General features: G+C 47.1%; 2 protein-coding genes and 2 long non-coding RNA genes across 4 annotated transcripts; 2 read left to right on the top strand and 2 right to left on the bottom strand.

Annotated features, from left to right (window-relative positions):
* The first annotated feature begins 527 nt into the window (after positions 1-527).
* Positions 528-7,655, top strand: LOC122933937. The gene is made up of 3 exons (XR_006388602.1): positions 528-554; positions 638-761; positions 7,596-7,655. It is a non-coding gene; the product is annotated as an uncharacterized LOC122933937 (long non-coding RNA).
* Positions 7,656-8,583: 928 nt separating this feature from the next.
* LOC122933839 (gastrula zinc finger protein XlCGF26.1-like) lies at positions 8,584-22,147 on the top strand. Its single transcript, XM_044288911.1, has 2 exons — positions 8,584-8,641; positions 19,932-22,147. The coding sequence occupies exon 2, from the start codon at positions 19,964-19,966 to the stop codon at positions 21,728-21,730; it is 1,767 nt and encodes a 588-aa protein (XP_044144846.1). The 5' UTR covers positions 8,584-8,641; positions 19,932-19,963; the 3' UTR covers positions 21,731-22,147.
* Positions 22,148-54,229: 32,082 nt separating this feature from the next.
* On the bottom strand, positions 54,230-59,201 carry LOC122933838 (gastrula zinc finger protein XlCGF26.1-like). Its single transcript, XM_044288910.1, has 2 exons — positions 59,144-59,201; positions 54,230-56,403 (listed from the first exon to the last, which is right to left on the bottom strand). The coding sequence occupies exon 2, from the start codon at positions 56,369-56,371 to the stop codon at positions 54,605-54,607; it is 1,767 nt and encodes a 588-aa protein (XP_044144845.1). The 5' UTR covers positions 56,372-56,403; positions 59,144-59,201; the 3' UTR covers positions 54,230-54,604.
* A 583-nt stretch (positions 59,202-59,784) lies between these two features.
* Positions 59,785-67,116, bottom strand: LOC122933941. The gene is made up of 3 exons (XR_006388605.1): positions 67,090-67,116; positions 66,883-67,006; positions 59,785-59,837 (listed from the first exon to the last, which is right to left on the bottom strand). It is a non-coding gene; the product is annotated as an uncharacterized LOC122933941 (long non-coding RNA).
* Between the last annotated feature and the right edge of the window lie 4,973 nt (positions 67,117-72,089).

The raw sequence follows: 72,089 nt of genomic DNA on the forward strand, positions 1-72,089 counted from the left end.
AAGGAAAAAAATGTACTGGTTGGGGGTCACCACAACATGAGGAACTGTATTAAGGGGTCACAGCTTTACAAAGGTTGAGAACCACTGATCTAGATGATACTGGACAATAACAAGGAGGCCTCCACTATGTCTAGAGGAAAGAAGGTTTCTCCACCAACATAGAAGAGGAGTCTTTACTGTAAGAGCAGTGAGACTATGGAGCTCTCTGCCAGAGGAAGGGGTCATGGGGGATTCTCTAGAAGAGTCCAGAAGGGGCCTGGAGGTCTGGAGGGTAAGAATATTCCAGCTTCTAGTGACTAGATTACTGGAGATGGGGCCATGATCCAGGGAGGGATTCTGAGTGTAGATCTGGAGTCAGGGAGGAATGTCTTTCCCTAAGTGTCTCTCTCCATCCACAGGATTACACCATAGTGAAGAAGACATCGGGGGGGACTCCCATCATCCATGAGTCAGGAGGGTGGAGCAGGACCCCCATCACAGAGCCTCCCCCCCTGATACATGAGCAGAAGATCCTAGAACTCACCCACAAGATGATGGAGCTGCTGACTGGAGAGGTGACACTGCTGGGAATGCTGGGAAATTCTCCAGTAACAGCACTGGAGGGGTCTGGGTGATGACGGTGTCATTGTGTTGTCAGGTTCCTGTAAGGTGTCAGGATGTGGCGGTCTATTTCTCAGTGGAGGAGTGGGAGTATGTAGAAGGACACAAGGATCTGTACAAGGAGGCCATGATGGAGGCTCCCCGGCCTCTGACATCACCAGGTAAGAAGAGACGAGGTGAGAAGAGGCCGTGTTAGAGCCTCAGTCCGGTCATGTGCAGTGTGTACACACGTGTAATGACATGTAATGTAGGAGCTCCACATGTTATTCTCCGGTCACATCACGTTAGAGCCTACATTTCCCATATACATCACACTTCTCTATAGGCTCCATCCTCCTGACAGATATAGTGTCCTCTTGGCCTCCATCGGCCGGTACAGTAGATGACACTATTCTATACAGAGGATCCTGCAGGAGAACCTGCGCCGTGCCATATACATGGGGCTTATGGGTGACGTCTGCCCCTGTGTGACTGTATAGAATGATAGGACTGTACAGGGGAGACGTCACCTCCTTCTATCAGAGACCTACGTTAGGAAACCCTCCTGATATCTACCTCTGATGGAAGGCTCAGACTAGGGCTGAAACAATTACTCGATTGAATCGAGTAATTCAACACAAAAAAATCCTTGATGCAAATTTTTTGCATCGAAGATTCATTTGTGTCACGTTCACTCCCGCTCCGTGGTCTCCCACTGGCCCGCAATACTCACCTTTCCAGCAGGGGGCCTCCAGACACTCCACAGCACATCCATGGTCCCGCGCTGCACTGTCCTCCTGACCTGATCATGGCAGAGCAGCGCGATGGAGTGTCGGCGGCGCCCCTGCTGGAAAGGTAAGTTGGTGCGACTACCAATGACGCTGTGCACTACGGGTGTCAGCAGGAGCAGTGGGGAAGAGCTGACGGCTCTGGGGGTGGGGGAGAGTTGACGGCTCCTGGGGGTGGGGGAGAGCTGACGGCTCATGGGGGCGGGGGAGAGCTGACGGCTCTTGGGGACGGGGGAGAGCTGACGGCTCTTGGGGACGGGGGAGAGCTGACGGCTCTTGGGGACGGGGGAGAGCTGACGGCTCTTGGGGACGGGGGAGAGCTGACGGCTCTTGGGGACGGGGGAGAGCTGACGGCTCTGGGGGGAACTGAAGCACTTGGGCTGATCACACTGGGGGGACCGAAGGGTGTTGGGGTCTGATGAGGTTTTTATAAAAGAAAACAGTCTATTAATGAATTTTTTCCTATTGGAGTACTCCATTAATCGTAAAAAATAATCGATAGAATACTTGATTTCTAAAATAATCGTTTACTGCAGCCCTGGCTCAGACTGGGTGTGAACACATCCTTATTCCATAGTCACTTTCCAGTACTTCTCCTCCCTCTAGTCACTCCACAAGCAGAGAAGACACGAGGTGCTATGTGTGACTGGAGGAGAAGGTGGGATCACTGGGCTCTTCTCTCTCCTCCTCCAGTCGGTGGTCCTGTCGGAGTGGACATGTGTCTTCTAGCAGTAGATGTACGGCCCGGAGTGTTCTAGCTGCGGAGGCTGCACAATATGTCATGGGCTCCGTTTTCTTCATGGCGGTGGTGCACCCTATTGGCACTGCCCTCTGTGCAGTCTCCAGATACCCAGATCTCAATCCGTGGGAAGCAGGTCTGATCCATGGATTGTGTAACAGGTAAAGAATCCCAGCTGCTGTGTCTTTGTGAATAAGCTTCTTTTTTATTTTTCCATGAAAGTAAAGAGTCCTACAACCAGGACGCGTTTCGGCATGCAAGCCTTTCTCAACAGGTACATCCAAAAAGAAAAATCAAGTCATATATAGCATATAGTACCGCCCCCTAGTGACGTCTCCACCCTTTCTAGTGGGTGGTATTCAATCAGTAATCAATCAACTAATTAAGCAAAGTAAAACAAAGTAACATTCGGCAGAGATTGTTTTCTACCTCATTGAAGAATCTAAATGTCCTTTTCATCATAAGGCTGAGGTCTAACGGGAATACATAGGAAGTATATTAAACATTTATATTGACATGTTTAACTATTTACAAAAAACCTACAAATGTGTGACCTCATAGTCCCTATTTAGACCCCTTGGGTGCAGTGTGTCAAGGGTATGTATCCAAAAGGCCTCTCTTCTAAGGAGAAGTCTTTTGACATCACCTCCTCTTCTAGGTCTCTTACATTAACCGAGTCTATAGATGGCAAGACACCGGCTTGAGATCGCAGTCCGGATATCGAAAACCCGCGAGATATGGTTCTCAAAGTTCAAGTTCTAGCAGCGAGTCAGTAGGCTCTCGCGATACCCGTCCTTTTTTCCGGAGAGGCGTCCGGCGTCCGCGTGGAGGAGGAGGCAAAATCCACAAAATCCTTCCTATGGGATACACCACATTTTCTTAAGATCATTGCTGATTTGGGTCCAGTTCCCCCAGAGTGCCTCCTGGTGACCATTGACGTCGTGAGTTTGTATACCTCCATTGGTCATCAGGAGGGTATACAAGCTGCTTCAACCATACGGAGTGGGAACAATTATACGATATTAGAGCAAGAGTTTTTTCTTGAGTTATTACATCTTGTCCTGTATGAAAATTATTTCTTATTCATGGATACATTTTACCTCCAGAGGCGTGGCCCCGCGATGGGGTCGAACGTGGCCCCGCGATGGGGTCGAACGTGGCCCCGCGATGGGGTCGAACGTGGCCCCGCGATGGGGTCGAACGTGGCCCCGCGATGGGGTCGAACGTGGCCCCGCCCGATGCAAACATATTTATGTCGACATTTGAAGAAAATAATGTATACAATAATGAATTATTTCGCAAAAATGCTATCATTTGGAAAAGGTTTGTCGACGACATTTCCTGCATATGGGCGGGGACCCGCGAGACCCTATCTGGTTTCATGAATCATCTCAATACTGCTGTTGACGGTTTACGATTTACTGTCACTTGTGACACCAACTTGGTGAGTTTCCTGGACACCAGGGTCATTAAGGACTCTGGTGGTCACTTATCCACAGATATTCATCGCAAGGACACTGATAGAAATAGCATACTCCATTTTAAAAGTGCCCACCCCGTGTCCCTAAAGAAAGCGATCCCCAGATCCCAATACCAAAGAGTCAAACGAATAGTCTCAGATCCAGTCACACAAAATATAAGAATGACAGAGAGATTTCAGGAACGTGGTTATCCACTGACTATTCTGAAAGAAGCCAGAGAAGGGATAGAAGGTGAAAGGGCCTTAAAAGATGGTGTCGAGACGTCCAGAATTGCACTAATCCACAAATTTCATCCATTTAATGTGGGCATTGACAATACAGTCAGGAAACACTGGCATTTGGTGAATAAATCATATCCGCAGGTTGATGAATTTAAACATCCTCCCCTCATCTGCAACAAAAGGAATCCCAATTACCGTGATAAAATAGTACATGCGGATTTGGGTAGCACTAAAGCTATATCCACGCCACGCATGTGTGCATCCCCCTGCCTGCATTGTCTACCGTGCTCCCATGTAATTAAAGGCCCCTCGTTTCATCATCCACATACTGGCAAAAGCTTTGGAGTAAAAGGATTTTTTTACTTGCGACTCATCAAATATATACAGGTCCTTCTCAAATAATCAGCATATTGTGATAAAGTTCATTTATTTTCTGTAATGTGCTGATAAACATTAGACTTTCATATATTTTAGATTCATTACACACAACTGAAGTAGTTCAAGCCTTTTATTGTTTTAATATTGATGATTTTGGCCACAGCTCATGAAAACCCAAATTTCCTATCTAAAAAAATTATCATATTTCATCCGACCAATAAAAGAAAAGTGTTTTTAATACAAAAAAAGTCAACCTTCAAATAATTATGTTCAGTTCTGCACTCAATACTTGGTCGGGAATCCTTTTGCAGAAATGACTGCTTCAATGCGGCGTGGCATGGAGGCAATCAGCCTGTGGCACTGCTGAGGTGTTATGGAGGCCCAGGAGGCTTCAATGCGGCGTGGCATGGAGGCAATCAGCCTGTGGCACTGCTGAGGTGTTATGGAGGCCCAGGATGCTTCAATGCGGCGTGGCATGGAGGCAATCAGCCTGTGGCACTGCTGAGGGGTTATGGAGGCCCAGGATGCTTCAATGCGGCGTGGCATGGAGGCAATCAGCCTGTGGCACTGCTGAGGTGTTATGGAGGCCCAGGATGCTTCAATGCGGCGTGGCATGGAGGCAATCAGCCTGTGGCACTGCTGAGGTGTTATGGAGGCCCAGGAGGCTTCAATGCGGCGTGGCATGGAGGCAATCAGCCTGTGGCACTGCTGAGGTGTTATGGAGGCCCAGGAGGCTTCAATGCGGCGTGGCATGGAGGCAATCAGCCTGTGGCACTGCTGAGGTGTTATGGAGGCCCAGGATGCTGCGATAGCGGCCTTAAGCTCATCCAGAGTGTTGGGTCTTGTGTCTCTCAACTTTCTCTTCCCAATATCCCACAGATTCTCTATGGGGTTCAGGTCAGGAGAGTTGGCAGGCCAATTGAGCCCAGTAATACCATGGTCAGTAAACCATTTACCAGTGGTGTTGGCGCTGTGAGCAGGTGCCAGGTCGTGCTGAAAAATGACATCTTCATCTCCATAAAGCTTTTCAGCAGATGGAAGCATCAAGTGCTCCACAATCTCCTGATAGCGGCTGCATTGACCCTGCCCTTGATAAAACACAGTGGACCAACACCAACAGCTGACATGGCGCCCCAGACCATCACTGACTGTGGGGACTTGACACTGGACTTCAGGCATTTTGGCATTTCCCTCTCCCCAGTCTCCTCCAGACTCTGGCACCTTGATTTCCCAATGACCTGCAACAGTCCGGTGCTGCTTCTCTGTAGCCCAGGTCAGGCGCTTCTGCCGCTGTTTCTGGGGAATGCGGCACCTGTAGCCCATTTCCTGCACACGCCTGTACACGGGGGCTCTGGATGTTTCTACTCCAGACTGAGTCCACTGCTTCCACAGGTCCCCCAAGGTCTGGAATCGGTCCTTCTCCACAATCTTCCTCAGGGTCCGGTCACCTCTTCTCGTTGTGCAGCGTTTTCTGCCACACTTTTTCCTTCCCACAGACTTCCCACTGAGGGGCCTTGATACAGCGCTCTGGGAACAGCCTATTCGGTCAGACATGTCTTTCTGTGTCTCACCCTCTTGCTTGAGGTGTCAATGATGGCCTTCTGGACAGCAGTCAGGTCGGCAGTCTGACCCATGATTGCGGTTTGGAGTAATGAACCAGGCTGGGAGTTTGTAAAAGCCTCAGGAATGTTTTGCAGGTGTTTAGAGTTAATTAGTTGATTCAGATGATTAGGTTAATAGCTCGTTTAGAGAACCTTTTCATGATATGCTAATTTTTTTAGATAGGAATTTGGGTTTTCATGAGCTGTGGCCAAAATCATCAATATTAAAACAATAAAAGGCTTGAACTACTTCAGTTGTGTGTAATGAATCTAAAATATATGAAAGTCTAATGTTTATCAGTACATTACAGAAAATAATCAACTTTATCACAATATGCTAATTTTTTTAGAAGGACCTGTACATCTTATTAAATGCCCTTGTGGCCTGTTATATGTGGGTGAGACAATGCAGGCAGTGAGGGATCGGATCAGTAAGCATAAATCCGGACAAAAAAGCTCATGTTACCGGTCCCACGTCATTTTGAAAAATGTAAACATACTATTGCACGGTTGCGGTTTCAGGTGCTGGAACAGGTGAAGAGACCTAGAAGAGGAGGTGATGTCAAAAGGCTTCTCCTTAGTAGAGAGGCCTTTTGGATACATACCCTTGATACACTGCACCCAAGGGGTCTAAATAGGGACTATGAGGTCACACATTTGTAGGATTTTTGTAAATAGATAAACATGTCAATATAAATGTTTAATATACTTCTTATGTATTCCCGTTAGACCTCAGCCTTATGATGAAAAGGACATTTAGATTCTTCAATGAGGTAGAAAACAATCTCTGCCGAATGTTACTTTGCTTAATTAGTTGATTGATTACTGATTGAATACCACCCACTAGAAAGGGTGGAGACGTCACTAGGGGGCGGTACTATATGCTATATATGACTTGATTTTTCTTTTTGGATGTACCTGTTGAGAAAGGCTTGCATGCCGAAACGCGTCCTGGTTGTAGGACTCTTTACTTTCATGGAAAAATAAAAAAGAAGCTTATTCACAAAGACACAGCAGCTGGGATTCTTTACCTGTTACACATTGGAGGTTGCTCCTCTCCCGTGCAGCGTGCAATACAAGGTGAAGTGCTGACCTGATCCATGGATTGTGGCTTATCAGGCCTTCTTCGCCTGAGCCCATTCTAATGTCTCACATTTATGGTGTACTACTAGTGTACTACCAGATGCTAGCGTCTGAAATGTGTGGTGCAGGGCAGGAAGATTGCAGTCCAGCATGGCCACCTTCTCTCATGCCACCATCCTGGGCTCACAGCAAACCGATCACTGGTAAATGTAATCAGCTAGTCATCTTTCTTTCCCCCATTCAGCTCGTTAGGAGAAAGCTATTGTCTTTCCAGGAAAGGAAACCTGGGGTTGTATACATATAGAGCGTTCTACATCAACTCGGTGGTGTCCACCCCTGGTGGAGAGGACACGGGGAGTAGTTCTTCTGCTTACTTCATCTGGCTGATATAAGATGAGAATCTTTGTTTGGTTCCCTCTCTTGTAATTCCCCCATAAGGTGCTTGGATCTAGGCTTCCTCCACCAGAGAACCATCTAAATCCATCAGTCTCCGAATCTCTTCCACCTGCAGAGAATGAATTACCCTGAGGAAGGAGTGAAAGCGGAGTCTCTGGATGGAACAGCAGCTCCAGGCCTGGGATTTCTATGTGGGTTTGGTAGAAAGTTGGTGAGGAGCAGAACATTGTTATTTAGACCCCGATCACTAAACCTAGAAGTGAAGGAGCTGAGAAAAGAGTCTGATCTATAGACCATGTATTCAGTCACTGTCTGTTTGTTCTCCACAGATGGATCCAGGAGTAGAAGTCCCCCCGAGAGATGTCCCCGTCCTCTGTATTCCCAGGACTGTCCAGAGGAGAAGCTCCCAGAGAACCATCAGGTAGATGGAGCTGAAGTCTCCCCAGAATCTGACCAAAAATGGATTGAACCAAAGATTATTTGACATTTTTCTTCTTTAGGATGAAAATCTGATGGATATTAAGGTTGAGGTTAGAGATGCAGCAGAAGAGGAGACGGATTTATGGGGCAATCAGCAGGGTAAGGAGGGGGGCTGTCATGAGTCACCTGGATACTACTCCCATCATCTCATCATCACATGTAATAATCTCTCCTGTCCCTGTGTGTTTCCTACAGATGGACTCATAGAAGGAAGTCCCCCCGAGAGATGTCCCCGTCCTCTGTATTCCCAGGACTGTCCAGAGGAGAAGCTCCCAGAGAACCATCAGGTAGATGGAGCTGAAGTCTCCTCAGAATCTGACCAGAAAGGGATTGGACAAAAGATCATTTTACATTTTCTTCTTGTTTACAATGAAAATCTGATTGTTATTAAGGTTGAGGTTATGGAAGAAGCAGAAGTGAAGATGGATTTATGGGGCGATCATCAGTGTAAGGAGAGGAGACATCATGTCTATTTTGACGTTCACATAGATACAACTCCCATCATCACATGTAATAATCTCTCCTGTCCCTGTGTGTTTCCTACAGATGGACTCATAGAAGGAAATCCCCCCGAGAGATGTCCCCGTCCTCTGTATTCCCAGGACTGTCCAGAGGAGAAGCTCCCAGAGAACCATCAGGTAGATGGAGCTGAGCCCTATACACATCTATATAGGGGGGTCCTGCAGTCATAGAGGGGTCATAGATTGTGGGGGTCTCTTATGTGGATCTGTTAGATTTCCCACCTGTCTGCTGTATTGTCCTGAATTGTTACAGATGACAAATCAGGGGGAAGATGTGACTGATATTAAAGTGGAGGATGAAGAAGAGCGGATGATGGGCGACCCCCCGTGTAAGAGTGAGGTGGAGGAGGACATTCCAGTCCATGTGACCACAGGTATGGAATAATGAATGGAGGAAGGGAATTGGGAGGTTTCTTCAGGTGATGCCCCACCTTAGAGCTCCAGTAAAGTAGCACTCCGGGCAGTGACCCCTGTGTTATGTGCAGCAGCGGAGGGAGCTGTGACTGCACATAGACATCCTCTCCAAGCTCTTCTCGCCATCTTCTCATGCTCCAGGCTGAACACTCGGCTTAGCATCAGGTTTGAGGGGAACCGGCTAGGATGAATGGCTGCACTAATGGCCGGAATCTGAGAAATTATTTTTTAACCACTTAAGCTCCACAGTCCATGCTGATCTTACTGCAGGACTACAACTGTCAGTTTCTTTCTTGTTTCTTCCGGCCATTCCAATAAGAATGAACCATGTGCTAGTGCTCATTCTTGACCTGCTGCTTCATCAGGACAGTAGCAATCATTCTCTGGATGAGTGGGGGGCCCAGGGGTCACTTTAACCACTAAAGTACTGCTGTGATGTTAAGGCCACAGGAATGTTATATTTTTGCATTCAGACGGCCATACCCTTATTTTTCCACTGATGTAGCCGTACGAAGGCTCCGGACAAATGATTGACAGTTTTCACAGACAACTTGTGATTGATTAACATATAATGATGTCTTCAGCCGGTAATGGAGAAAAAAGCTCTTCATTCTGTGGGTCGGTATGATGAGGGCGATACCAGCAAGTAGAGTTGAGTGGACACCTGGATGTTCGGGTTCGAGAAGTTCGGCCGAACTTCCCGGAAATGTTCGGGATCCGAACTTCGTCCCGAACCCGAACCACATTGAAGTCAATGGGGACCCGAACTTTTCGGCACTAAAAAGGCTGTAAAACAGCCCAGGAAAGAGCTAGAAGGCTGCAAAAGGCAGCAACATGTAGGTAAATCCCTTGCAAACAAATGTGGATAGGGAAATGAATAAAAATTAACCAATATCAATTGGAGAGAGGTCCCATAGCAGAGAATCAGGCTTCACGTCACCCACCACTGGAACAGTCCATTGGCATATATTTAGGCCCCGGCACCCAGACAGAGGAGAGAGGTCCCGTAACAGAGAATCTGGCTTCATGTCAGCAGAGAATCGGTCTTCATGTCATAGCAGAGAATCAGGCTTCATGTCAGCCACCACTGCAACAGTCCATTGTCATATATTTAGGCCCAGCACCCAGGCAGAGGAGAGAGGTCCCGTAACAGAGAATCTGGCTTCATGTCAGCAGAGAATCAGTCTGCATGTCATAGCAGAGAATCAGGCTTCACGTCAGCCACCAGTGCAACAGTCCATTGGCATATATTTAGGCCCCGGCTCCCAGGCAGAGGAGAGAGGTCCCGTAACAGACAATCTGGCTTCATGTCAGCAGAGAATCAGTCTGCATGTCATAGCAGAGAATCAGGCTTCACGTCACCCAACATTGGAACGGTCCATTGTCATATATTTAGGCCCCGGCACCCAGACAGAGGAGAGGTTCATTCAACTTTGGGTAGCCTCGCAATAGAATGGCAAAATGAAAATAAAAATAGGATTGAATGAGGAAGTGCCCTGGAGTCCAATAATATATGGTTAAGGGGAGGTAGTTAATGTCTAATCTGGACAAGGGACGGACAGGTCCTGTGGGATCCATGCCTGGTTCATTTTTATGAACGTCAGCTTGTCCACATTGGCTGTAGACAGGCGGCTGCGTTTGTCTGTAATGACGCCCCATGCCGTGCTGAATACACGTTTAGACAAAACGCTGGCCGCCGGGCAGGCCAGCACCTCCAAGGCATAAAAGGCTAGCTCTGGCCACGTGGACAATTTAGAGACCCAGAAGTTGAATGGGGCCGAACCATCAGTCAGTACGTGGAGGGGTGTGCACACGTACTGTTCCACCATGTTAGGGAAATGTTGCCTCCTGCTAACACGTTGCGTATCAGGTGGTGGTGCAGTTAGCTGTGGCGTGTTGACAAAAGTTTTCCACATCTCTGCCATGCTAACCCTGCCCTCAGAGGAGCTGGCCGTGACACAGCTGCCTTGGCGACCTCTTGCTCCTCCTCTGCCTTGGCCTTGGGCTTCCACTTGTTCCCCTGTGACATTTGGGAATGCTCTCAGTAGCGCGTCTACCAACGTGCGCTTGTACTCGCGCATCTTCCTATCACGCTCCAGTGCAGGAAGTAAGGTGGGCACATTGTCTTTGTACCATGGATCCAGCAGGGTGGCAACCCAGTAGTCCGCACAGGTTAAAATGTGGGCAACTCTGCTGTCGTTGCTTAGGCACTGCAGCATGTAGTCGCTCATGTGTGCCAGGCTGCCCAGGGGTAAGGACAAGCTGTCCTCTGTGGGAGGCGTATCGTCATCGTCCTGCCTTTCCCCCCAGCCACGCACCAGTGATGGGCCCGAGCTGCGTTGGGTGCCACCCCGCTGTGACCATGCTTCATCCTCATCCTCCTCCACCTCCTCCTCATCCTCGTCCTCCTCGTCCTCCAGTAGTGGGCCCTGGCTGGCCACATTTGTACCTGGCCTCTGCTGTTGCAAAAAACCTCCCTCTGAGTCACTTCGAAGAGACTGGCCTGAAAGTGCTAAAAATGACCCCTCTTCCTCCTCCTCCTCCTGGGCCACCTCCTCTTCCATCATCGCCCTAAGTGTTTTCTCAAGGAGACATAGAAGTGGTATTGTAACGCTGATAACGGCGTCATCGCCACTGGCCATGTTGGTGGAGTACTCTAAACAGGGCACACAGGTCTCGCACGGAGGCCCAGTCATTGGTGGTGAAGTGGTGCTGTTCCGCAGTGCGACTGACCCGTGCGTGCTGCAGCTGAAACTCCACTATGGCCTGCTGCTGCTCGCACAGTCTGTCCAGCATGTGCAAGGTGGAGTTCCACCTGGTGGGCACGTCTCATATGAGGCGGTGAGCGGGAAGGCCGAAGTTACGCTGTAGCGCAGACAGGCGAGCAGCGGCAGGATGTGAACGCCGGAAGCGCGCACAGACGGCCCGCACTTTATGCAGCAGCTCTGACATGTCGGGGTAGTTGTGAATGAACATCTGCACCACCAAATTCAGCACATGCGCCAAGCAAGGGATGTGCGTCAAACCGGCTAGTCCCAGAGCTGCAACGAGATTTCGCCCATTATCACACACCACCAGGCCGGGCTTGAGGCTCACCGGCAGCAACCACTCGTCGGTCTGTTGTTCTATACCCCGCCACAACTCCTGTGCGGTGTGGGGCCTGTCCCCCAAACATATGAGTTTCAGAATGGCCTGCTGAAGTTTACCCCGGGCTGTGCTGAAGTTGGTGGTGAAGGTGTGTGGCTGACTGGATGAGCAGGTGGAAGAAGAGGAGGAGGAAGCTGAGTAGGAGGAGGTGGCAACAGGAGGCAAAGAATGTTGCCCTGTGATCCTTGGCGGCGGAAGGACGTGCGCCAAACAGCTCTCCGCCTGGGGCCCAGCCGCCACTACATTTACCCAGTGTGCAGTTAGGGAGATATAGCGTCCCTGGCCGTGCTTACTGGTCCACGTATCTGTGGTTAGGTGGACCTTGCCACAGATGGCGTTGCGCAGTGCACACTTGATTTTATCGGACACTTGGTTGTGCAGGGAAGGCACGGCTCTCTTGGAGAAGTAGTGGTGGCTGGGAACAACATACTGTGGGACAGCAAGCAACATGAGCTGTTTGAAGCTGTCTGTGTCCACCAGCCTGAATGACAGCATTTCATAGGCCAGTAGTTTAGAAATGCTGGCATTCAGGGCCAGGGATCGAGGGTGGCTAGGTGGGAATTTACGCTTTCTCTCAAATGTTTGTGAGATGGAGAGCTGAACGCTGGCGTGTGACATGGTTGAGACGCTTGGTGACGGAGGTGGTGGTGGTGGTGTTGGTGGTACATCCCCTGTTTGCTGGGCGGCAGGTGCCAACGTTCCTCCAGAGGCGGAGGAAGAGGCCGAGGCGGCAGCAGCAGAAGAGGCCGAGGCGGCAGCAGCAGAAGAGGCCGAGGCGGCAGCAGCAGAAGAGGTAGCAGGGGGAGCCTGAGTGACTTCCTTGGTTTTAAGGTGTTTACTCCACTGCAGTTCATGCTTTGCATGCAGGTGCCTGGTCATGCAGGTTGTGCTAAGGTTCAGAACGTTAATGCCTCGCTTCAGGCTCTGATGGCACAGCGTGCAAACCACTCGGGTCTTGTCGTCAGCACATTGTTTGAAGAAGTGCCATGCCAGGGAACTCCTTGAAGCTGCCTTTGGGGTGCTCGGTCCCAGATGGCGGCGGTCAGTAGCAGGCGGAGTCTCTTGGCGGCGGGTGTTCTGCTTTTGCCCACTGCTCCCTCTTTTGCTACGCTGTTGGCTCGGTCTCACCTCTGCCTCTTCCTCCGAACTGTGAAAGTCAGTGGCACGATCTTCATTCCATGTGGGGTCTAGGACCTTATCGTCCCCTGCATCGTCTTCCACCCAGTCTTGATCCCTGACCTCCTGTTCAGTCTGCACACTGCAGAAAGACGCAGCAGTTGGCACCTGTGTTTCGTCATCATCAGAGACATGCTGAGGTGGTATTCCCATGTCCTCATCATCAGGAAACATAAGTGGTTGTTCGTCAGTGCATTCTATGTCTTCCACCGCTGGGGAAGGGCTAGGTGGATGCCCTTGGGAAACCCTGCCAGCGGAGTCTTCAAACAGCATAAGAGACTGCTGCATAACTTGAGGCTCAGACAGTTTCCCTGATATGCATGGGGGTGATGTGACAGACTGATGGGGTTGGTTTTCAGGCGCCATCTGTGCGCTTTCTGCAGAAGACTGGGTGGGAGATAATGTGAACGTGCTGGATCCACTGTCGGCCACCCAATTGACTAATGCCTGTACCTGCTCAGGCCTTACCATCCTTAGAACGGCATTGGGCCCCACCAAATATCGCTGCAAATTCTGGCGGCTACTGGGACCTGAGGTAGTTGGTACACTAGGACGTGTGGCTGTGGCAGAACGGCCACGTCCTCTCCCAGCACCAGAGGGTCCACTAACACCACCGCGTCCGCGTCCTTTACTAGATGTTTTCCTCATTGTTACCGTTCACCACAATAAGAAAAATATTATTTGGCCTAATGTATTGTATTCAAATTCAGGCCTTTTTTTACAGACACCTAACACTATCTGGCATCTATTTAGGTCCCGTATTACACTAATACAGGCACAGCAGTAACCACCGATTTAGCTGACTATAAATTTTAGGCCTAGTATTTAGGCGCTGGGTGACAGGTTTACGTTTACTGACAGAATTAGACTGGGATATGGCCAAAAAATAACCACACTATTGAGGGTTAAATGCACTTGGTGGCAGCTTGTGCTGGCACACCACAAGACACAAAATGGCTGCCGATCGCCCCAGAAAAAAGTGACTGAAAAACGCTCTGGGCAGCCTAAAAACAGTGAGCAATTCAATAGCAGCAGTTCAATCATCCACAGCTGCAGATCGATCACTGGATGGAGTCTTTTGGAGGAGTTAATCTGCCTAATCTCGCCCTAACGTCGCAGCTGCAACCTCTCCCTACACTGATCAGAGCAGAGTGACGGGCGGCGCTACGTGACTCCAGCTTAAATAGAGGCTGGGTCACATGGTGCTCTGGCCAATCACAGCCATGCCAATAGTAGGCATGGCTGTGACGGCCTCTTGGGGCAAGTAGTATGACGCTTGTTGATTGGCTACTTTGCAGCCTTTCAAAAAGCGCCAAGAAAGCCACGAACACCGAACCCGGACTTTTACGAAAATGTGTCACGGACACCCCAAAATTCGGTACGAACCCGAACTATACAGTTCGGGTTCGCTCAGCCCTACCAGCAAGGTCTAGTTTATGCACAATAACAGCAAAAAGAATCTATGAAGCTGCCATCCAAAAGGTGTGTCGTGGTCATCTTTCTGTCGATGCCGCCATATGTCGCTTGTTCTTTACAGAACGAGAGGCGCTTTTCACTGGTTTCATTTTGGGACGTACATAGGACTTATGGTTTAAAGAGGTCTTCTGAAAACATCACACAGGAAGGGGGTCAAATCCTGGCACCCCCGCCCATCAGCTGTTTGAGGAAGCCGAGGCACTTACTGGAGATCTCACAGCTTACCAAGCACAGCGCCGTACATTATATCCTGGAGATATGTGGTATCGCTGTACGGCTACTTTCACATCTGAGGTTTTGCTGTCCGGTTTTAGGATCTGGCAGGGGATCTCAAAACCACAGCAAAACGCTTCTGTTATAAGAATACGACTGGGTGCATCCATTCAGAACGGATTCGGTTGTATTATACCGGAAAAAAACGAATCCGGCACCATTGACTTCCATAGTTTTTGGTGCTGGATCTCCTTCAGTTTCCCATGCCGCACGCTTGCAGCAACTTTGTGTCCGGCGTGGGAACGCAATAAACCGGAACGGAATGCATTTTGGTGCACTGCATTCCAGTTTGTTTAGTTGTGTCCCCATTGACAATGAATTGAGACAAAACTGAAGCGTTGATGTGAAGTAGCCGAAGGGTACTTTCACATTTGCGTTGTGAGGATCCGGCAGGCAGTTCCATCGCAGGAACTGCCTGCCGGATCCGGAAATCCGTAAGCAAACGGATATAATTTGTAGACGGATGCGGATCCGTCTGACAAATGCATTGAAATTCCGGATCCATCTCTCCGGTGTCATCTGTCATCATGCGCAGACCGGGAAACCAGATCCGGTTTTCCGGAACACTTGGTACTGGATCCAGCATTAATACATTTCAATGGGAATTAATGCCGACATGCTGCGGTATTTTCTCCAGCCAAATACCGTAAAGGGACTGAACTGAAGACCTCCTGATGCATCCTGAATGGATCGCTTTCCATTCAGAAAGCATTAGGATAAAACTGAAGTGTTTTTTTTTTCCCGATATTGAGCCCCTGTGACGGAACTCAATACCGGAAAAGAATGACGCTAGTGTGAAAGTACCCTGATTTATTATTAAAGCGCCATTCATCCCATAGCGCTGTACATATGATAAGCGGTGCACATACATAATACAGACATCTGCACTAAGCATGAACAAGACGAGTTACTGACTGGTACAGAAGGAGAGAGGGCCCTGCCCGCGAGGCTTACAATCTACATGGGATGGGAGAAGGACACCGTAGGTGCGGGTGAAGCTGGCATGGCGGTATAGAGGCAGCAGGGTCACTGGTTGTAGGCTTGTCTGAAGAGGTGGGTTTATACTGACCCGGAGAATGAAAGAAACAGGTCATCGTACGCAACATTAAATGGTGCCCTTAGAAAATGTAATTTGTCCTAGAATCTAAGCCCTCATACGGCTATGTGACTGGAAAGGTAAAGGGTTATGGCTATGGGAAGGCAGGGAGTGGAAAATGAAAATGCAAAAACAGAAAATCATAGGATGCTGAAAGGGTTATTCTGCACTAATAGTCTAGCGTGCTGGCTTATGGTACCTGCACACGGTGTGGATTTATGTGAAGGAAATCTGCACCAAAAAGCACACAAATCTGTATTATTTATGCCAGTTTTGGTGCATTTTTCGTGCCACAGATTTTCATGTGGTTTTGCTGTTTATATTAACAACCATTGAAGTCCTTGGTTAAAACCCCTCTACAGAAGGTGCAGAATTGCACAAATAATTGACATGCCGCCACACGGAAGAGAATAATCAAGGTGTCCATGAGACTTGTCAGATCTCCTTCACTTTGCTGGTCCTGTATTACGCTGTGGTTTTTCCGCATGAAATCCTCGCAGAATAACCTTGTGCTCCACATGGTGTGCAGCCACCCTTAACGAAGTCTGCGACAGAGGCTTCCGAGGGAGATTTCAACAAAGATGTGACTGAAGCCTTTAAGGGCTTATTATACAGAGCGATTATTGAGCGAGTTCTCGTATGATTGTTTATATGCTGCATGTAATAGCGTGCAGCAATCAGATGGCAAACGATAAATTGTTTCTCTTCCAAATTTCCGGCTGCCGACTGAAGGTTATCATTAGTTGCCCACAAGTCTCCTTAGCAGTGGGAATGCTGTAGGGGAGAACAATGGCGTTCACGAGAGAATGTTTTGTTTGCGATTTATTGGTTAATAACAATATTGTTCCTGATGGATCCACTTCTGGCTTTCGCTTGAAAAACTGTGTCAAAAATTAAACTGTGTATAAAATACTTAAATAAAAACGATAAAGTTTGTTTCTAGCCCAATAGGAACATTATACATCAGTCCGTTTTTCTAGCTTTAAAGGGGTATTCCCACCTGGGATATTTATGGCATATCCTAAAGATGGTGCCATAAATGTCAGATAGGTGCAGGTGACCCGCTGCTATCTCCAGAACGGGGCTCCGTTTCACCCAGCTGGGAATGGAGAAGTGGACGCTGCTCTCTCCTTTCAATTTAATAGCAGTTCCAAAAATAGTTTAGTCCGAGCACTTGGCTGTTTTCAGGAGTGCTATTGATGTAAATGGAGAGAGCTGCTCATGCATGCTCACCTCTCCATTCTTGGTCGGACGCAACAGAGCGTTTGGGTGGGTCCCAGAAGTGGGAGCAGCAGCTATTGGACATGAATGGCATATCCTGTAAAAATCCCAGATAGGAAAACCCCTTAACCACTTCAGCCCCGCTAGCTGAAACCCCCTTAATGACCAGGCCACTTTTTACACTTCTGCACTACACTACTTTCACCGTTTATCGCTCGGTCATGCAACTTACCACCCAAATGAATTTTACCTCCTTTTCTTCTCACTAATAGAGCTTTCATTTGGTGGTATTTCATTGCTGCTGACATTTTTACGTTGATTGTTATTAATCGAAATTTAACGGTTTTTTTTGCAAAAAAATGACATTTTTCACTTTCAGTTGTAAAATTTTGCAAAAAAACGACATCCATATATAAATTTTTTGCTAAATTTATTGTTCTACATGTCTGTGAATTTCCGCTTTTTGAAGCAGCTCTGACTTTCTGAGCACCTGTCATGTTTTCTGAGGTTCTACAATGCCCAGACAGTACAAACACCCCACAAATGACCCCATTTCGGAAAGTAGACACCCTAAGGTATTCGCTGATGGGCATAGTGAGTTCATAGAACTTTTTATTTTTTGTCACAAGTTAGCGGAAAATGATGATTTATTTTATTTTTTTCTTACAAAGTCTCATATTCCACCAACTTGTGACAAAAAATAAAAAATTCTAGGAACTCGCCATGCCCCTCACGGAATACCCTGAGGTGTCTTCTTTCCAAAATGGGGGTCACTTGTGGGGTAGTTATACTGCCCTGGCATTTTAGGGGCCCATATGCGTGAGAAGTAGTTTGCAATCAAAATCTGTAAAAAATGACCGGTGAAATCCGAAAGGTGCACTTTGGAATGTGTGCCCCTTTGCCCACCTAGGCTGCAAAAAAGTGTCGCACATCTGGTATCGCCGTACTCGGGAGAAGTTGGGGAATGTGTTTTGGGGTGTCATTTTACATATACCCATGCTGGGTGAGAGAAATATCCTGGTCAAATGCCAACTTTGTATAAAAAAAATGGGAAAAGTTGTCTTTTGCCAAATGCCAGGGCAGTATAAATACCCCACGAGTTCATAGAATTTTTTTTTTTTTGGGCACAAGTTAGCGGAATTTTTTTTTATTTTTATTTTTTTCTCCCTTTCCGCTAACTTGGGACAAAAATTTCAATCTTTCATGGACTCAATATGCCCCTCACGGAATACCTTGGGGTGTCTTCTTTCCAAAATGGGGTCACATGTGGGGTATTTATACTGCCCTGGCATTTTAGGGGCCCTAAAGCGTGAGAAGAAGCCTGGAATATAAATGTCTAAAAAATGTTACGCATTTGGATTCCGTGAGGGGTATGGTGAGTTCATGTGAGATTTTATTTTTTGACACAAGTTAGTGGAATATGAGACTTAGTAAGAAAAAAACCAAACAATTTCCGCTAACTTGGGCAAAAAAAATGTCTGAATGGAGCCTTACAGGGGGGTGATCAATGACATGGGGTGATCGGGAGTGTATATGAGGTGATCACCCCCCTGTAAGGCTCCATTCAGACGTCCGTATGATTTTTACGGATCCACGGATACATGGATCGGATCCGCAAAACACATACGGACGTCTGAATCGAGCCTTACAGGGAGGTGATCACCCATATAGATTCCCTGATCACCCCCCTGTAAGGCTTCATTCAGACGTCCGTATGTGTTTTGCGGATCCGATCCATGTATCCGTGGATTCATAAAAATCATACGGACGTCTGAATGGAGCCTTACAGGGGGGTGATCAATGACAGGGGGGTGATCACCTATATAGACTCCCTGATCACCCCCCTGTTATTGATCAGCCCCCTGTAAGGCTCCATTCAGACGTCCGTATGATTTTTACGGATCCACAAAACACATTACGACGTCTGAATGGAGCCTTACAGGGGGGTGATCAATGACAGGGAGGTGATCACCCATATAGATTCCCTGATCACCCCCCTGTCATTGATCACCCCCCCTGTAAGGCTCCATTCAGACGTCCGTATGTGTTTTGCGGATCCGTAAAAATCATACGGACGTCTGAATAAAGCCTTACAGGGGGGTGATCAATGACGGGGGTGATCAGGGAATCTATATGGGTGATCACCTCCCTGTCATTGATCACCCCCCTGTAAGGCTCCATTCAGACGTCGTAATGTGTTTTGTGGATCCGTAAAAATCATACGGACGTCTGAATGGAGCCTTACAGGGGGGTGATCAATAACAGGGGGGTGATCAGGGAGTCTATATAGGTGATCACCTCCCTGTCATTGATCACCCCCCTGTAAGGCTCCATTCAGACGTCCGTACGTGTTTTGCGGATCCGATCCGTAAAAATCATACGGACGTCTGAATGGAGCCTTACAGGGGGGTGATCAGGGGTTCATAAGGGGTTAATAAGTGACAGGAGGGGGGGGTGGTAGTAGTGTAGTGGTGTTTTGTGGTACTTTACTGAGCTACCTGTGTCCTCTGGTGGTCGATCCAAACAAAAGGGACCACCAGAGGACCAGGTAGCAGGTATATTAGACGCTGTTATCAAAACAGCATCTAATATACCTGTTAGGGGTTAAAAAAAAAAAAAAAAAAAAAAAAAATCACATATCCACCCTGCCAGCGAACGATCGCCGCTGGCAGGCTGGAGATCCACTCGCTTACCTTCCGATCCTGTGAACGCGTGCGTTCACAGGAAATCACGGCTCTCGCAAGATGACGCGTATATGCGTGACTCTGCGCAGAGCTGCCGCCTCCGGACCGCAGATCTGCGTTAGGCGGTCCGGAGGTGGTTAAACAAGAAATCATGAAATCTAATTTTAATCCTAACAGAAAATCCCAGAAAGAAGTCTGATGGAAACGTGATGTTATCACAAGATTATAAAGTAGAAGATGAAAATATCGAACAGCGCTCTTCAGAAGACTTCATTACCTGTAATGTACATTCAGGACTTCACAGTACAGATCTATCATATAACCCCCCTAATCATGAGGAACCTGCTCCTGCCCAATCACAGATTGTTACAAGTACCGGGCAGAAAGGGGGAGGGAAATCTTTTACAAGTAAATCAAATCTTGTTACACACGAGAGAATTCACACAGGAGAGAAGCCATATTCATGTTCAGAATGTGGAAAATATTTTTCAAATAAATCAAATCTTAATACACATGAACGAATTCACAAAGGAGAGAAACCGTATTCATGTTCAGTATGTGGAAAATGCTTTACAAGGAAATCACATCTTATTACACATGAGATAATTCACACAGGAGAGAAGCCGTATTCATGTTCACATTGTGGGAAGTGCTTTACACGTAAATCAAGCATTGTTAAACATGAGAGAATTCACACAGGAGATAAACCATTTTCATGTTCAGAATGTGGGAAATGTTTTACAAATAAATCTAGTCTTATTACACATGACAGAATTCACACAGGAGAGAAGCCCTATTCATGTTCAGAATGTGGGAAATGTTATGTCTTTAAAGATAATCTTAAGGATCACCAGAGAATTCACACAGGAGAGAAGCCATATTCATGTTCACTGTGTGATAAATGTTTTTCAGATAGATCAAGTCTTTTTACCCATGAACGAATTCACAAAGGAGAGAAACCGTATTCATGTTCAGTATGTGGAAAATGCTTTACAAGGAAATCACATCTTATTACACATGAGAGAATTCACACAGGAGAGAAGCCGTATTCATGTTCACAATGTGGGAAGTGCTTTACACGTAAATCAAGCATTGTTAAACATGAGAGAATTCACACAGGAGAGAAGTCCTATTCATGTTCAGAATGTGGGAAATGTTTTACAAACAAATCAAATCTAATTAAACATGAGATATTTCACACAGGAGAGAAGCCATATTCATGTTCAGAATGTGGAAAATGTTTTTTAAATAAATCAAATCTTAATACACATAAGAGAATTCACACAGGAGATAAACCATTTTCATGTTCAGAATGTGGGAAATGTTTTACAAAGAAATCATATCTTGTTACACATGAGAGAAGAAGTCACACAGGAGAGAAGCCCTATTCATGTTCAGAATGTGGGAAATGTTTTGTCTTTAAAGCTAATCTTAAGGATCACCAGAGAATTCACACAGGAGAGAGACTATATTCATGCTCATTATGTGGAAAATGCTTTACAGATAAATCTAGTCTTATTACACATGACAGAATTCACACAGGAGAGAAGCCATATTCATGTTCAGAATGTGGAAAATGTTTTTCAAATAAATCAAATCTTAATACACATGAGAGAATTCACACAGGAGAGAAGCCCTATTCATGTTCAGAATGTGAGAAATGTTTTTCAAGCAAATCAAATCTAATTAAACATGAGAGAATTCACATAGGAGCGAAACCCTATTCATGTTCAGAATGTGGAAAATGTTTTGTCACCAAAACCAATCTTAAGGATCACCAGAGAATTCACACAGGAGAGAAGCCCTTCTCATGTTCAGAATGTGGCAAATGTTTTGTCACCAAACCCAATCTTAAGGCTCACCAGAGAATTCACACAGGGGAGAAGCCCTTTTCATGTTCAGAATGTGGCAAATGTTTTACCAAAAAATCAATCCTTGTTGCTCATGAAAGAAGCCACTCAGGAGAGAAGACGTGATGTTCTACATGAGAAGTAAGAAAAATGTCTTACTGTGGAGGGAAGTGCCAGATATGTGTATATGTATGTGTATATATAGTTGAAAAATGGGGCAGTACTACTTAAGCAATGCAATCCGGGTGCCTGTGTTGAACCCTTGATCACGGGTGTATTTATACACTGAAGAAATCCAGGGCACTCCTGTAGATGTGCCTTTATTCACACATGTCACAGCAGCCATGTTTCGGACCTCTCACAGAACCTTCCTTAACCCGAGTGAATTATAAAGTGCGGAGTGCAAAAATGTATACACAACATGAATAATTAATTACAAATCAATAAACCTTAAAAGTGTATGTCTTGTTGATAAATCCCTCATTTAGAGTGTTATCCTCCTGGAATATAGTGCATATAACCATGATTAAACACCAAAGTAATATCAACCATATTCTTCTTGTGTCATAATTCCATAATATAGTGTTATTGTGTCCATAATACACTAATGCACATAATTCATGAGTACATTTATAAAGTGCTGAGTGCTCACAAGTAAAGTTATTAAAAATCGCTTGGCCACAAAATACATTGAAGGAGTATCATGGTCATACCAAAAGCTGAGCAATAGTCTGTGCGCTACACGATGGGCACATGTGAGACGCGCCGAGACCTTAGCGTCTTCCCTTCATTGCACCACCATCACGTGTCCATCAACAGCGAGCGCCATCTTTATAGTTGGCAAACTACTGGGCAAATAAATTAAACACACACATATAGAAGCGCTCATCTCCTACTGCTCCCCCGGCCCCCCCACCGCTTCCGCAATTACATCCAGGGCCGCGCCGCCTGTGGTGATCGGCGGTGCGGCCCTGAAGGATCAAAAAAAAATATATTGTCTGGTTGTTCTAGGGGTGCGCCACTGCACATCTGGGATTAGACGTGCATAAGTGACTGTGAAATTTAGGCCACAAATACGGCTCTCTCATACTGGGGTGAAAAAAAACATCTGTTTCATATAGTGCACATCTAGGATTAGACGTGCATAAGTGAGTGTCACATTTAGGCCAGAAATACAGCTTTGTGCTTACTGGGGTGAAAAAACCCTCTGATATACTGCACATCTGGGATTAGAGGTGCATAAATTACAGTAAAATCTAGGCCACAAATACCGCTGTCAGAGTAAAAAATAAATAAATTGAGTGCAATACCCTACATCAGGGTTTTTATTGGCGGTTAATTATTTTTAACAGACTTAACCACTTTTTTTGCTTTGCTTTGTGAACGCTAACTATGAGGCAAACATCTAATAAGGGACGCGGTCAAGGTTGTGGTGTTGGTGGAGCCTCTGGTGCAGGGAGAGGACGTGGACATTCTGCCACAGCTACACGTCCTACTGAACCTACTACCTCAGGTCCCAGTAGCCGCCAGAATCTACAGCGATATTTGGTCGGGCCTAATGCCGTTCTAAATATGGTAAGGCCTGAGCAAGTACAGGCGCTAGTCAATTGGGTGGCCGACATTATCTCCCACCCAGTCTTCTGCAGAAAGCGCAAAGGTGGCGCCTGAAACCCATGCCCATCAGTCTGTCACATCACCCCCGTGCATATCGGGGAACCTGTCTGAGCCTCAAGTCATGCATCAGTCTCTTATGCTGTTTGAAGACTCTGCTGGCAGGGTTTCCCAAGGGCATCCACCTAGCCCTTCCTCAGGGGTGGAAGACATAGAATGCACTGACGCACAACCACTTATGTTTCCTGATGAGGACATGGGAATACCACCTCAGCACGTCTCTGATGATGATGAAACACAGGTGCCAACTGCTGCATCACTGCAGACCGAAAAGGAGGTCAGGGAGGAAGACTGGGTGGAAGACGATGCAGGGGATGATGAGGTCCTAGACCCCACATGGAATGAAGGTCGTGCCACTGACTTTCAGAGTTCGGAGGAAGAGGCAGTGGTGAGACCGAGCCAACAGCATAGCAAAAACAGGGTGCAAAAGCAGAGCAGCCGTCACCAAAACAGTTCGCCTGCTACTGGCCACCGTCACCAGGGACCGAGCACACCAAATGCAGCTTCAAGGCGTTCCCTGGCATGGCACTTCTTCACACAATGTGCTGACGACAAGACCAGAATGGTTTGCACGCTGAGCCATCAGAGCCTGAAGCGAGGCATTAACGTTCTGAACCTTAGCACAACCTGCATGACCAGGCATCTACATGCGAGACACGGGGTGCAGTGGAGTAAGCACCTTCAAAAACAAGAAAGGGCTCCCTCTTCTGCTGCTGCCTCGGCCTCTTCCTCCGCCCCTGGAGGAACGTTGGCAACTGCCGCCCAGCAAACAGAGGATGTGCCACCAACAACACCAGCGTTCAGCTCTCCATCTCACAAACCTTAGATAGAAAGCGAAAATTCCCACCTAAACACCCTCGATCCCTGGCCCTGAATAACAGCATTTCTAAACTACTGCCTTTGAAATGCTGTCATTCAGGCTGGTGGAGATGGACAGCTTCAAACAGCTCAAGTGGCTTGCTGTCCCACAGTACGTCATTCCCAGCCGCCACTACTTGTCCAAGAGAGCTGTGCCCTCCCTGCACAACCAAGTATCGGATAAAATAAAGTGTGCACTGCGCAACGCCATCTGTGGCAAGGTCCACCTAACCACAGATACGTGGACCAGTAAGCACGGCCAGGGACGCTATATCTCCCTAACTGCACACTGGGTAAATGTAGTGGCGGCTGGCCCCCAGGCAAAGAGCTGTTTGGCGCACGTCCTTCTGCCGCCAAGGATCGCAGGGCATCATTCTTTGCCTCCTGTTGCCACCTCCTCCTTCTCGGCTTCCTCCTCCTCTTCTACCACCTCCTCAGCCGGTCAGCGACAGACCTTCACCACCAACTTCAGCACAGCCAGGGGTAAACGTTAGCAGGCCGTTCTGAAACTCATATGTTTGGGGGACAGGCCCCACATCGCACAGGAGTTGTGGCGGGGTATAGAACAACAGACCGACGAGTGGTTGCTGCCGGTAAGCCTCAAGCCCGGCCTGGTGGTGTGCGATAATGGGCGAAATCTCGTTGCAGCTGTGGGACTAGCCGGTTTGACGCACATCCCTTGCTTGGCGCATGTGCTGAATTTGGTGGTGCAGAAATTCATTCACAACTACCTCGACATGTCAGAGCTGCTGCGTAAAGTGCGGGCCGTCTGTGCGCGCTTCCGGCGTTCACATCCTGCCGCTGCTCGGCTATCTGCTCTACAGCGTAACTTCGGCCTTCCCGCTCACCGCCTCATATGCGACGTGCCCACCAGGTGGAACTCCACCTTGCACATGCTGGACAGACTGTGCGAGCAGCAGCAGGCCATAGTGGAGTTTCAGCTGCAGCACGCACGGGTCAGTCGCACTGCGGAACAGCACCACTTCACCACCAATGACTGGGCCTCCATGCGAGACCTGTGTGCCCTGTTGCGCTGTTTCAAGTACTCCACCAACATGGCCAGTGGCGATGACGCCGTTATCAGCGTTACAATACCACTTCTATGTCTCCTTGAGAAAACACTTAGGGCGATGATGGAAGAGGATGTGGCCCACGGCGAGGAGGAGGAAGAGGGGTCATCACTAACACTTTCAGGCCAGTCTTTTAGAAGTGGCTCAGAAAGAGGATTTTTGCAACAGCAGAGGCCAGGTACAAATGTGGCCAGCCAGGGCCCACTACTGGAGGAGGATGAGGAGAAGGATGGGGATGAAGCATGTTCACAGCGGGGTGGCATCCAACGCAGCTCGGGCCCATCACTGCGTGCGTGGCTGGCGGGATACGGAGGACGCAGACGATACGCCTCCCACAGAGGACAGCTTGTCCTTACCTCTGGGCAGCCTGGCACACATGAGCGACTAATAGTAGTAAAAGTCCAGCTCACCTGCATCAGCAGTTTTAAGAGTGCACGGATGGGGTGAGACCCAAGCATATAAACTTGAACGGAAAAGAAGAAAAATCCAGCACCTTGTTTTTCTTGCTTGACGTTTATTCCACAAACCAAAATGTACAGCGGTGATAGAAACCTCCAAATAAGCCCCAGTACGGTCTACATGTTTCGAACCAGATGGTTCTTAATCATGACCTCCACAGTAAATTTCCAACACAGTGTATATATAGAGAGGTGAACGCAGAGATCCCTCCGCCATTAGACCAGCAGGCGGTGCTGCTCATCTCAGGTGTTGTCATTAAAAGTGCACAAAAACACATTCAGAATTAAAAATTAAAATCCAAAATGAGCCATTATGAACAAACATTCTATAATATTATTACATCCAGCAGGTAGGGAGGAGAGAAATAAGAGCGCAGTCACGAGATATAAAAAATGAATAAATATATGAAAAAATCTGAAAACGCACTGTCTGAACACTCCTCTGTATCTGAAAACGCTCTGTCTGAACACTCCTCTGTATCTGAAAACGCTCTGTCTGAACACTCCTCTGTATCTGAAAACGCTCTGTCTGAACACTCCTCTGTATCTGAAAACGCTCTGTCTGAACACTCCTCTGTATCTGAAAACGCTCTGTCTGAACACTCCTCTGTATCTGAAAACGCGCTGTCTGAACACTCCTCTGTATCTGAAAACGCTCTGTCTGAACACTCCTCTGTATCTGAAAACGCTCTGTCTGAACACTCCTCTGCATCTGAAAACGCTCTGTCTGAACACTCCTCTGCATCTGAAAACGCTCTGTCTGAACACTCCTCTGTATCTGAAAACGCTCTGTCTGAACACTCCTCTGCATCTGAAAACGCTCTGTCTGAACACTCCTCTGCATCTGAAAACGCTCTGTCTGAACACTCCTCTGCATCTGAAAACGCTCTGTCTGAACACTCCTCTGCATCTGAAAACGCTCTGTCTGAACACTCCTCTGTATCTGAAAACGCTCTGTCTGAACACTCCTCTGTATCTGAAAACGCTCTGTCTGAACACTCCTCTGTATCTGAAAACGCTCTGTCTGAACACTCCTCTGCATCTGAAAACGCCCTGTCTGAACACTCCTCTGTATCTGAAAACGCGCTGTCTGAACACTCCTCTGTATCTGAAAACGCTCTGTCTGAACACTCCTCTGTATCTGAAAATGCGCTGTCTGAACACTCCTCTGTATCTGAAAACGCTCTGTCTGAACACTCCTCTGTATCTGAAAACGCTCTGTCTGAACACTCCTCTGTATCTGAAAACGCTCTGTCTGAACACTCCTCTGCATCTGAAAACGCTCTGTCTGAACACTCCTCTGCATCTGAAAACGCTCTGTCTGAACACTCCTCTGCATCTGAAAACGCTCTGTCTGAACACTCCTCTGCATCTGAAAACGCTCTGTCTGAACACTCCTCTGCATCTGAAAACGCTCTGTCTGAACACTCCTCTGCATCTGAAAACGCTCTGTCTGAACACTCCTCTGCATCTGAAAACGCTCTGTCTGAACACTCCTCTGTATCTGAAAACGCTCTGTCTGAACACTCCTCTGTATCTGAAAACGCTCTGTCTGAACACTCCTCTGTATCTGAAAACGCTCTGTCTGAACACTCCTCTGCATCTGAAAACGCCCTGTCTGAACACTCCTCTGTATCTGAAAACGCTCTGTCTGAACACTCCTCTGCATCTGAAAACGCCCTGTCTGAACACTCCTCTGTATCTGAAAACGCTCTGTCTGAACACTCCTCTGTATCTGAAAACGCTCTGTCTGAACACTCCTCTGTATCTGAAAACGCTCTGTCTGAACACTCCTCTGTATCTGAAAACGCTCTGTCTGAACACTCCTCTGCATCTGAAAACGCCCTGTCTGAACACTCCTCTGTATCTGAAAACGCTCTGTCTGAACACTCCTCTGTATCTGAAAACGCTCTGTCTGAACACTCCTCTGTATCTGAAAACGCTCTGTCTGAACACTCCTCTGTATCTGAAAACGCTCTGTCTGAACACTCCTCTGTATCTGAAAACGCTCTGTCTGAACACTCTGCATCTATAGACGCTCTGTCTGAACACTCCTCTGTATCTGAAAACGCTCTGTCTGAACACTCCTCTGTATCTGAAAACGCTCTGTCTGAACACTCCTCTGTATCTGAAAACGCACTGTCTGAACACTCCTCTGTATCTGAAAACGCTCTGTCTGAACACTTCTCTGTATCTGAAAACGCTCTGTCTGAACACTTCTCTGTATCTGAAAACACTCTGTCTGAACACTCCTCTGTATCTGAAAACGCTCTGTCTGAACACTTCTCTGTATCTGAAAACACTCTGTCTGAACACTCCTCTGCATCTGAAAACGCCCTGTCTGAACACTCCTCTGTATCTGAAAACGCTCTGTCTGAACACTTCTCTGTATCTGAAAACGCTCTGTCTGAACACTTCTCTGTATCTGAAAACACTCTGTCTGAACACTCCTCTGTATCTGAAAACGCTCTGTCTGAACACTCCTCTGTATCTGAAAACGCTCTGTCTGAACACTCCTCTGTATCTGAAAACGCTCCGTCTGAACACTTCTCTGTATCTGAAAACGCTCTGTCTGAACACTTCTCTGTATCTGAAAACACTCTGTCTGAACACTCCTCTGTATCTGAAAACGCTCTGTCTGAACACTTCTCTGTATCTGAAAACACTCTGTCTGAACACTCCTCTGTATCTGAAAACGCTCTGTCTGAACACTCCTCTGTATCTGAAAACGCTCTGTCTGAACACTCCTCTGTATCTGAAAACGCTCTGTCTGAACACTCCTCTGTATCTGAAAACGCTCTGTCTGAACACTCCTCTGTATCTGAAAACGCTCTGTCTGAACACTCCTCTGTATCTGAAAACGCTCTGTCTGAACACTCCTCTGCATCTGAAAACGCCCTGTCTGAACACTCCTCTGTATCTGAAAACGCTCTGTCTGAACACTCCTCTGTATCTGAAAACGCTCTGTCTGAACACTCCTCTGTATCTGAAAACGCTCTGTCTGAACACTCCTCTGTATCTGAAAACGCTCTGTCTGAACACTCCTCTGTATCTGAAAACGCTCTGTCTGAACACTCTGCATCTATAGACGCTCTGTCTGAACACTCCTCTGTATCTGAAAACGCTCTGTCTGAACACTCCTCTGTATCTGAAAACGCTCTGTCTGAACACTCCTCTGTATCTGAAAACGCCCTGTCTGAACACTCCTCTGTATCTGAAAACGCTCTGTCTGAACACTTCTCTGTATCTGAAAACGCTCTGTCTGAACACTTCTCTGTATCTGAAAACACTCTGTCTGAACACTCCTCTGTATCTGAAAACGCTCTGTCTGAACACTCCTCTGCATCTGAAAACGCCCTGTCTGAACACTCCTCTGTATCTGAAAACGCTCTGTCTGAACACTTCTCTGTATCTGAAAACGCTCTGTCTGAACACTTCTCTGTATCTGAAAACACTCTGTCTGAACACTCCTCTGTATCTGAAAACGCTCTGTCTGAACACTCCTCTGTATCTGAAAACGCTCTGTCTGAACACTCCTCTGTATCTGAAAACGCTCCGTCTGAACACTTCTCTGTATCTGAAAACGCTCTGTCTGAACACTTCTCTGTATCTGAAAACACTCTGTCTGAACACTCCTCTGTATCTGAAAACGCTCTGTCTGAACACTTCTCTGTATCTGAAAACACTCTGTCTGAACACTCCTCTGTATCTGAAAACGCTCTGTCTGAACACTCCTCTGTATCTGAAAACGCTCTGTCTGAACACTCCTCTGTATCTGAAAACGCTCTGTCTGAACACTCCTCTGTATCTGAAAACGCTCTGTCTGAACACTCCTCTGTATCTGAAAACGCTCTGTCTGAACACTCCTCTGTATCTGCTGGGTGCAATCCATTCCAGTACATCCATATACAATAATATCCTCCAAAGTGGCCACATGGTGCAGCTGTTAATGCTATCAGTAAATCTACATAAGCTCCTTTCTCTGGTTCGGTCCTGCGGGGCTTCTGGAATTTAGTTTTAGAATCCAGAAAGCTTCTCTTTGATACACAAGCAGTGGCGTACCGCCCATAGAGGAGACCACGCCACTGCTATGGGGCCCAGTGATTCCTATGTACGCCTCTGTACACAAGCTTTTTGCAATCTCCGCCCCTTGTGGGCACAAACCCGCTTTCTATGGCACAGGCTGTAAATGAAGATAGACTTCTATTATGGGCCGGGATAAAGTGTTTGGCCGCACTTGAGATGTGAACATATGCAGGATGTAATATATGATTAATGTGCTCCAGCCGCCTCACTTTACATTTTCTGGTTGAACAGCCCACATATATCAGCCGCATTCCTCACATTCAATGATGTATATAATCCCTGATGTATTACAGTTAGTGTAAGTTTTAATGTAATATTTATTGGTACCTTCAGAATCTTGGAATTGTGTTTTTGGGGTAACATAATTGCAAGCTCTGCATGGGGAGCTGCCACAGTGCGAGAAGCCTGTGTATCGCAGCCGGCATGTCCGGGATTCTCCCACTGATTTTAAACTGAAACAAGAAGGAGACAGTGAGGCGGCCAAAGACGCGGGTCTCCTGGATACTACTCTGTGTCCTCCCCTTAGTATTGTGTATAACTGTGGACCCTCATACAGGACGGGGGATACATCTGGAGACAGTGAGGCGGCCAAAGACGCGGGTCTCCTGGATACTACTCTGTGTCCTCCCCTTAGTATTTTATATAATTGTGGATCCTCATACAAGATGCACTTGGAGACCGCTTTTTCTATTATAGAGAATTGGTTGCTGAAGGTCAGTACGAGTGTTGGGATATTGGTGGATTTATCCTCATGATCTGGTTTGATTCCGTTTTTTCTCTCCTGTCTATTTTCAGCAGTTTTTTCTCTATTCCATTCTTTTCTGTTAGATTTTTTGTGATTTAAGGGGGTTCCAAACAACAAATTTTGCCGTTTTTTTCCCTTGGCTATATTAGATGCCCTTTCGGTCATCCACAGTGGATATCCTCTATCCTGTAGTCTGTTGGCAATTGTTTGTATCTCCTCATAGAAGTCAGAGTCCCTGCTGCAATTGCGCCTGGCTCCGATCATCTCCCCTACTGGAATGGCTTTTATTGTGTGGAGGGGATGATGGCTGTCAGCTCGTAATACTGTATTTCCCGCTATGGGTTTACGGTATCTTCGGGTGCATATTGTCTGTCCCGGAATACCCGTCAGAGTTACATCCAGAAAATTAATTTTGCAGCCATCATGTGCTCCAACAAACCGCGAGCCATAAAGATTACCATTGAGATATTGCAGGAAAGAGGGTTCGGCAGACACATCGGCAGACCAAATGAATAACAGGTCATCGATGTATCTGCCATACCACTCTATACAATCACCAAAGGGATTGTCGGTGTCATAAATATAGCGCTCCTCCCAGTACGCCATGGTGACGTTTGCAAGTGACGGGGAACATTTCGCTCCCATACTCACACCCTGTATTTGTAAATAAAACTTGTTGTCAAAACTAAAATAATTATGTGCGAGTAGAAAATCAGTTATCTTTAGTACATAGTCAATGAAAACGTCACCATGCATACTGTAGCGATGTAAGCGGCATTCTAACGCTAGGAGCGCTGTATGATGGGGGATGGAAGGATAGAGGCTGACTACGTCTGTTGTCAACCATGTGTAATTTTGGGACCATTTTTTATCATAGAACCCTCTCAGTATCTCCTGTGTCCTTTATATACCCCGGTGTTCTTTTGACTAAAGGTTGTAAGATTGTATCTAGCCATTGGCCTAATTTCTCTGTCAGAGAACCAATTCCCGAGACTATAGGGCGGAGCGGTGGTGGGCAGAGACCTTTGTGAACCTTGGGTAAGGCGTGTATAATAGGAGTGATCGGACATTGTACATTTAAATATTGAAAATCACCATGGGAAAAAATTCCCAAATCTCTACCTTCCTGTAGAATGTCCGTTAACTCCTTGCGGTAGCCCTCCAAAGGATTGGAGTCCAACTTGCAATATGTAGTTGTATCCCCCAAAATTTCCAACATTTGTTGCTGGTATACTATTTTGTCTAGAACCACCACCGCGCCGCCCTTGTCCGCCATTTTGATGACAATATCTTCCCTATCTCTCAATTCCCCCATAGCTATTTTTTGTAGTTTAGTAAGGTTATTATTTTTATAATTATTTTTGTTGCCGACAGTGTCAGCATGGATTTGCATCCGTTCTTTCTCTGCTCCGTGATTTAAGGGGATAGAAATTGGGATTCTTCACCTGAAAATTCACTTTATTATGTTCACACATGTCATCTGAAAATTCCTGCAAATTATGCAATTGCAACAATGTAACCTGTTCACGGAAAGAAAAACCTGTATAAAGATTTTGATGTTTTTGAACTGTTGTCTGAACTGTTCCCAACCTCACTGAAATGTTTAACCGTAAGTAATCTAATGACTTTATTTATATCCAGGAAGGTTGAAAACAGGTCAAAGTCAGTGTCAGGGACAAAATTCAAACCCAAACTCAACAATTCTAATTGTGCTCTAGTTAAAATGGCATCTGATAAATGAATCACTTCATGTGTTTGAGTCACTGTTTTCTTTGGAATCGGGTCGCCATATTGTGTGCTTTTCTTGTTGTGCTTTCTTCCTCCTCTTCTGACTCGTTTTTTGATCGATTTTTGGACTTCATTTTTGATTTCTTGTAATATGAGGACTGAGCTCCTGTAGTATTATTTTTTGTGTCCACTTTTTCGCTTGATTGTATCTCCATACTGGTCTCAAAGCCCTCATAGTCTGATGAGTCAAAACTGACAGTTGTGGTTTTTGTGCGTTTTTTTCGTATACTTGATCCTTATCATAATCATAATGCTGAAGTGCCTGCGCAACGACAGCAGAGTTGCTAACATTTTAACGTGTGCTGACTACTGGGTGGCCACGTGACCCTACATGAAGCGTGTTAGCAGGAGGTAGCATTTGAACAACATGGTGGAACAGTACCTGTGCACACGCCTACACGTACTGACTGATGGTTCTGCCCCATTCAACTTCTGGGTCTCCAAATTGTCCACATGGCCAGAGCTTGCTCTGTATGCCTTGGAGGTGCTGGCCTGCCCTGCGGCCAGTGTATTCTCTGAACGTGTATTCAGCACGGCAGGAGGCGTCATTACAGACAGACGCAGCCGCCTGTCCACAGCCAACGTGGACAAGCTCACGTTCATTAAAATGAACCAGGCTTGGATCCCTCAGGTGCAGAATAGGCATTTCTAACAGCCTCAACCAACCATCCTTGTACTCAAGTGCACCTATTCCTTATTTTTTATATATCCCAATATTTTGGGGCATACCTCTATGTAAAAATGCAAAATAACACACATCAGTGTTGGCTACCTATTCCTCCGCTGCCGCTTCCACCTAGACCGCCACGTGAGCCTACACGGCCGCTTCCACCCATTCACTGCCTCCTCAACCTCTTCCACCTACATCATTCCTAATTTTTATTTTTTTAAGGTCTTTTATGTTTTTTTTTATTAATTTCCCTATCCACTATTGTTTGCAGAGCATTTGCCATGCTCTTAAGCACATTTTGCTGCCTTTTGCAGCCCTCTAGCTCTTTCCATGACATTTTTACAGCCATTTTAGTGCTCAAAAGTTCGGGTCCCCATTCACTTCAATGGGGGTCAAGTTCAGGTCCCGAACCCGATTTTTTTTTTCAAGTTCGGCCGAACCTGCCGAGCCCGAACATCCAGGTGTCCGCTCAACTCTAACTGTTGATAGTTTCTGTGTCTGCTGAATTGACTGAGCACCAGTTATTATACATTTTCCAAACTTTGTTGTAAACTTTTACTGTATTAGGCTTTTTAGCTGATAAGATTGTATAGATCACCTCTGTGGAGAGGCCTGAGTTGAGTAGTTTTTGCCGCTCAGCTTCCAGGCCGTAAGATGTAATGTTTGCGGAAAGGTTTGGCAGTTTCCACAATTTGCCCCCTGAGAGGGTCATGGCTAGAGAGAACCAAGCTCTGCGAGGCCAAAATGGAAGAACTGCTGTAACTTCCGCCTGGTCCTGGATCGTCTTTTTCAGCACTTTCATTCTCATCATGAATGGGGGAAAAACATAGACCAGCTCTTATTTCCAGCTGATGGAGAGACCATCTATTCCCACCGACTGGTGAGATTGGTAGAGGGCACAGAACCTTTTTACCTTGGTATTGGGTTGTGTTGCCATAGCATCCAGGGTCGGCTGACCCATCTGCTTCACCACTTGTTTGAAAACCTTGGTGTTCAGACTTCACTCGCCCCGGGTGGAGTTTCCCTCTGCTGAGGCAATCTGCCATTATGTTGAGAGTCCCTTTGATGTGTATGGCTGATATGCCTGCCGTATGAGTCTCTGCCCAATTCATCAATTGCCTGCACTCTGCCATTAACTGGAGACTCCTGGTACCGCCTTGTTTGACGGTTGTCAGATTGTCTGACTGGACTTGAATGTGACAACTTCTTAGGTGATCTTGGAAATGTAAGCCAGTTTGACAGCTCTTATTTCCTTCATATTGGATGACATTGGCATGTCCTTTGGATTCCATCTCTTTTGAATCCACATGTCCTCTACATGGGCACCCCAACCCTAAGAGGAGGCATCCGTGGTGAGGATCTTCTGCACTTGAGAAATCAGACTCATCCCACTGGTTAGGCAAGATGGCATGAGCCACCACTTTAGATCTTGTTGAGTGGCTGGATAAATGAGTAGAGCTTTGTCCAGAGTGTTTTGTGACTTGTTCCATACTGACAAGATATTGTTTTGTAGTGACCTGATATGAGCTTTGGCCCAAGGAACAGTGTCTATTGATGAGTTCAAAAGACTCAAAATTTTCATGGAGACCCAAAATTCTCATGGCATTCCTGACAGACATCTTTGGATGAGTAAAGAGAAGAGACATTTCCTGGATAATCTTTTGTATCCTTGGTGTGGACAATCTGATGTTTATCTTGCAAGAATCTATCACAAAACCCAAAACAGTTATTGTTTGAGTCGGCTCCAGGTGGGACTTTTTGTGATTTATCAGGAACCCGTGCTGTTGTATTAGAGAAGTGGCTGCTTGCAGGTCTTTCCTCAGCTGATCTCTGGAGCATGCTCTTATTAGCCAGTCGTCTAGATATGGAACTACTGAGATTCCTCTCAGTCTGAGGGCTGCTGACAGGACTACTGTAATGTTTGTAAACACACGAGGTGCCGATGATATCCAAAAGAGGAGACATGTAAACTGGAGGTGTCTTGTCCCTTTGGGTGAACACAATGCTACTCTCAGATACTTCTGATGCTTGGGGAGTATAGGTACATGTAGGTAGGCGTCCGTCAGGTCTATCGTTGCTAGGTAGTCTTCTTTTTGTAGGAGGTCTATTACTGTCCGGATCGTCTTCATCTTGAACTTCCGTTTTACGAGGTATTTGTTGAGAAAGCTCAGATCTATGACTAATCTACATTTGTTTCCTGGCTTCGGAATAGCAAATACTTTTGAGTAGACTCCTTTTCCTTTTTGCCATCTGGGAACATCTTCCAGAGCCCCCTTTTTTACAAATTCTTGAATTAGTATAGGAATAACAGGCTCTTGTGTCCTGTTGAGAAAAAAAACGATCTGGAAGAAACTTTCTAAATTCCACAGAATATCTTCTCTGTATGATTGAAGTTACCCAGCCGTCTGATGAGGTTTTTGACCACTGCAGAATTTTTTTTGTAGTCTTGCGCCTACTCGTACTGGTTTTCTTCTGGCGTCATAGGACAGCAGGTTTCTGGTCAGCACCCTTCTTTTTGAAGGAGGTTCCTTGATCTCTTCCTCTAAATCTTCTCTGATGGTCAGCCTCTCAATTTCTTCTGAATCTCGGGGATCTTCTCCTTGGATTATGAAAGGATCTAAAATGGTTAAACTTCCTCTTGTACTCTGGGAATTTAACACCTTTCCCTTCGCTTAGAGATTCCAATATTTTTTCCAGCTGAGGTCCAAACAATGAACCGGACTGAAAAGGTAGGTTGCAGAAGTGATTTTTGGACAGGACATCCCCAGGCCACTGTTTTATCGATAAGGCCCTTCCATAGACAAGGCCATAGATCTTAAGGCAAACTTTGACACATATAACGGCGTATCACACAGGAACTCAGAGGCTGATTTGATTAATGGAATATTTGCTAAAATCTTTTCTCTAGAAACCCCTTCCTCCAAATCAAGATTAAGCTGACTGATCCAGATACGAAGTGCTCTGGCCACTGGGATAGAAGCTAATGCTGCTTTACAACTGGCAGTTGAGGAAGCAAAAGGTTTTTTTTCAACATGGACTCTGCCTTTCTATCCATAGGATCTTTTAATAAAGATGCTTCTTCAGAAGGAAAAAATGCTTTTTTTTAAAAAAAAAGCCTTGAAACCGCAAGATCTACTTTAGGGGTTTTAGCCCAATCCAATTTATACAAATTTTTAAATCTGGCGCCTGTGTCAGATTTCTTTTCAGGCCTATCCCAATCTTGCTGGAGCCATTCCTTCAGCACAGGGTGACTTGTTACTGCAGTGTAAAAAATAAAAGAATTTTTCTCTTTTTGTCTTATTATCAACATTTTTGTCTGATTCTACAGTCTCTTTAACAGCTTTTAATAGAGCATTAACTTTCTCTTTATGCAATAAATAATATTCCTCAGAGTCGTCACAATCCGAATCCTCTGAAACTATTTCCCCTTCAGAGACAGTTGAAGGATCAGACACATTGGCGTCATTGCGGCGGCTCTCCCAGGCTACGCTAACGCCAATAGGCGTCATCTCGCGTGAGCCGAGATTTCCTGTGAACGCGCGCTCACAGGAACGGAAGGTAAGCGAGTGGATCTGCAGCCTGCCAGCGGCGATCGCTCGGCATTTACCCTCACAGCTATAAAAGCTCTCTAGGTAGTTACTTAAAAAAAAAGAATAAGACTTCTACTGTAGGTAACTTTAATACCTAGTGTACAACCATACACATGACAGCTGCCCCAACACACCCAGCTCTGCTACATCCATACACAGTGTACTGGGGCAGCTGTCATGTGTATGGATGTACACTAGGTATCAAAATTACCTACAGTAGAAGTCTTATTCTTTTTTTTTAAGTAACTACCTAGAGAGCTTTTATAGCTGTGAGGGTAAATGCCTTGTCTCTAATGTGTAGAGGTCCTGAGTTCAAATCCCAGTACAAACTTTTCTGAAAGTGTTTTTTTTTTTTTTTTTTAAATACCGGGGGAGGGGGGCTATTGGCGCCATGATACTGACTATTGGCGCCATGATACAGGCACATGGAGGGGGGAGGAGAGAGGCACATTAGGGGGCAGGGGGAGAGGATGGCACTATGATATTAGCACATGGTGGGTGAGCACCCCTGGCAACCGCACTCTGACAACCTGCACTAGGGTGTCAGAGGCTGCAGGACAGTGACTGGCAGCAGGGTGGCACACACTTGTGTACAGGGGTCAGGGCACACCTGCTGCTTGACTAGGGGCCATAGATTCTAACTGGCACAGGGTGCCCAGCAGTGGCACATGGAACCTAATAGGTGGCACAGACTGTCTAAAGGGCTATGAATGGTACAGGGTGCAGGACAGTGCCAGACTGGCAGAGGGCACAAGGCAGCATACTGTTTTATGTTGCCCTGGTGGCACAGGATTTCAGACAGTGGCTTAATGGCGCCTGGCAGTGAATAGGTGGCACTGCTCGTGTTTGGTGTGCCAACCTGCTGAACAGCGCAGAGTGATTGGCATCACTGGGATGGTACTAGGTGGCAGACAATGGCTGGATATTATATATACATGACAATAGTCAGACTGGCACAGGGTACACGACCATAGTTAAATGTTACATGCAATAGGTGGCTGAAAAAGGGGCGGGTAAAGGGGTGTGGTCAATGGGTGGAGTCAAGGGGGCGGCAAAATTAGCTTTTGCCTAGGGTGGCAAAAATCCTTGCACCAGCCCTGCCCCCCCCTGTCACTTATTAACCCTTTATGAACCACTGATCAGCCCATATAGACTCCCTGATCACCCCCCTGTCATTGATCACCCCCCTGTCATTGATCACCCCCCTGTAAGGCTCCATTCAGAGGTCCGTATGATTTTTACGGATCCACGGATACATGGATCGGATCCGCAAAACGCATACGGACGTCTGAATGGAGCCTTACAGGGGGGTGATCAATGACAAGGGGGTGATCACGCATATACACTCCCTGATCACTTCCCTGTCATTGATCACCCCCCTGTAAGGCTCCATTCAGACGTCCGTATGATTTTTACGGATCCACTGATACATGGATCGGATCCGCAAAACACATGCGGACGTCTGAATGGAGCCTTACAGGGGGGTGATCAATGACAGAGGAGTGATCACCCATATAGACTCCCTGATCACCCGCCTGTCATTGATCACCCCCCTGTAAGGCTCCATTCAGACGTCCGTATGATTTTTACGGATCCACGGATACATGGATCGGATCTGCAAAACACATACGGACGTCTGAATGGAGCCTTACAGGGGGGTGATCAATGACAGGGGGGTGATCAATGACTGGTGGGTGATCACTGTGACGAAACCAACCTCGCCACGGTGTGTTGCTAGCCTCTTGCCTCAGGATTATGGCCCATACTAACTTTAAAGAAGAAAGACCGGCCGCACAGCTTAAATCTGTCTTTGGAATTGTGTTTTATGTTATTATGCGTTCGGTTAAATTGTATGTTATGTGAGGGCACCCAGATAGCTAATATTATTGTATTCGTGTATTCTGAGTGCCATTCACCTAATGATATGCACTCAGACTTGAGCTATCTGGGGATATGTTAAATGTCTGTGTTTGCTGTGGGGGTGTGACATTGTGTGTTTGGGTGGTGATTCCTGTCCTGTTGTCTCCACGTGTGTATTGGTGTTTTCCCTTTGTCCTGAGACATAATTGGATTGCTCCTCGGGTGTCGCCAGGCAGAGAGGAGGAAACCATGATGCATTGTGGGGATGTGTTGTGTCTGTGTATCCTGAATTTCTGCATATCTGTCCTGTGTCGCAGTCTCCATTCTGGTCCCCTAAGGGCGTGGCCACCAGATGGGGACCTGCATAAATACGGGCGGGTAGCCCTCAATAAAGGGTTCCTGTTTTATCCTTCATCATGCTGAGACTGGTGTTTGGATAACTGATCAAACTGGGGGATTGCTATACGCTGAAGATTTGCTATACTCCCCCTGCATAACTACTAGCTCTTGTAAGAGCTGTTCCTGCTCTCTGGCTGTAGGAGAGGTTCACCCACTGGAGCCTGGAGCCTTGTAGTAGGTCCAGCGTGGGTGGAGGACGGTGAGAACCCAACCAAGCTATGGCGGTTCGTGGGGTCTGCAGTGCGTACGGTGCCAAGTGGAGTGCTTGGAGTCCTCGGAAAGCACTAGGAGCATCTATCGACGGAGGTACCCGGTCGGGGTGCTAGGAGATCCGTTACATTGGTGGCAAGCAGTGGGATGGCGTCCTAGTGTGAGGAGAAGCAGCTCGGAGACACCGTTCGTGGAGTATATTGAGGGCAACGCTAGTATCCGTACAGCGCCCCTGGCTACAGCAGGATGGAATCGGCTAGTCTTCGAACAGCGTTCCACTACGAGGAGGATGATGACCCGGACTGGAGGGATGCAGACAGAAAGGAAGTCTGGTATGATGCCCTGGAAGATGCCCAGCGGCGGCGAGGTGAGAGTCTCCCCAGTTATGAGCAGCGGCTACAAAAGCGTGTGGCGATGCGGATGGGTCTCTTGGGAGAGTAGCCCCTGGATGACTGGGTAACAGAGCTCCAGAACCTGGTATGTAAGGAGCTTTGGCTAGAGGACGCTTACCAGGCCCTAAGGTGGCATGTCATTCAACATTCCTCCTGGATGGCTGAGCACGACAGACCCGAGGGTGAGGATTATGATGGACCTGGGTTACTATGGGATGCCTTGGAGGAGGACATTGATCTTGGCAGCACGGAGGAGTCTAGGTTTTGGGACATCTACGACTACCGGATGGGCATGCATGATTATGCTGACGGAAGGGAGGTGAGCAAAGACATGATCCACCTGGTAACAAGGGAGTGGGAGCTGGAGCAGACCTACCAACACCTGCTCAGCTCTGTTTATCCCCAACCTACTCGACAAGTAGAGCCAGATCTGCCCTCCTACAACTGGGAAGACTTGCCGGCGATACCCCCTGCTTCCCTACCAACTCCCAAAGTAGGGAACTTCATTGACTGGTTCTGGGAAGACGTCCCGACGGCAGGTAGAGATGGGACCGAAGTCTCTCCACCGGCCCTACAGGGATGCTGGGTAGCCGGCCCAGATCCCCAACTACAGCCAGCATTACCTGGAGTCCAGACAGTCGGTCTGACTTCCCATCGACAGCTTAACTTACAGGGAGAGATGACAACCGGTCTCTCTCCCCAGCGGCAGACAGGATCACAGGGAGTGGAGATGGTCGCACCCACTACCCAGCACCAGGCAGCGTTACAGAGAGTTGAGACAGTCGGTCTGACTCCCCAGCAGCAGTGTGTTGTAAAGAGAGAAGAGACAACCGGTCTCTATCCCCAACCACAGGGGGACAGCACCCCTAACTTCGATGGTGCAGATGGGACCGCGGTCTCTGCACCAGGCCTACCAGGATACTGGACGGCCGGTTCAGATCCCCCACCAACCCTGCAGGAATGCCTGGAGGAGGAGGTAAGCGATTCCTCCTCTCCACAGCCGATCTGCAACAAGGTCCTGGGGATAGGATTTCCTGATCCCATCCCAGCGGAAGAGCTGGCATCTGGGCAGAGCGCAGTTGGCCTCTGCCCTCCCCTATCCTCTACTCCAGAGCCGGACTTCCCACAGGCTACCCCAGCGGAAGAGCTGGCATCTGGGCAGAGCACAGTCGGCCTCTGCCCTCCCCTATCCTCTTCTCCACAGCCGGACTTCCCACAGGCTACCCCAGCGGAAGAGCTGGCATCTGGGCAGAGCGCAGTCGGCCTCTGCCCTCCCCTATCCTCTTCTTCAGAGCCGGACTCCCCACAAGCGACCCCAGCGGAAGAGCTGGCATCTGGGCAGAGCGCAGTCGGCCTCTGCCCACCAAGTACCTACAGCTCCAAGCTGGAGAACCACAAGGCAGCAAGGAGTCGCAGATGCCCACTCAACAGCTGGGGACATACGGAACAGAGCCAGGCCCCAAAATTCAACAGGTCCAGTATGGGGTTGTGGTTGGACTGCCAGACTAACTCAGGTACTGACCGTGAGGTCAGGTATCTGGTTAGTCTTCCCTGGAAGGGGGAGATGTGTGACGAAACCAACCTCGCCACTGTGTTTTGGAGGGGGCTGGTTGCTAGCCTCTTGCCTCAGGATTATGGCCCATACTAACTTTAAAGAAAACAGACCGGCCGCACAGCTTAAATCTGTCTTTGGAATTGTGTTTTATGTTATTATGCGTTCGGTTAAATTGTATGTTATGTGAGGGCACCCAGATAGCTAATATTATTGTATTTGTGTATTCTGAGTGCCATTCACCTAATGATATGCACTCAGACTTGAGCTATCTGGGGATATGTTAAATGTCTGTGTTTGCTGTGGGGGTGTGACATTGTGTGTTTGGGTGGTGATTCCTGTCCTGTTGTCTCCACGTGTGTATTGGTGTTTTCCCTTTGTCCTGAGACATAATTGGATTGCTCCTCGGGTGTCGCCAGGGCAGAGAGGAGGAAACCATGATGCATTGTGGGGATGTGTTGTGTCTGTGTATCCTGAATTTCTGCATATCTGTCCTGTGTCGCAGTCTCCATTCTGGTCCCCTAAGGGCGTGGCCACCAGATGGGGACCTGCATAAATACGGGCGGGTAGCCCTCAATAAAGGGTTCCTGTTTTATCCTTCATCATGCTGAGACTGGTGTTTGGATAACTGATAAAACTGGGGGATTGCTATACGCTGAAGATTTGCTATACTCCCCCTGCATAACTAGTAGCTCTTGTAAGAGCTGTTCCTGCTCTCTGGCTGTAGGAGAGGTTCACCCACTGGAGCCTGGAGCCTTGTAGTAGGTCCAGCGTGGGTGGAGGACGGTGAGACCCCAACCAAGCTACGGCGGTTCGTGGGGTCTGCAGTGCGTACGGTGCCAAGTGGAGTGCTTGGAGTCCTCGGAAAGCACTAGGAGCACCTATTGACGGAGGTACCCGGTCGGGGTGCTAGGAGATCCGTTACGATCACCCATATAGACTTCCTGATCACCCCCTGTCATTGATCACCCCCATGTCATTGATCACCCCCCTGTAAGACTCCATTCAGACGTCCGTATGATTTTTACGGATCCACGGATACATGGATCGGATCCGCAAAACACATACGGACGTCTGAATGGAGCCTTACAGGGGGGTGATCAGTGACAGGGGGGTGATCACCCATATAGACTCCCTGATTACCCCCTGTCATTGATCACCCCCTGTCATTGATCACCCCCCTGTAAGGCTCCATTCAGATGTCCGTATGTGTTTTACGGATCCACGCATCTATGGATCGGATCCGCAAAACGCATATGGACGTCTGAATGGAGCCTTACAGGGGGGTGATCAGGGAGTCTATATGGGATGATCACCCCCCTGTAAGGCTCCATTCAGACGTCTGCATGTGTTTTACGGATCCACGCATCCATGGATCGGATCCGCAAAACGCATACGGACGTCTGAATGAAGCCTTAAAGGGGGGTGATCAGTGACAGGGGGGTGATCACCTCATATAGACTCCCTGATCACCCCCTGTCATTGATCACCCCCCTGTCATTGATCACCCCCCTGTAAGGCTCCATTCAGACCCCATATGTGTTTTACGGATCCACGCATCCATGGTTCGGATCCGCAAAACGCATACGGACGTCTGAATGGAGCCTTACAGAGGGGTGATCAATGACAGGGGGGTGATCACCCCATATACACTCCCTGATCACCCCCCTGTCATTGATCACCCCCCTGTCATTGATCACCCCCCTGTCATTGATCACCCCCCTGTAAGGCTCCATTCAGACGTCCGTATGTGTTTTGCGGTTCCGATCTATGTATCAGTGGATCCGTAAAAAACATATCGACGTCTGAATGGAGCCTTTCAGAGGGGTGATCAATGACAGAGGGGTGATCAGTGACAGGGGGGTGATCACCCCATATACAGTCCCTGATCACCCCCTGTCATTGATCGCCCCCCTGTCATTGATCACCCCCCCTGTAAGGCTCCATTCAGAATTTTTTTTGGCCCAAGTTAGCGGAAATATTTTTATTTATTTTTTTCTTACAAAGTCTCATATTCCACTAACTTGTGTCAAAAAATAAAATCTCACATGAACTCACCATACCCCTCACGGAATCCAAATGCGTAACATTTTTTTGACATTTATATTCCAGACTTCTTCTCACTCTTTAGGGCCCCTAAAATGCCAGTATAAATACCCCACATGTGACCCCATTTCGGAAAGAAGACACCCCAAGGTATTCTGTGAGGGGCATATTGAGTCCATGAAAGATTGACATTTTTGTCCCAAGTTAGCGGAAAGGAAGACTTTGTGAGAAAAAATAAATAAAAAAAATTTCCGCTAACTTGTGCCCAAAAAAAATTTTTCTATGAACTCGCCATGCCCCTCATTGAATACCTTGGGGTGTCTTCTTTCCAAAATGGGGTCACATGTGGGGTATTTATACTGTCCTGGCATTTTAGGGGCCCGAAACCGTGAGAAGAAGTCTGGGATCCAAATGTCTAAAAATGCCCCCTAAAAGGAATTTGGGCCCCTTTGCGCATCTAGGCTGCAAAAAAGTGTCACACATCTGGTATCGCCGTACTCAGGAGAAGTTGGGCAATGTGTTTTGGGGTGTCATTTTACATATACCCATGCTGGGTGAGATAAATATCTTGGTCAAATGCCAACTTTGTATAAAAAAAATGGGAAAAGTTGTCTTTTGCAGAGATATTTCTCTCACCCAGCATGGTTATATGTAAAATGACACCCCAAAACACATTCCCCAACTTCTCCTGAGTACGGCGATACCAGATGTGTGACACTTTTTTGCCGCCTAGGTGGGCAAAAGGGGACACATTCCAAAGAGCACCTTTCGGATTTCACAGGTCATTTTTTACACATTTTGATTTCAAACTACTTACCACACATTAGGGCCCCTAGAATGCCAGGGCAGTATAACTACCCCACAAGTGACCCCATTTTGGAAAGAAGACACCCCAAGGTATTCCGTGAGGGGCATGGCGAGTTCCTAGAATTTTTTATTTTTTGTCACAAGTTAGCGGAAAATGATGATTTTTTTTTTTCTTACAAAGTCTCATATTCCACTAACTTGTGACAAAAAATAAAAAATTCCAGGAACTCGCCATGCCCCTCACGGAATACCTTGGGGTGTATTCTTTCCAAAATGGGGTTACTTGTGGGGTAGTTATACTGCCCTGGCAATTTAGGGGCCCTAATGTGTGCGAAGTAGTTTGAAATCAAAATCTGTAAAAAATGGCCGGTGAAATTCTAAAGGTGCTCTTTGGAATGTGGGCCCCTTTGCCCACCTAGGCTGCAAAAAAGTGTCACACATCTGGTATCGCCGTACTCAGGAGAAGTTGGGCAATGTGTTTTGGGGTGTCATTTTACATATACCCATGCTGGGTGAGATAAATATCTTGGTCAAATGCCAACTTTGTATAAAAAAATGGGAAAAGTTGTCTTTTGCCAAGATATTTCTCTCACCCAGCATGGGTATATGTAAAATGACACCCCAAAACACATTCCCCAACTTCTCCTGAGTACGGCGATACCAGATCTGTGACACTTTTTTGCCGCCTAGGTGGGCAAAGGGGCACACATTCCAAAGAGCACCTTTCGGATTTCACAGGCCATTTTTTACACATTTTGATTTCAAACTACTAACCACACATTAGGGGCCCTAGAATGCCAGGGCAGTATAACTACGCCACAAGTGAGCCCATTTTGGAAAGAAGACACCCCAAGGTATTTCGTGATGGGCATAGTGAGTTCATGGAAGTTTTTATTTTTTGTCACAAGTTAGTGGAAGATGAGACTTTGTAAGAAAACAAAAAAAATAAATAAAAAATCATCATTTTCCGCTAACTTGTGACAAAAAATAAAAAGTTCTATGAACTCACTATGCCCATCAGCGAATACCTTAGGGTGTCTACTTTCCGAAATGGGGTCATTTGTGGGGGTTTTCTACTGTCTGGGCATTGTAGAACCTCAGGAAACATGACAGGTGCTCAGAAAGTCAGAGCTGCTTCAAAAAGCGGAAATTCACATTTTTGTACCATAGTTTGTAAACGCTATAACTTTTACCCAAACCATTTTTTTTTTACCCAAACATTTTTTTTTAATCAAAGACATGTAGAACAATAAATTTAGCGAAAAATTTATATATGGATGTCGTTTTTTTTGCAAAATTTTACAACTGAAAGTGAAAAATTTCATTTTTTTGCAAAAAAATCGTTAAATTTCGATTAATAACAAAAAAAGTAAAAATGTCAGCAGCAATGAAATACCACCAAATGAAAGCTCTATTAGTGAGAAGAAAAGGAGGTAAAATTAATTTGGGTGGTAAGTTGCATGACCGAGCAATAAACCGCTAAAGTTGTGTAGTGCCGATTTGTAAAAAAGGGCCTGGTCACTAGGGGGGTATAAACCTGTGGTCCTTAAGTGGTTAAAACAATAAAAACAAGATGCACAGAAAAAAGAGCTCCAAGAAATATGTGTCCAAAAAACATCATATTAGTCAGTTGTGGTCAGGGTGACGATCCCTGGACGAAGGAGCTAGCGCCGACCTCTGGCTGGTTAATGCCGGAAGCCTGTGACGAGGATAGGCCTAAAAGGGGCCAAAAAGGAGACACAATCATACGGACAGATACTTATGGTACCGTTACAGGGCAAGAGAACAGGAAGCATTACGGATCTCTGATTGAGGATTTGGAACGTATCTAGCAAAACATGACGACCTCCAGCGCCCCATGCACCTGATGACATGAGGAGGTATCTGGTGCCTAGATGCCGCAGAGGCCGCCCCAATACGAACGGAGTGTCCCGGGATGCCCTTCGGGTCCTGACCTAACCCCGCCACTAATGAGCGCACATGTGACATGAACTGGGGCGTGGACAACGGCCCTCCTTTGAAGGGGAGTAGGGGACTATCCGCTGCCGCCGCCTGCAGGGCCACAGACAACTGTCGCAGCACCTTGACCGGGCACCAGTCATTGTGCGAGGGGTAGAAAGAAACCAGGGTTGGAGGCCCTGTCTGAGCGGTCTTGGTAGACGGAATGCTCAGTACAAACAGGTCGTGATGCCAGGTCAAGTGCTGCTTCTGGAGATGACGGCCGTTCCGGACGGAGGCGGTGAATTCCCCCGGACGAAGGAACCTGTAACACCCTAGGTAAAGGGCGGCTTTAATGATGGTGCTAACCAAGGGCCCAAAAAGATCACCATCCAGAGCCAAGGACAACTGCCTGAACAAGGAGCCGGACATGGGTTGCCGGACCACCGGCCTACTTGCACCGGCTTTCTCAATGCCCCGGAGCGTGGCCTTGATGGCCTGCGATGTAAAGAAAGAGATCCGGGCCGGATTGTCCAACGTGAACTGATGTTGCACCCCCGCCAAATACAGGCGGATGGTATTGTGAGCGAGTCCGAGGTTGGCATGCAATGCGCGATGAAGGCCATAATGAATGACACATCATCCACGTTGCCCTGTGGATGCCTCTCGGCAAATTTTCTATACAGATTCCAGCCCGTACGATAGTTCCTGACTGTATTTTCAGACAGGCTCTGGTGCGACAGGTCCTTTGCTCTGCTGATCAATGATGTTAGTCCCACCCCAGGTCGCTGTATGCCGGAACGCCTGCCCCCGCTGCGTCTGCGAGTGGCATGTTCAGAAAGAAGATATCAACGTTAAACTGGGACAGCGCATCAGCAGCAGTATTCTTGGAACCCTGAATGTGGGAGGAACACCACACCTGAGCAAAACAGGAACACCACGCCCGAGCGAATCAGGAAACACAACACCTGAGCGACTCAGAGAACATACCAGACCTGAGCGATCCAGGGAACACACCAGACCTGAGCGATCCAGGGAACACACCAGACCTGAGCGATCCAGAGAACATACCAGACCTGAGCGATCCAGGGAACACACCAGACCTGAGCGATTCAGTGAACACACCAGACCTGAGCTATCCAGGGAACACACCAGACCTGAGCGATTCAGGGAACACACGAGACCTGAGCGATTCAGGGAACACACCAGACCTGAGCTATCCAGGGAACACACCAGACCTGAGCGATTCAGGGAACACACCAGACCTGAGCGATTCAGGGAACACACCAGACCTGAGCGATCCAGGGAACACACCAGACCTGAGCGATTCAGGGAACACACCAGACCTGAGCGATTCAGGGAACACACCAGACCTGAGCGACTCAGGGAATACACCAGACCTGAGCGATTCAGGGAACACACCAGACCTGAGCGATTCAGGGAACACACCAGACCTGAGCGATTCAGGGAACACACCAGACCTGGCGCTGACACAGCTCCGTTGGCGACCTCTTCCTCCTCCTCTGCCTTGGGCTTCCACTTGTCCCCGCCTGTAGTCGTGCATTTTCTGATCACGCTCCAGTGAGGGAATTAAGGACGGCATATTGTCTTTGTAACGGGGATCCAGCAGGGTGGCCACCCATTAGCTGCACACGTTAAAATGTGGGCAACTCTGCTGTCGTTGCGCAGGCACTGCAGCATGTAGTCGCTCACGTGTGCCAGGCTGCCTAGAGGTAAGGACAAGCTGTCCTCTGTGGGAGGCGTATCGTCTGTGTCCTCCGTATCCCCCCCAGCCACGCACCAGTGATGGGCCCGAGCTGCGTTGGATGCCACCCCGCTGTGACCATGCTTCATCCCCATCCTCCTCGTCCTCCAGTAGTGGGCCCTGGCTGGCCACATTTGTACCTGGCCTCTGCTGTTGCAAAAATCCTCTTTCTGAGCCACTTCTAAAAGACTGGCCTGAAAGTGTTAGAGATGACCCCTCTTCCTGGGCCACCTCCTCTTCCATCATCGCCCTAAGTGTTTTCTCAAGGAGACATAGAAGTGGTATTGTAACGCTGATAACGGCGTCATCGCCACTGGCCATGTTGGTGGAGTACTCGAAACAGCGCAACAGGGCACACAGGTCTCGCATGGAGGCCCAGTCATTGGTGGTGAAGTGGTGCTGTTCCGTAGTGCGACTGACCCGTGCGTGCTGCAGCTGAAACTCCACTATGGCCTCTTGCTGCTCTCACAGTCTCTGCAGCATGTGCAAGGTGGAGTTCCACCTGGTGGGCACGTCGCATAAGAGGCGAAGTTACACTGTAGAGCAGACAGCCGAGCGGCGGCAGGATGAGAACGGCAGAAGCGCGCACAGACGGCCCGCACTTTACGCAGCAGCTCTGACATGTCGGGGTAAATGTGAGTGAATTTCTGCACCACCAAATTCAGCAAATGCGCCAGGCAAGGGATGTGCGTCAAACCAGCTAGTCCCAGAGCTGCAATGAGATTTCGCCCATTATCGCACCAGGCTGGGGCTTGAGACTCACTGGCAGCAACCACTCGTCGATCTGTTGTTCTATACCCCGCCACAACCCTTGCGCGGTGTGGGGCCTGTCCTCCAAAGACATCAGTTTCAGAACGGCCTGCTGACGTTTACCCCGGGCTGTGCTGAAGTTGGTGGTGAAGGTCTGTCGCTGACCGGATGAGGAGGTGGTAGAAGAGGAGGAGGAAGCCGAGTAGGAAGAGGAGGCAACAAATGATGCCCTGCGATCCTTGGCGGCGGAAGGATGTGCGCCAAACAGCTCTCCACCTGGGGCTCAGCCGCCACTACATTTACCCAGTGGGCAGTTAGGGAGATATAGTGTCCCTCGCTGTGCTTACTGGTCCACGTATCTGTGGTTAGGTGGACCTTGCCACAGATGGCGTTGCACAGTGCACACTTGATTTTATCCGATACTTGGTTGTGCAGGGAGGGCACGGCTCTCCTGGAGAAGTAGTGGTGGCTGGGAATGACGTACTGTGGGACAGCAAGCTACATGAACTGTTTGAAGCTGTCTGTGTCCACCAGCCTGAATGACAGCATTTCATAGGCCAGTAGTTTAGAAATGCTGGCATTCAGGGCCAGGGATCGAGGGTGGCTAGGTGGGAATTTACGCTTTCTATCAAATGTTTGTGAGATGGAGAGCTGAACGCTGCCGTGTGACATGGTGGAGATGATTGGTGACGGAGGTGGTGTTGTTGGTGGCACATCCTCTGTTTGCTGGGCGGCAGGTGCCAACGTTCCTCCAGAGGCAGAGGAAGAAGCCGAGGCGGCAGCAGCAGAAGAGGCAGCAGGGGGAGCCTGAGACCTTTCTTGATTTTGAAGGTGCTTACTCCACTGCAGCCCATGTCTCGCATGTAGATGCCTCGTCATGGCTCTGATGGCACAGCGTGCAAACCACTCGGGTCTTGTTGTCAGCACATTGTGTGAAGAAGTGCCATGTCAGGGAACTCCTTGAAGCTGCCTTTGGGGTGCTCGGTCCCTGGTGACGGTGGCCAGTAGCAGGCGAACTGTTTTGGTGACGGCTGCTCTGCTTTTGCACCCTGCTCCCTCTTTTGCTACGCTGTTGGCTCGGTCTCACTACTGCCTCTTCCTCCGAACTCGGAAAGTCAGTGGCACGACCTTCATTCCATGTGGGGTCTAGGACCTCATCGTCCCCTGCATCGTCTTCCACCCAGTCTTCCTCCCTGACCTCCTTTTCGGTCTACACACTGCAGAAAGACACAGCAGTTGGCACCTGTGTTTCGTCATCATCAGAGACATGCTGAGGTGGTATTCCCATGTCCTCATAAGGAAACATAAGTGGTTGTGCGACTATGTCTTCTACCCCTGGGAAAGGGCTAGGTTGATGCCCTTGGGAAACCCTGCCAGCAGAGTCTTCAAACAGCATAAGAGACTGCTGCATGACATGAGGCTCAGACAGGTTCCCCGATATGCATGGGGGTGATGTGACAGACTGATGGGCATGGGTTTCAGGCACCACCTGTGCGCTTTCTGCAGAAGACTGGGTGGGAGATAATGTGAACGTGCTGGATCAACTGTCGGCCACCCAATTGACTAGCGCCTGTACTTGCTCAGGCCTTACCATCCTTAGAACGGCATTGGGCCCGACCAAATATCGCTGTAGATTTGGCGGCTACTGGGACCTGAGGTAGTAGGTTCAGTAGGGCGTGTAGCTATGGCAGAACGGCCACGTCCTCTCCCTGCACCAGAGGCTCCACCAACACCACGACCATGACCACGTCCCTTATTAGATGTTTGCCTCATAGTTAGCGTTCACAAAGCAAAGAAAAAAGTGGTTAAGTCTGTTAAAAATAATTAACCGCCAATAAAAACCCTGATGTAGGGTATTGCACTTAATTTATTTATTTTTTATTCTATATGACAGCGGTATTTGTGGCCTACATTTCACAGTAATTTATGCATGTCTAATCCCAGATGTGCTGTATATCAGAGGGTTTTTTCACCCCAGTAAGCAAAAAGCTGTATTTCTGGACTTGCAGACATGCAGATAGCCTGTACTGGTGCAATATTGTTGCATAAAATGGCTGCCAATTATGTATTGATATTGACTAACTGAAGGAAAAAAAGTTCGTTTTCAGTAGTAGTTGGCTCAGGGCAGGCTTAAAAAAATTGTGCACTGCACCCACAAAACACATTTGCTGTAGATCACTGAGTAAAGAAGCAGTTCTGAATCTTCATAAGATTTCTCCCTGATCTCTCCCTACACTAATCAGAGCAGAGTGATGGGCAGCGCTACGTGACTCCAGCTTAAATAGAGGCTGGGTCACATGCTGCAGTTGGCCAATCACAGCCATGCCAATAGTAGGCATGGCTGTGATGGCCTTTTGGGGCAAGTAGTATGACGCTTGTTGATTGGCTGCTTTGCAGCCTTTCAAAAAGCGCCATAAAAATCGCTGAACACCGAACCCAAACTTTTACGTAAATGTTCGGGTGCCGAAAACCCTAAAGTTCGGTACGAACCTGAACTTTACAGTTCAGGTTCGCTCAACTATATCAACAGTGTCCTTCAGTTTTTACAGCATGGTGTAAAAAAAGGTTTTAAACTAAACACCTTGAAGGTACATTTTACCGCTATTAATGCACAGCTGCAAGGAAGATTCTCTAATCACAGTCTAATTAGATCTTTCTTCAGAGCCCTGAACATCCTAAATCCTACAGTCCAACCTCCTCTTCCATCCTGGGACTTATCTATAGTGGTTACAGCATTGACCAAACCTCCATTTGAACTTTTGCAAGAGGCCCAAATACACTGTCTCTCTCTAAAAACTTTCTTTTTAGTAGCTATCACCTCAGTATCACGACCGGCGTGCCGATCACATACGTGACGCAAAGGGAGGGAAAAGGGAAGGCCCTGTCCAAGGGAGAGGGAAAGGTGGTGACCCCTAACTCACCTGGAGGCTGGCACCTGACTGCCCTGACATCCCTAGACGGGTTTCTCACCCGTACGCCGATCACATGCCTAAAACCCTGGCTTTCCCTAAGATGAGCCCTAGGTAGTGAATAGGGCGGTGGGAACACTAGTCTGCACCACTAACACTAAAGGAAAACACCAAGGAGAGGACAGACAATACAGACAAAACATATAATCCCAGGTGGGCGACAACAGTGGACAACAAAAGCCCAACAGGGATCCGGAGGGTAACGCTCTGGAACAACAACAAGGAAACACAGCTCCAGTGGGTCAGTATAGAAGTCCAGGCAGGAAGATCTATATCTGGCAACCAGAGAAGTGGGAGAGGAGAATATAAGGAGGTTGGGAGTGACAGACAAGAAACAGCTGAGGAGAAGAAGCTACAGATCCCTGAGTGAGACAAAAAGGATTGCAAGGCAAACACAGAAAGCTATCATTAAGAAGCAGCATGATCTTTAGACATAGAGCGAGCAGCCACCCGCTGCGACTTCCTGACCCCGGGTATAACGGAGTCAGACGTAGCTCTTGACACCCTTGTGACACTTAGCCAGGAGAATTAGTGAGCTACATGCATTATCTTACAAAGAGCCTTATCTAAAAGATCAAAGGGACTCTCTGGTACTTCGTACAATGCCAGGTTTTATTCCGAAGGTGGCATCCAGTGCCAACCTTAACCAGGAAATTGCTCTACCTGATCTATATCTTAATCCTCAGGACATGAAGCAAGAGACTCTGCACACTCTGGATGTTAGAAGAGCAGTTCTTACATATGTGGAAAAAACTAAGACCTTCAGATCCACAGAGTCGGTTTGTTCAGCATCAAGGCCCAAACAATATATACATATATACATACCTGTTCTCCCTGTTCTCTCTGTACACGAACTAGTGCAGATCGGAGAGGCCTCAGTTAAAGTCATCAAGTTCGCTGATGACACCACACTTGTGGGCCTGATTAGCGACAGCGATGAGCAGGCCTACCGTAAGGAAATTTACAGGATCAGCAACTGGTGCGGCGCGCACAACCTGGTCCTAAACGCCACAAAGACGGTCGAGCTGGTCGTTGACTTCAGGAAGGGAAGGGTAGTCCCCCCCCCCCCGACCCAAATAGACGGATCTGAAGTCGCAAGGGTACCCAGTGCCCGCCTCCTAGGCCCGACAATCTCTGAAGACCTATCCTGGCGTCCCAACATCTCGTCCATCATAAAGAAGGCTCACCAGCGGCTCTATTTCCTTCGACAACTGAGATAGTTCGGCATGGCTCAGGACCTACTGAAGTCCTTCTACTCCTGTACCATCGAGTCGGTATTGTGCTCGTCCCTTCTGGTGTGGTATGCCGGCTCATCAGCCAGTGACAAGCGCAAACTACAAAGGGTCATCAGCTCGGCAGAGAGAACTACTCGACTGCCACTACCACCCCTTGACTCTATCTTCTCCAACAGACTGCGCTCCAGGGCTCTGAAAATATTCAATGACCACTCCCATCCGGGCCATCATCTCTTCAGACGTCTAAAGTCCGGCCGCAGGTATCAGGCCATCCCTGCAAGGACATCGAGGAGGCTGAACACTTTCTTCCTAACGGCCGTCAGACTGCTGAACTCATCACGCCCCATCTCCCGCCCATAATCCCTCCCTCGCCCCTAATGTGCCTATTGCTTAACCCCCCCCCCCTTCCACCCCCTAGTTACTATGCCTGTACCTGTGCCTAACCCAATTCCGAGCACGATCGACTGTGTCGTGTTTGGCGAATAAAGCTAATTCTGATATATATATATATATACACTCACCTAAAGAATTATTAGAAACACCATACTAATACGGTGTTGAACCCCCTTTTGCCTTCAGAACTGCCTTAATTCTACGTGGCATTGATTCAACAAGGTGCTGATAGCATTCTTTAGAAATGTTGGCCCATACTGATAGGATAGCATCTTGCAGTTGATGGAGATTTGAGGGATGCACATCCAGGGGACGAAGCTCCCGTTCCACCACATCCCAAAGATGCTCTATTGGGTTGAGATCTGGTGACTGTGGGGGCCATTTTAGTACAGTGAACTCATTGTCGTGTTCAAGAAACCAATTTGAAATGATTTGAGCTTTGTGACATAGTGCATTATCCTGCTGGAAGTAGCCATCAGAGGATGGGTACATGGTGGTCATGAAGGGATGGACATGGTCAGAAACATTGCTCAGGTAGCCCGTGGCATTTAAACGATGGCCAATTGGCACTAAGGTTATTTCAGTCAACGTTGCTCTTCTATCAGCTTGAATCAGTCGCCCATTCTCCTCTGACCTCTAGCATCAGCAAGGCATTTTCGCCCACAGGACGGCCGCATACTGGAGGTTTTCCCTTTTCACACCATTCTTTGTAAACCCTAGAAATGGTTGTGCATGAAAATCCCAGTAACTGAGCAGATTGTGAAATACTCAGACCAGCCCGTCTGGCACCAACAACCATGCCACGCTCAAAATTGCTTAAATCACCTTTCTTTCCCATTCTGACATTCAGTTTGGAGATCAGGAAATTGTCTTGACCAGGACCACAACCCTACATGCATTGAAGCAACTGCCATGTGATTGGTTGACTAGATAATCGCATTAATGAGAAATAGAACAGGTGTTCCGAATAATTCTTTAGGTGAGTGTATATATATATATATGTGTGTGCTCATTTATTTGCCCAGTAGTTTGCCCACTATAAAGATGGCGCTCGCTGTTGATGGACACGTGATGGCGGCACATGCGCAATGAAGGGAAGAAGACGCTAAGGTCTCGGCGTGTCTCACATGTGCCCGTCGTGTAGCGCACAGACTATTGCTCAGCTTCTGGTATGACCATGATACTCCTTCAAAGTATTTTGTGGCCAAGCGATTTTTTATAACTTTACTTGTGAGCACTCTGCACTTTATATATGTACACATGAATTATGTGCATTAATGTATTATGGACACGATAACACTATATTATGGAATTATGACACAAGAAGAATATGGTTGATATTACTTTGATGTTTAATCATGGTTATATGCACTATATTCCAGGAGGATAACACTCTAAATGAGGGATTTATCAACAAGACATACACTTTTAAGGTTTATTAATTTGTAATTAATTAATTATTCATGTTGTGTATAAATTTTTGCACTCCGCACTTTATAATTCACTTGGCTTAAGGAAGGTTCTGTGAGAGGTCCGAAACGTGGCTGCTGTGACATGTGTGAATAAAGGCACATCTACAGGAGTGCCCTGGATTTCTTCAGTGTATAAATACACCCGTGATCAAGGGTTCAACACAGGCACCCGGATTGCATTGCTTAAGTTTCCCCAATTTTTCAACTATATATATATACACATATCTGGCACTTCCCTCCACAGTAAGACATTTTTCTTACTTCTCATGTAGAACATCACGTCTTCTCTCCTGAGTGGCTTCTTTTATGAGCAACAAGGATTGATTTATTGGTAAAACATTTGCCACATTCTGAACATGAATACGGCTTCTCCCCTGTGTGAATTCTCTGGTGATCCTTAAGATTGGTTTTGGTGACAAAACATTTTCCACATTCTGAACATGAAAAGGGCTTCTCTCCTGTGTGATATCTCTCATGTGTAACAAGATATGATTTGTTTGTAAAACATTTCCCACATTTTGAACATGAATAGGGTTTCTCTCCTGTGTGAATTCTCTCATGTTTAATTAGATTTGATTTGTTTGTAAAACATTTCCCACATTCTGAACATGAATAGGGCTTCTCTCCTGTGTGAATTCTCTGGTGTTTAATAAGATTTGATTTATTTGAAAAACATTTTCCACATTCTGAACATGAAAATGGTTTATCTCCAGTGTGAATTCTCTCATGTTTAACAATGCTTGATTTATCTGTAAAGCACTTCCCACATTGTGAACATGAATACGGCTTCTCTCCTGTGTGAATGCTCTCATGTGTAATAAGACTAGATTTATCTGTAAAGCATTTTCCACATACTGAGCATGAATATAGTCTCTCTCCTGTGTGAATTCTCTGGTGATCCTTAAGATTAGCTTTAAAGACAAAACATTTCCCACATTCTGAACATGAATAGGGCTTCTCTCCTGTGTGACTTCTTCTCTCATGTGTAACAAGATGCGATTTGTTTGTAAAACATTTCCCACATTGTGAACATGAAAATGGTTTATCTCCTGTGTGAATTCTCTCATGTTTAACAATGCTTGATTTATCTGTAAAGCATTTCCCACATTGTGAACATGAATAGGGCTTCTCTCCTGTGTGAATTCTCTCATGTGTAATAAGATTTGATTTATATGAAAAACATTTTCCACATTCAGAACATGAAAATGGTTTATCTCCTGTGTGACTTCTTTCATGTGTAACAAGATGTGATTTGTTTGTAAAACATTTCCCACATTCTGAACATGAATAGTGCTTCTCTCCTGTGTGAATTCTCTCATGTGTATTAAGATTTGATTTATTTGAAAAACATTTTCCACATTCTGAACATGAATATGGCTTCTCTCCTGTGTGAATTCTGTCATGTGTAATAAGACTAGATTTATCTGTAAAACATTTTCCACATAGTGAGCATGAATATGGTCTCTCTCCTGTGTGAATTCTCTTGTGATCCTTAAGATTGGCTTTGGTGACAAAACATTTCCCACATTCTGAACATGAAAATGGTTTATCTCCTGTGTGAATTCGCTCATGTTTAACAATGCTTGATTTACGTGTAAAGCACTTCCCACATTGTGAACATGAATACGGCTTCTCTCCTGTGTGAATTCTCTCATGTGTAATAAGATTTGATTTCTCTGTAAAGTATTTTCCACATACTGAACATGAATACGGTTTCTCTCCTTTGTGAATTCGTTCATGGGTAATAAGACTTGATTTATCTGAAAAACATTTATCACACAGTAAACATGAATATGGCTTCTCTCCTGTGTGAATTCTCTCGTGTGTTACAAGATTTGATTTACTTGTAAAAGATTTCCCTCCCCCTTTCTGCCCGGTACTTGTAACAATCTGTGATTGGGCAGGAGCAGGTTCCTCATGATTAGGGGGGTTATATAATAGATCTGTACAGTGAAGGCCTGAATGTACATTACAGGTAATAAAGTCTTCTGAAGAGTGCTGTTCGATATTTTCATCTTCTACTTTATAATCTTGTGATAACATCACGTTTCCATCAGACTTCTTTCCTGGATTTTCTGTTAGGATTAAAATTAGATTTCATGATTTCTTGTTTAAGGGGTTTTCCTATCTGGGATTTTTACAGGATATGCCATTCATGTCCAATAGCTGCTACTCCTACTTCTGGGACACACTCTTATATCCCAAACGCTCTGTCGCGTGCGACCAAGAATGGAGAGGTGAGCATACATGAGCAGCTCTCTCCATTTACATCAATAGCACTCCTGAAAACAGCCAAGTGCTCGGACTAAACTATTTTTGGAACCGCTATTAAATTGAAAGGAGAGAGCAGCATCCACTTCTCCATTCCCAGCTGGGTGAAACGGAGCCCCGTTCTGGAGATAGCAGCGGGTCACCTGCACCTATCTGACATTTAAGGCACCATCTTTAGGATATGCCATAAATATCCCAGGTGGGAATACTTCTTTAAAGCTAGAAAAACAGACTGTTTTATAATGTTCCTATTGGGCTAGAAACACATTTTATCGTTTTTATTTAAGTATTTTATACACAGTTAAATTTTTGACACAGTTTTTCAAGCGAAAGCCAGAAGTGGATCCATCAGGAACAATATTGTTATTAACCAATAAATCGCAAACAAAACATTCTCTCGTGAACGCCATTGTTTTCCCCTACAGCAGTCCCACTGCTAAGGAGACTTGTTGGCAACTAATGATAACCTTCAGTCGGCAGCCGGAAATTTGGAAGAGAAACAATTTATCGTTTGCCATCTGATTGCTGCACGCTATTACATGCAGCATATAAACAATCATACGAGAACTCGCTCAATAATCGCTCTGTATAATAAGCCCTTAAAGGCTTCAGTCACATCTTTGTTGAAATCTCCCTCGGAAGCCTCTGTCGCAGACTTCGTTAAGGGTGGCTGCACACCATGTGGAGCACAAGGTTATTCTGCGAGGATTTCATGCGGAAAAACCACAGCGTAATACAGGACCAGCAAAGTGAAGGAGATCTGACAAATCTCATGGACACCTTGATTATTCTCTTCCGTGTGGCGGCATGTCAATTATTTGTGCAATTCTGCACCTTCTGTAGAGGGGTTTTAAGCATGGACTTCAATGGTTGTTAATATAAACAGCAAAACCACATGAAAATCTGTGGCACAAAAAATGCACCAAAACTGGCATAAATAATACAGATTTATGTGCTTTTTGGTGCAGATTTCCTTCACATAAATCCACACCGTGTGCAGGTAACATAAGCCAGCACGCTAGACTATTAGTGCAGAATAACCCTTTCAGCATCCTATGATTTTCTGTTTTTGCATTTTAATTTTCCACTCCCTGCCTTCCCATAGCCATAACCTTTTACCTTTCCATTCACAGAGCCGTATGAGGGCTTATATTCTAGGACAAATTTAATTTTCTAAGGGCACAATTTAATGTTGCGTACGATGACCTGTTACTTTCATTCTCCGGGTCAGTATAAACCCACAACCAGTGACCCTGCTGCCTCTATACCGCCATGCCAACTTCACCCGCACCTACTGTGTCCTTCTCCCACATCATGTAGATCGTAAGCCCTCGCGGGCAGGGCCCTCTCTCCTTCTGTACCAGTCTGTAACTCGTCTTGTTCATGCTTAGTGCAGTTGTCTGTATTATGTATGTGCACCGCTTATCATATGTACAGTGCTATGGAAGGAATGGCGCTTTAATAATAATCAGGGTACTTTCACACTAGCGTCATTCTTTTCCGGTATTGAGTTCCGTCACAGGGGCTCCAGGATATAATGTACGGCGCTGTGCTTGGTAAGCTGTGAGATCTCCAGTAAGTGCCTCGGCTTCCTCAAACAGCTGATAGGTGGGGGTGCCAGGATTTGACCCCCCCCCCGTGTGATGTTTTCAGAAGACCTCTTTAAACCATAAGTCCTATGTACGTCCCAAAATGAAACCAGTGAAAAGCGCCTCTCGTTCTGTAAAGAACAAGTGACATATGGCGGCATCGACAGAAAGATGACCACGTCACACCATTTGGATGGCAGCTTCACAGATTATTTTTGCTGTTATTGTGCATAAATAGCATAAGTTAAAACTAGACATTGCTGGTATCGCCCTCATCATACCGACCCACAGAATGAAGAGCTTTTTTCTCCATTACCGGCTGAAGACATCATTATATGTTAATCAATATCAATCACAAGTTGTCTGTGAAACCTGTCAATCATTTGTCCGGGGCCTTCGTACGGCTACATCAGTGGAAAAATAAGGTTATGGCCGTCTGAATGGAAAAATATAACATTCCTGTGGCCTTAACATCACAGCAGTACTTTAGTGGTTAAAGTGACCCCTGGGCCCCCCACTCATCCAGAGAATGATTGCCGCTGTCCTGATGAAGCAGCAGGTCAAGAATGAGCACTAGCACATGTTCATTCTTATTGGAATGGCCGGAAGAAACAAGAAAGAAACTGACAGCTGTAGTCCTGCAGTAAGATCTGGAGCCCCATCAGCATGGACTGTGGAGCTTAAGTGGTTAAAAAGGGTTTCTCAGATCCCGGCCATTAGTGCAGCCGTTCATCCTAGCCGGTTCCCCTCAAACCTGATGCTAAGCCGAGTGTTCAGCCTGGAGCATGAGTGGATGGAGAGAAGAGGTCGGAGAAGATGTCTATGTGCAGCCATAACTCCCGCCACTCCTGTACATAACACAGGGGTCACTGCCCGGAGTGCTACTTTACTGGAGCTCTAAGGTGGAGCCTCACCTGAAGAAACCTCCCAATTCACTTCATTCATGATTCCATACCTGTGGTCACATGGACTGGAATGTCCTCCTCCACCTCACTCTTACACGGGGGATCACCCATCATCCGCTCTTCTTCATCCTCCACTTTAATATCAGTCACATCTTCCCCCTGATTTTTCATCTGTAACAATTCAGGACAATACAGCAGACAGGTGGGAAATCTAACAGATCCACATAAGAGACCCCCACAATCTATGACCCCTCTATGACCGCAGGACCCCCCCTATATAGATGTGTATAGGGCTCAGCTCCATTTACCTGATGGTTCTCTGGGAGCTTCTCCTCTGGACAGTCCTGGGAATTCAGAGGACGGGGACATCTCTCGGGGGGATTTCCTTCTATGAGTCCATCTGTAGGAAACACACAGGGACAGGAGAGATTATTACATGTGATGATGAGATGATGGGAGTAGCATCCAGGTGACTCATGACAGCCCCCCCCTCCTTACCCTGCTGAACGCCCCATGAGTCAGTTTCCTCTTCTGCTGCATCTCTAACCTCAACCTTAATATCAATCACATTTTCATCCTAAAGAAGAAAAATGTCAATCTTTGGTTCAATCCATTATTGGTCAGATTCCAGGGAGACTTCAGCTCCATCTACCTGATGGTTCTCTGCGAGCTTCTCCTCTGGACAGTCCTGGGAATACAGAGGACGGGGACATCTCTCGGGGGGATTTCTCCTCTTGGATCCATCTGTGGAGACACAAGCACACAGTGACTGAATACATGGTCTATAGATCAGACTCTTTTCTTAACTCCTTCTTTTCTAGGTTTAGTGATCGGGGTCTAAAAAACAATGTTCTGCTCCTCACCAACTTTCTACCAAACCCACATAGATTTCCCAGGTCTGGAGCTGCTGTTCCATCCAGAGACTCCGCTTTCACTCCTTCCTCAGGGTAATTCATTCTCTGCAGGTGGAAGAGATTCGGAGACTGATGGATTTAGATGGTTCTCTGGTGGAGGAAGCCTAGATCCAAGCACCTTATGGGGGAATTACAAGAGAGGGAACCAAACAAAGATTCTCATCTTATATCAGCCAGATGAAGTAAGCAGAAGAACTACTCCCTGTGTCCTCTCCACCAGGGGTGGAAACCACCGAGTTGATGTAGAACGCTCTATATGTATACAAGCCCAGGTTTCCTTTCCTGGAAAGACAATTGCTTTCTCCTAACGAGCTGAGGTGGTGAATGGGGGAAAAGAAAGATGACATTACATTTACCAGTGATCGGCTTTCTGTGAGCCCAAGACGGTGGCATGAGAAAAGGTGGCCATGCTGGACTGGAATCTTCCTGCCCTGCACCATACATTTCTGATGGTAGCATCTGGTAGTACACCATAAATGTGAGACATTAGAATGGGCTCAGGCGAAGAAGGCCTGATAAGCCACAATCCATGGATCAGACCTGCTTCCCACGGATTGAGATCTGGGTATCTGGAGACTGCACAGTGATCCTTTTCTCAGGTTCCTCATTCCTGGACAGTTTAGCAGTGCGGCCAGGGTACTATCCTGCTGAAAAAGGGCACTGCCAATAGGGTGCCCCACCGCCACAAAGAAAACTGGGCCCATGACATATTGTGGAGCCTCCGCAGCTAGAACACCCCGTGCCGTACATTTACTGCTAGAAGACACATGTCCGCTCTGACAGGACCACAGACTGGAGGAGGAGAGAGAAGAGCCCGGTGATCCCACCTTCTCCTCCAGTCACATATAGCACCTTGTGTCTTCTCTGCTTGTGGAGTGACTAGAGGATCCCAGACATGAAGGGAGGAGAACTACTGGAAAGTGACTATGGAATAAGGATGTGTTCACACCATGTCTGAGCTAGGGCTGCAGTAAACGATTATTTTAGAAATAGAGTATTCTATTGTTTATTTTTAACGATTAATGGAGGACTCTAATAGGAAAAAATTAATTAAAAGACTGTTTTCTTTTATAAAAACTCATCAGACCCCAAGACCCTTCGTTCCCCAGTGTGATCAGCCCAATTGCTTCAGTTCCCCCCAGAGCCATCAGCTCCACTATCCCCCAGAGCCATCAGCTCTCCCCCACTGCTCCTCCTGACACCCGTAGTGCACAGCGTCATTGGTAGTCGCACCAACTTACCTTTCCAGCAGGGGTGCCGACGACACTCCATCGTTCAGCGCTGCTCTGCCATGATCAGGTCATGGCGTGCGTACGTCAAGAGGACAGTGCAGCGCGGGACCATGGATGTTCTGTGGAGTGTCCGGAGGCCCCCTGCTGGAAAGGTGAGTATTGCGGGCCAGCGGGAGACCACGGAGCGGGAGTGAACGTGACACAAATGAATCTTCGATGCAAAAAATTTGCATCGAGGATTATAATTTTTTATTTTTTAAATCAGATCATTTTTATTGTAATAAAATACAACAATGTAACATTGTTATAAATATAAGCGTATCATGTCCCATATTTAGTACCACTGATGATTATGATACAGCAGGCAACCATACAATGACAGTGTAACCGCAACATACCCTTCCCACCCAACCCACCCCCCCAACTCCCACTTCAGCACTCAATGGACTTCACCTATTTTTTCAGCTCTAGACCTCCAACGCCCCACAATTTTTCAAATTTTTGCGGACATCCTCTCTTCTTAACCGCCTCCGGACCGCCTAACGCAGGATTGCGGTCTGGAGGCGGCAGCGCTGCGCACAGTCACGCATATACGCGTCATCTCGCAAGATTTCCTGTGAACGCGAGCAAACAGGCGCGCGCGTTCACAGGATCGGAAGGTAAGCGAGTGGATCTCCAGCCTGCCAGCGGCGATCGCTCGCTGGCAGGCTGTAGATGCGATTTTTTTTAACCCTGAACAGGTATATTAGACGCTGTTTTGATAACAGCGTCTAAAATACCTGCTACCTGGTCCTCTGGTGGTCCCTTTTGCTTGGATCGACCACCAGAGGACACAGGTAGCTCAGTAAAGTCGCACCAAACACCACTACACTACACTACACCCCCCCTGTCACTTATTAACCCCTTATGAACCCCTGATCACCCCATATAGACTCCCGGATCACCCCCCTGTCATTGATCACCCCCCTGTAAGGCTCCATTCAGAAGTCTGTATGATTTTTACGGATCCACGGATCGGATCCGCAAAACACATAAGGACGTCTGAATGGAGCCTTACAGGGGGGTGATCAATGACAGGGGGGTGATCACCCATATAGACTCCCTGATCACCCCCTGTCATTGATTACCCCCCTGTAAGGCTCTATTCAGACATTTTTTTGGCCCAAGTTAGCGGAAATAGTTTTTTTTCTTACAAAGTCTTATATTCCACTAACTTGTGTCAAAAATTAAAATCTCACATGAACTCGCCATACCCCTCACGGAATCCAAATGCGTAAATTTTTTTAGACATTTATATTCCAGACTTCTTCTCACGCTTTAGGGCCCCTAAAATGCCAGGGCAGTATAAATACCCCACATGTGACCCCATTTCGGAAAGAAGACACCCAAGGTATTCCGTGAGGGGCATAGTGAGTCTATGAAAGATTGAAATTTTTGTCCCAAGTTAGCGGAAAGGGAGACTTTGTGAGAAAATACAAAAAAAAATAAAAAATCAATTTCCCCTAACTTGTGCCAAAAAAAATTAATAAAAAAATTCTATGAACTCGCCATGCCCTTCATTGAATACCTTGGGGTGTCTTCTTTCCAAAATGGGGTCACATGTGGGGTATTTATACTGCCCTGGCATTTTAGGGGCCCTAAAGCGTGAGAAGAAGTCTGGGATCCAAATGTCTAAAAATGCCCTCCTAAAAGGAATTTGGGCCGCTTTGCGCATCTAGGCTGCAAAAAACTGTCACACATGTGGTATCGCCGTACTCAGGAGAAGTTGGGGAATGTGTTTTGGGGTGTCATTTTACATATACCCATGCTGGGTGAGATAAATATCTTAGTCAAATGCAAACTTTGTATAAAAAAATGGGAAAAGTGTCTTTTGCCGAGATATTTCTCTCACCCAGCATGGGTATATGTAAAATGACACCCCAAAACACATTGCCCAACTTCTTCTGAGTACGGCGATACCAGATGTGTGACACTTTATTGCAGCCTAGGTGGGCAAAGGGGCCACATTTCAAAGAGCACCTTTCGAATTTCACCGGTCATTTTTTACAGATTTTGATTGCAAACTTCTTCTCACACATCTGGGCCCCTAGAATGCGAGGGCAGTATAACTACCCCACAAGTGACCCCATTTTGGAAAGAAGACACCCCAAGGTATTTTGTGATGGGCATAGTGAGTTCATGGAAGTTTTTATTTTTTGTCACAAGTTAGTGGAATATGAGACTTTGTAAGAAAGAAAAAAAAAAAAGAAAAAAATCATCATTTTCCGCTAACTTGTGACAAAAAATAAAAAGTTCTATGAACTCACTATGCCCATCAGCGAATACCTTAGGGTGTCTACTTTCCGAAATGGGGTAATTTGTGGGGTGTTTCTACTGTCTAAGCATTGTAGAACCTCAGGAAACATGACAGGTGCTCAGAAAGTCAGAGCTGCTTCAAAAAGCGGAAATTCACATTTTTGTACCATAGTGTGTAAACGCTATAACTTTTACCCAAACCATTATTTTTTTACCCAAACATTTTTTTTTATCAAAGACATGTAGAACAATAAATTTAGGTAAAAATTTATATATGGATGTCGTTTTTTATTTTTTTTATTTTACAACTGAAAGTGAAAAATGTCATTTTTTTGCAAAATTTCGTTAAATTTCGATTAATAACAAAAAATTTAAAAATGTCAGCAGCAAAGAAATACCACCAAATGAAAGCTCTATTAGTGAGAAGAAAAGGAGGTAAAATTCATTTGGGAGCAATAAACGGTGAAAGTACAGGGAGTGCAGAATTATTAGGCAAATGAGTATTTTGACCACATCATCCTCTTTCTGCATGTTGTCTTACTCCAAGCTGTATAGGCTCGAAAGCCTACTACCAATTAAGCATATTAGGTGATGTGCATCTCTGTAATGAGAAAGGGTGTGGTCTAATGACATCAACACCCTATATCAGGTGTGCATAATTATTAGGCAACTTCCTTTCCTTTGGCAAAATGGGTCAAAAGAAGGACTTGACAGGCTCAGAAAAGTCAGAAATAGTGAGATATCTTGCAGGGGGATGCAGCACTCTTAAAATTGCAAAGCTTCTGAAGCGTGATCATCGAACAATCAAGCGTTTCATTCAAAATAGTCAACAGGGTCGCAAGAAGCGTGTGGAAAAACCAAGGCGCAAAATAACTGCCCATGAACTGAGAAAAGTCAAGCGTGCAGCTGCCAAGATGCCACTTGCCACCAGTTTGGCCATATTTCAGAGCTGCAACATCACTGGAGTGCCCAAAAGCACAAGGTGTGCAATACTCAGAGACATGGCCAAGGTAAGAAAGGCTGAAAGACGACCACCACTGAACAAGACACACAAGCTGAAACGTCAAGACTGGGCCAAGAAATATCTCAAGACTAATTTTTCTAAGGTTTTATGGACTGATGAAATGAGAGTGAGTCTTGATGGGCCAGATGGCTGGGCCCGTGGCTGGATTGGTAAAGGGCAGAGAGCTCCAGTCCGACTCAGACGCCAGCAAGGTGGAGGTGGAGTACTGGTTTGGGCTGGTATCATCAAAGATGAGCTTGTGGGGCCTTTTCGGGTTGAGGATGGAGTCAAGCTCAACTCCCAGTCCTACTGCCAGTTTCTGGAAGACACCTTCTTCAAGCAGTGGTACAGGAAGAAGTCTGCATCCTTCAAGAAAAACATGATTTCCATGCAGGACAATGCTCCATCACACGCGTCCAAGTACTCCACAGCGTGGCTGGCAAGAAAGGGTATAAAAGAAGAAAATCTAATGACATGGCCTCCTTGTTCACCTGATCTGAACCCCATTGAGAACCTGTAGTCCATCATCAAATGTGAGATTTACAAGGAGGGAAAACAGTCCACCTCTCTGAACAGTGTCTGGGAGGCTGTGGTTGCTGCTGCACGCAATGTTGATGGTGAACAGATCAAAACACTGACAGAATCCATGGATGGCAGGCTTTTGAGTGTCTTTGCAAAGAAAGGTGGCTATATTGGTCACTGATTTGTTTTTGTTTTGTTTTTGAATGTCAGAAATGTATATTTGTGAATGTTGAGATGTTATATTGGTTTCACTGGTAAAAATAAATAATTGAAATGGGTATATATTTGTTTTTTGTTAAGTTGCCTAATAATTATGCACAGTAATAGTCACCTGCACACACAGATATCCCCCTAAAATAGCTAAAACTAAAAACAAACTAAAAACTACTTCCAAAAATATTCAGCTTTGATATTAATGAGTTTTTTGGGTTCATTGAGAACATGGTTGTTGTTCAATAATAAAATTAATCCTCAAAAATACAACTTGCCTAATAATTCTGCACTCCCTGTAGTGTAGTGCAGAAGTGTAAAAAGTGGCCTGGTCATTAAGGGGGTTTCAGCTAGCGGGGCTGAGGGGGTTAAACATAGCATTTTCTCATACGCTAACATCGTGTTTACTTTCCTTTTAAATTCCTCAATAACTGGAGGGCTTGACTGAATCCAATGTAAGGCAATCAACTTTCTTGCCACATACAATAGTCTACTCGCTACAATTCTGTCTGTCCCCTCTTTCCCAATATCTGCCACATATCCCAAGACACACACTTTTGGTTCCCTAGGTATCCGCAGTGAGAAGATATCCTGAATCATTGCCAACACGTCCGACCAGATGCCACCCAGTCGTGAACATTGCCACAGCATATGCAGTAGATCCGCCGATTCTGCCTGACATCGTGGACACTGCGCTGTAAAAAGACTGGCGTTTTATAGACTCTGTGAATAATGAAAAGTTGAGACAACTTCCCACCTTCACTCAATGATATTGTCGGTATGGCTTCCAATATATCCTCCCACTGCTCTTGAGATATTTCCCCTATATCTTTTTCCCACCCTTTCATTCTAGAAAGAGGAAACACTTCCAGATATGTCTTCAGTAACATTTGGTATATCAATGAAATAATCCCTTTTTTATCCCCTTTCTCCACTATTAAACCTAAAGCTGCGTCTTCATGTATCCTGGTATTGTCATTCCTACACATCGCAGTAAAGGCGTGCCTTATCTGTAAGAACTGGTAAAAGCAATGCTTGGGTATACCGCACTCCTCCTGGAATTTATCGAATGTTTTTAGTCCCACTTTCTCCATTATATCCCCAAATTTGGTCACACCCCTATCCCGCTATTGTTTGGTACATCGAGGATTTTTTTGTGTTGAATTACTCTATTCAATCAAGCAATTGTTTCAGCCCTAGTCTGAGCCTTCCATCAGAGGTAGATATCAGGAGGGTTTCCTAATGTAGATCTCTGATAGAAGGAGGTGACGTCTCCCCTGTACAGTCCTATCATTCTATATAGTCACACAGGGGCAGACGTCACCCATAAGCCCCATGTATACGGCACAACGCAGGTTCTCCTGCAGGATCCTCTGTATAGAATAGTGTAATCTACTGTACCGGCCGATGGAGGCCAAGAGGACACTATATCTGTCAGGGGGATGGAGCCTATGGAGAAGTGCGATGTATATGGGAAATGTAGGCTCTAACGTGATGTGACCGGAGAATAACATGTGGAGCTCCTACATTACATGTCATTACACGCGTGTACACACTGCACATGACCGGACTGAGGCTCTAACACGGCCTCCTCTCACCTCGTCTCTTCTTACCTGGTGATGTCAGAGGCCGGGGAGCCTCCATCATGGCCTCCTTGTACAGATCCTTGTGTCCTTCTATGTACTTCCACTCCTCCATGGAGAAATAGACCGCCACATCCTGACACCTTACAGGAACCTGACAACACAATGACACCGTCATCACCCAGACCCCTCCATTGCTGTTACTGGAGAATTTCCCAGCATTCCCAGCAGTGTCACCTCTCCAGTCAGCAGCTCCATCATCTTGTGGGTGAGTTCTAGGATCTTCTGCTCATGTATCAGGGGAAGAGGCTCTGTGATGGGGGTCCTGCTCCACCCTCCTGACTCATGGATGATGGGAGTCCTCCCTGATGTCTTCTTCACTATGGTGTAATCCTGTGGATGGAGAGAGACACTTAAGGAAAGAAATTCCTTCCTGACTCCAGATCTACACTCAGAATCCCTCCCTGGTTCATGGCCCCATCTCCAGTAATCTAGTCACTAGAAGCTGGAATATTATTACCCTCCAGACCTTCAGGCCCCTTCTGGACTCTTCTAGAGAATCCCCCATGACTCCTTCCTCTGGCAGAGAGCTCCATAGTCTCACTGCTCTTACAGTAAAGACTCCTCTTCTATGTTGGTGGAGAAACCTTCTTTCCTCTAGACCTAGTGGAGACCTCCTTGTTATAGTCCAGTATCATCTAGATGTCAGACTAGTGGTAGAAATCCTCCCTCCAGGCCACACTCCAGCCATCTCCTCCTCTGCTTCCTCTCCTCCTGGGTACAACGTGCCTACTTACCTTCTCATGGCTCCTACAACATGACTATTGGTCTCCATGATCCATCACTGACCATACTGGTGGCTGATCTTCAGGTTCTCCATCACTTGGAAGGTCTGGAGGCCGTTCTCCAGGACCCTGGACTCTTCCTATCACTTCCTATGATGGATTCTCCTTCCCGATGTCTGACTTGTTACAGAATACAAAGAAGAGGAGAGAAATCTAGAAAAGTTTACCTCTCCGCTCAGCAGGGAGATGATCTCCAAGGTGAGGTCTAATAATCTTCTGCTGATCTGCTTCCTGTCCATCCTTGGTGGTCATTCAGGAGAAGAGGAGAGAACTGGAGGAGCTGGAGGCTTCTAGTACTGCAGGCGCCTTTATGAGGAGAGGAGAGGCTGGAAATCCTCCAGGGACAAGGGGGGCTCCGGAGGAAGAAGGACGGGGGGGGGCTCCGGAGGAGGGAGGAGGACAGGGGGGGCCGGAGGGAGGAGGACAGGGGGGGCCGGAGGGAGGAGGACAGGGGGAGCCGGAGGGAGGAGGACAGGGGGAGCCGGAGGGAGGAGGACAGGGGGAGCCGGAGGGAGGAGGGCAGAGGAATCTGGAGGGAGGAGGACAGGGGGGGCCGGAGGGAGGAGGGCAGAGGAGTCTGGAGGGAGGAGGACGGGGGGGGGGTACGGATGGAGGAGGGCAGAGGAGTCTGGAGGGAGGAGGACAGAGGGGGACCGGAGGGAGGAGGACAGAGGGGGACCGGAGGGAGGAGGACAGAGGGGGACCGGAGGGAGGAGGACAGAGGGGGACCGGAGGGAGGAGGACAGAGGGGGACCGGAGGGAGGAGGACAGAGGGGGACCGGAGGGAGGAGGACAGAGGGGGACCGGAGGGAGGAGGACAGAGGGGGACCGGAGGGAGGAGGACAGAGGGGGACCGGAGGGAGGAGGACAGAGGGGGACCGGAGGGAGGAGGACAGAGGGGGTCAGGAGGGAGGAGGGCAGAGGGGGTCAGGAGGGAGGAGGACAGAGGGGTCCGGAGGGAGGAGGGCAGGGGGTCCGGCAATGGTTTTCTCCACTCTCCCGGTTCAGGACACCCTTACATCTAGAACATACAGGTCACATATAGACTATTAGACTTACATACACACTGGAGGCCCGTGTGATATAATAACCGCTGCTCGTCCAGGGATGGCCGGAATAGAGAGCAGCCCCCGAGCTTCACATGGAGGAGAGGCTCCTCTGGGGTCTCTGCTCACTGCATGGACTGCAGCCTGAGACCACCAAATACCGCACAGTGTGCAAAGGAAGAGAACGTAACTGACTGCAGGTGTGAACAGCGTCCTACATACAACACCCTCCTGTACTGAGGACATTCACACTGACAAGGAGCTCAGCGAGAAAAAGAGGGGTTGAGGAAGGACCTGGGATGATGTCACCGTCATGTGATCAGTGCAGGGGGCGGAGCTCAGCAGTGAGGAGGAGTGGTGAAGAAAGACCTGTGATGATGTCACGGTCATGTGATCAGTGCAGGGGGCGGAGCTAGCAAGAAAAAGAGGGGTTGAGGAAGGACCTGTGATGATGTCACGATCATGTGATCAGTGCAGAGGGCGGAGCTCAGCAGTGAGGAGGAGTGGTGAAGAAAGACCTGTGATGATGTCACCATCATGTGATCAGTGCAGGGGGCGGAGCTTTGTAAAATGCTGGAGACCTGACAGACTGAGCGTGAGAGCCTGGGAGTTGTAGTCCTCTTCTCTTATACCTCTGATATATAATAGGCTGGACATGCTGGGAGTTGTAGTCCTCTCCTACCTCTGTAATGTCCTCTGATATCACATAACAGGCTGGACATGCTGGGAGTTGTAGTCCTCTCCTCTTCTATCTCCTCCTGTAATATCCTTTGATATCACCTAATAACAGGCTGGACATGCTGGGAGTTGTAGTCCTCTCCTCTTCTATCTCCTCCTGTAATATCCTCTGATATCACCTAATAACAGGCTGGACATGCTGGGAGTTGTAGTCCTCTCCTACCTCTGTAATGTCCTCTGATGTCACATAATGACAGGCTGGACATGCTGGGAGTTGTAGTCATCGTATAGTGTCCAGCAGTATTGATCCCCTTAAAACATAACTTTTACTAGTCAGATCATAAAAAAGGTACCACTGTGGTGGTTCACCAGTGCATAAGTGAAAAAAACAAACAACAATAATAATAGATGCAGGAATATGTCTAGGAGCTAGTCATAAAGACTCCACTACGAGAGGGATGAGTGAACACAGGGCAGCAAAATGGGAGCAATGGGTATGCCTATACTCTCCCTACGCTCACCCTGGCTATAACCTCAGCCCAGGGACGTCCCCTTGTGGTGGAGACTCCCTGTCCTCGTTCCTGGGCTGACTGCCCTGCGTTTACCCTCCTCTTTACAATTAACAAAAAGTGCTCCACAGACCATAGAGTTGTAGTCATCTCCTCTTCATGTAATGTCCTCTGATATCACATAATAACAGGCTGGACATGCTGAGAGTTGTAGTCCTCTCCTCTTCTACCTCCTCCTGTAATGTCCTCTGATATTACATAACGGCCTGGACATGCTGGGAGTTGTAGTCCTCTCCTCTTCTACCTCCTCCTGTAATGTCCTCTGATATTACATAACAGGATGGACATGCTGGGAGTTGTAGTCCTCTCCTCTTCTACCTCCTCCTGTAATGTCCTCTGATATCACCTAATAACTTCTCAGTGGGGGCACAACTGCTGAGCGCTCCGCCACCGGATTTAAATAGTGTGAGCACGCCTGCAGGGAGGTGCACGTGGGTTGTCACGGTGATATGACGTCACCGCACTGGCCCGCGCATACCGGTGTTTCCAGGCGGAGGATCGCTTTGATCCTCCTGCCTTTGAAGTGACCGTGTCCCTCTAGCGCTGTAATTATAGCTCCGGAGGTGCGCGGCATACAGGGGCAGGAGAGCTCTTTGTTCCCCTGTCCTTGTTCTGCCAAACATCTCCCCCCTACAGGTGCGCTGGCCTGGGCCTGCAGTAGGATCCAGCAGCTGGGGGGAGGCACCCATGAATGGGGGGCATAAAATATAAGTACATGTACATATACGCTGAACAAAAATATAACCGCAACACTTTCGGTTTTACTCCCATTTTGCATGAGCCGAACTCAAAGATCTGAAACATTTTATACAGACACAAAAGACCCATTACTCCCAAAAATTATTCACAAATCTGTCTGGATCTGTGTCAGTGAGTAGAGTTGCGCGAACACCTGGATGTTCGGGTTCGAGAAGTTCGGCCGAACTTCCCGGAAATGTTCGGGTTCGGGATCTGAACTCGACCCGAACTTCGCCCCGAACCCGAACCCCATTGAAGTCAATGGGGACCCGAACTTTTCAGCACTAAAAAGGCTGTAAAACAGACCAGGAAAGAGCTAGAGGGCTGCAAAAGGCAGCAACATGTAGGTAAATCCCCTGCAAACAAATGTGGATAGGGAAATGAATAAAAATAAAAATAAAATAAATAAAAATTAAACAATATCAATTGGAGAGAGGTCCCATAGCAGAGAATCAGGCTTCACGTCAGCCACCACTGGAACAGTCCATTCTCAGATATTTAGGCCCAGCACCCAGGCAGAGGAGAGAGGTCCCGTAACAGAGAATCTGGCTTCATGTCAGCAGAGAATCAGTCTGCATGTCATAGCAGAGAATCAGGCTTCACGTCACCCACCACTGCAACAGTCCATTGGCATATATTTAGGCCCAGCACCCAGGCAGAGGAGAGAGGTCCCGTAACAGAGGATCTGGCTTCATGTCAGCAGAGAATCAGTCTGCATGTCATAGCAGAGAATCAGGCTTCACGTCAGCCACCACTGTAACAGTCCATTGTCATATATTTAGGCCCAGCACCCAGGCAGAGGAGAGAGGTCCCGTAACAGAGAATCGGGCTTCATGTCAGCAGAGAATCAGTCTGCATGTCATAGCAGAGAATCAGGCTTCACGTCACCCAACATTGGAACAGTCCATTGTCAGATATTTAGGCCCAGCACCCAGGCAGAGGAGAGAGGTCCCGTAACAGAGAATCTGTCTTCATGTCAGCAGAGAATCAGTCTGCATGTCATAGCAGAGAATCAGGCTTCACGTCAGCCACCACTGCAACAGTCCATTGGCATATATTTAGGCCCAGCACCCAGGCAGAGGAGAGAGGTCCCGTAACAGACAATCTGGCTTCATGTCCGCAGAGAATCAGTCTGCATGTCATAGCAGAGAATCAGGCTTCACGTCAGCCACCACTGCAACAGTCCATTGTCATATATATAGGCCCCGGCACCCAGACAGAGGAGAGAGGTCCCGTAACAGAGGATCTGGCTTCATGTCAGCAGAGAATCAGTCTGCATGTCATAGCAGAGAATCAGGCTTCATGTCAGCCACCACTGGAACAGTCCATTGTCAGATATTTAGGCCCCGGCACCCAGACAG

Source organism: Bufo gargarizans, chromosome 4 (assembly GCF_014858855.1).
Source record: "Bufo gargarizans isolate SCDJY-AF-19 chromosome 4, ASM1485885v1, whole genome shotgun sequence".
NCBI classification, from domain to species: domain Eukaryota; kingdom Metazoa; phylum Chordata; class Amphibia; order Anura; family Bufonidae; genus Bufo; species Bufo gargarizans.

Bases quoted from the DNA above. Each gene is read 5' to 3' on its own strand.
- LOC122933839 (XM_044288911.1), top strand. From the start codon at position 19,964: ATGTTATCACAAGATTATAAAGTAGAAGATGAAAATATCGAACAGCGC.
- LOC122933838 (XM_044288910.1), bottom strand. From the start codon at position 56,371: ATGTTATCACAAGATTATAAAGTAGAAGATGAAAATATCGAACAGCAC.